At 39.2% G+C, this 72,089-nt stretch overlaps 1 protein-coding gene across 3 annotated transcripts; it reads left to right on the forward strand.

Moving 5' to 3' along the window:
* Positions 1-11,182: 11,182 nt before the first annotated feature.
* Positions 11,183-48,649, forward strand: lyplal1.L (lysophospholipase-like 1 L homeolog). 3 transcript variants are annotated; one of them, XM_041562548.1, is made up of 7 exons: positions 11,258-11,339; positions 16,878-16,900; positions 28,848-28,947; positions 34,408-34,526; positions 39,577-39,746; positions 45,862-45,977; positions 48,300-48,649. In XM_041562548.1, the coding sequence occupies exons 4-7, from the start codon at positions 34,426-34,428 to the stop codon at positions 48,534-48,536; spliced, it is 624 nt and encodes a 207-aa protein (XP_041418482.1). In that variant the 5' UTR covers positions 11,258-11,339; positions 16,878-16,900; positions 28,848-28,947; positions 34,408-34,425; the 3' UTR covers positions 48,537-48,649. The 3 variants fall into 3 exon arrangements, with proteins under 3 accessions (XP_018118099.1, XP_018118100.1, XP_041418482.1); XM_018262611.2 differs by lacking the exon at positions 34,408-34,526 and having other exon boundaries at positions 11,257-11,339; XM_018262610.2 differs by lacking the exons at positions 16,878-16,900; positions 34,408-34,526 and having other exon boundaries at positions 11,183-11,339.
* Positions 48,650-72,089: the final 23,440 nt, after the last annotated feature.

Consider the following 72,089-nt stretch of genomic DNA (forward strand, 5'->3'; position numbering starts at 1 on the left):
TTGCTCCTAGTGCAGGGGGAATACAAACATTGCCATGATTCCCTAGTATCTCTCTATACAAGCCATCTGCAAATGTATAGGGCTGCTCCTACTGATTAATGCTTAGTACAGGCAAATTACCATTGCTGACAAAGATCAATACTTGCACAGGATAAGAAAAAACCTAAGGACAGTCACAGACCAGGGTCAACACCAATCAGAAATGTGGTACCAAAATCAGGATCCACAGAGTGGTCAAAACAGGCAGTGGGCAGTACAGGCAGGCAAAGTAAGGGACAGACAAGGGTCAAGAACGAATATCAGCAGTGCCGGGCAAAGTCTACTGGGTGCCCTAGGCAACCCCCCTACACATGCGCGCGCGTGAACAAAGATGTGTACATGCACATGCGTAGAGTAGAGCAAGTGGCCACAGTGTCCCGCAAATGGGGGCAAAGGGGTCCGAACTAGGGGGAATCCGGCAGAAGAGGTACTGTGCCCGGTGCTCTTCCAACTTTGCGTCCTAGGCACCTGCCTCTTCTGCCTACCCCTAGTTCCAGCCCTGAATATCAGACTTGGAAAACACAACCAGGAACTATGGAATAGACCTTTACTTTGAGCAACATGACAAAAAGGAAGATGTGCCTTTAAATATTAGAATTTTTGCACCAACCATGCTGACGTCACATGGTGCGGCTAAGAAAGCTGACAACATCCGAGTGAAATGCGAACCCGGAAACGGCACATTAGGATCGGCGAGAGCAAGAAGAAGATGGCGGGAGCAGGGGGTCCAAGTGCACCAGGGCCAGCTCATCTTCGGGGCCACCAGAGATCGCGCAGCAGCGTGGTGTGTCTAGAGAGGTGACCATGCATCTAGAGGGATGGGAGGGGGACCCTGAAAAGGAGCTGGCCCTGGCCCCATGGGAGGGGGGTGCACATCCTGCGCCAGGCCCGTTAGACATTAGTTATTTTACTGTGGCCACATGGTGCAATGCTGTAGGTATGAGAGAGCCCACTGAAAGTGCTGCGTCACAGAAGCCCTGCTGGGCTTACAACTGCCAGGCTGTGTGAATGCGTTACATGTATAAGGTATTGCAAATGGAGTCAGTAAATGAGGGTTAGGGGAATTAACAGAACGCCAGGTGCATGGACCGCTTCGTCCATTCGCTTATGCGGGAACTCACATGGTCGCTCCTTGTAGAGTAAATGCATAATGTGGGATGTTCACTACATGTTCTAATTTGAGCCGTTATTCTTGCTTATTGTCGCTTAATTGAATGTATCAAGTACGCTTGTTTGCCAGGTGTGTTGTACAGAGCACGGAATAGGGCCTAATTGTATTGTGATTTGGTTGGGTGTGGTGTCGGAGCTGGGCGCGCAGCCTAAATGGAGTCGGGGCGCTGCTGTATTACCTGGGCTCTGTGAACTAATGATACATTGTTACTACTTGCTTGGCTACCGTTTCCCACAAGTCTCCTGACTGCATGAACCTTCTTTATGGAACAATACTAGCAGGCATATTTATATAGAATTGCGCTTTTCATTCATTATCTTAACTTTGGGGGATTTTCTGGAATCTTTTGGGGAAACGTGGCACTTTTCTTGGGTGTGAGGATTACATTTTCCTCTTTCCTGTTCCTGACCAAAACTGCAAATGCCGACCAGAACAACTTGTGAACTGCGTTTACTTCAGAGGAATCCTTCTGATTATCTTGGCTGGGCAAGGGGAGGGTTTACAGTGGGAACGGCAGCAGTATTCCGATGCGCGATTCATAGGGGGAGGGGCCCGGGTGCCAATCCTGTACCAAAGCCCACCAGCAAATAGTTACGCAACTGGCGGAGGGCAGCCCTGCCTCCCCACTAGACCAAAATGAGTATTATTCTTACAGTTCTAGAACAGAGTCGTACCAAAACGAGACAGTTTATCACAATTCTATATATGCGCGGGCCAAATGACAATAAAATGATGATGTCATCCAAAAAGGTAGATGGGATTACTGAGCAAGCTAGGAGTTATTATACAATATCTTGGTTCACCACATCTGCCCTTGGTCCTCCAGCTGTCCATACAGTTGCTTTACGGACAAGTAAAATGTATACCTTTCATTTTGGAACTTTTAGTGATTTGGTCATTAAAGGGCATGTAAAGGCAAAAAATAAAATAAAATGCAATTTTTACTTTCTTCAATGAAAAAGAAAGCTATCTCCAATATACTTTAATTAAAAAATGTGTACTTTTTTGATAAGAAGACTGTATGCAGTCAAATTCATCCTTTTACTGCTGTGGATAGGAATTGTCAGACGATCCCTAACTGCTGGGCAAGGAAACAGTCATACTTATGAACAGCAGGGGGAGCCCCGGCCTTACTTCCCAGCCATGCAGAACTCAAGCAGCTTTGTTTGTTTCCCTGTAGAGCAGTCAGTGACTGTGTAGAGATTTGTATTGGATTTTATTTTTTTAAATCCCCTTTACTGTTTCCAACTCCAGCTGCAGGGACAATGATCATGGAGTCAGATTTAAACAGATAAACTGGGATTCTATTTGGAGGATTATTTTGCTGCAGCCACTGGTTCTGCAGAGTTGGAGAAAAACAAAACAAAAACTATAAAATCCACATTAGATTACATGACAACACAGGACCCAGTGCAGTCTGTATATTCTGATTATTAATCAGTCTTGCTGTATTGGCTTCTGGCAGACATTATTTGACTTGTGCTGTTTTGATAATTTATGATGATCCCTAAGCAGCCCAGACCACACTGAGCATGTGCACAGTCTTGGTCTTGCAAAGATGTTTGACAAAGTTACAAGATGGCGACCCCCTGTGGCCAACTTCGAAAGCATAAATCATTTGTTTTATTAGGCTTGTGGTGCAGTAAGTTCATGTTTATGTTTAGTATACAAAATACAGCATTTCTAGCCTTATTCTAGTTTAGTTGCCCTTTAAATGTACTTGCTTCGAAAGAGGCTTTCTCATGCAAAACAGCACTTTTAAAGATGGTCAATGCATTTGAATTCAGCGGATCCTTTAATGGAGCTAGTAAGTCCTATCAAAGCACTTACGCTTCTAATGTTTTTCTGCTTATTATTGTTCTGTTTTTTTTCATATCAGAAGTCAGAGTTTGCTATGGGTGAATGACTTTCATTTTAGCTGGGAACGGCCAAAAAAATATTAATGCAAATATGACTTATTTATTCCACATGGAAGTAAACTAGTAATGCAATTTGTGATGTCATCATAATATTGAAGTTAATGATCCATAATTGTGCTCAACTTTTGACTCGTCGCTCGCAATGTAACCCACGGTTTGAAGAAATAAATGAACCACTTCGCTGGTATAACAGATCTCTGGAGTGTTAACACTTGAAATTTAAATATTATGAACAGAGAAGAAAGAGTATTTACACCAGCATCTGCAATAGATTTCTGCTCTTGGAATAATGCTATAATTTTGATTCTTTGTTATAGTTTCTTTGCAGAAGCAGTGGCACTTCCGGTCTCTACCTACATTACGTACAATATAAATCTTTCCTTGGAATCTTATGTAAATCTTTCCTTGGAATCTTAAGCTCAAAGTTTGAGTAGCTTGATTGCTGCATTAAATAAAGGTGATGATACAATTCCAGGCCAGATAGAAATATCTGTTGCACTTTTAAAACCAGAGACTTTCTTAGTTATAACAATACCTAATGTATAGTGTTAGTGTCCACATTAGTGCTGGTTACTGTCAACATATACCCAATGTATAAATGAGGCTGTCAATTTCCCTTAAAGTATTAGTAAAGTACAAGGGTAGAGATATTGGGGCAAATTCATTAAAGGGCGAATTTTCGCCAGGCTTTGTCACACTTCATGCCACTTTGCCAGGCGAAAATTCGCTAGGAAGAAGAAGACTGCACAGGAGAAGAAGACCGCACAGAAGAAGGAGAAGAAGTCGCCACTGGAGAAGAAGACCCCACTGGAGACCCCCAGTTGCAGGTAAGTGCCACTGACCACCAATGTGAGCCCCTGAACACCCGTGCGGGCCCCTGGACCCCTGTGCTGGCCCCCAGGCCCCTGAAGCCCTAATGTAGGCCCCTGAAGACCTAATGCAGGCACTTGAAGGCCTTAAGTGGGCCCCTAAAGCCCTAATGCGGGCCCTTGTAGCCCCAATGCTGGCCACTGAAACCCCGTGCGGGCCCTTGATGCCCCATGTGGGCCTCTGAAGCCCCATGTGGGCCCTTGAAGCCCCATGGGGCCCCTGCAGCCCCAATGCGGGCCCCTGCATCCCCCCAAGGAAGGGCCACTGAACCATCAATGCAGGGCCCCTGATCCCCCCATGCAGGGCCCCTGATCCTCCCAAGGAAAAGCCCCTGATTCCCCCCCAAGGAAAGGCCCCTGATTTCCCCCCAAGGAAGGGCCCCTGTGGTGGCAGGCTTAATAACCCTTTTTGCCAAAATGTTTTTTTTTTACTTTACGTTTCTGTGCTTATGTCAATGTGACCTGGTGGGGGCGTGGCCAAGGGAGGCATGGTCAAGGGAGGCATGGTTAAGGGAGGCATGGTTAAGGGAGGCGTGGCAAGGGGCCCAGAAAATGTTGTTGTGTGGGGCCCAGTGATTTCTGATGGCGGCCCTGTCCCTACCTGTTTGATGTTGATCTTCCAGTACTGACCTTGGCCTGCTCTTTGGGCATTCCCTCTGACTTCAGCCTCTCTTGACCTCAGCCTGTTCATTTGGACTTTCGTTGATAGCTGTCTGTCCCAACCTCTGGCCTGTTTATTGGACTCTGGCTCTGCCTGCCGGTTACCACAGTCATATTTTGCATATTCATTTTGGTTTCTGTTTTGCACCTTAAGTTATTTTCGTTAAACCTCACTTTCACCTTCTCATGGCTTCTGAACTCTGCTATTTGCAGGTATACACCAGGTTACCCAGCAGGCTCCCTTCTTCATGTCTTTCCTCCTTGGAACAGGTCATTTTCATGATGGCCACATCTTACTCCCACTTGTACTTACTTTGTGGTACTGGGCTGATTGCATTTTCACAAACAACATGGAGAACATGGAGAGCTTTTGCTTATTGCATCTTATGTTTATAATGTCATAGAAGCTACATTCTTCAGTCGATTGTGCCCTGTTCATATGAGTGTATAATAAGCATATGGTATGTGAACCATTCGGTGGCTGGTTGTTGCCACTTTTTTGATCTTGCCACATCACATACTTTCAAAGAAGAAAACAGAAGCATTCAATCGACAGCACTGAGAGTCAAGAACTTGCCCAGCACGATGGACAAAAGTGAGGAGGACAACATTTTGAGGTCTGATTACAGATTATGTGATGTGGAAATAAAATTAAAAGATCAGAATTATTAACCAAGTATGCAAATTCACATAAATAGGAACATACAACATGTTTAGTTTACTCTGTAAAGCAAAACGTTTTAGAGAGGTCATAGGAGTCTGTGGGTGGAAATCGAAGCTGAGACTCAAATCAGAATACATTTCCAAATTAGAGAGATTTACACAAGGACTTCCTCTGAAAATTGGTTCCCTTGCAATTTGTATGTTGGAACCAGGTCACAAAACGATGCATCAGATATGAAGATCAAAGTTCAACTACCGTTGGGAATTAGTTGGGGCAGGAGAGTAACCCTTTGTTAATGACACTTTCCACTGGTGAAGGATGTGTAACGAACACTGACATTGCCATAAACAATGGAGAGCGAAGGTCGACAAAACCGTTTTGTTCACTTACAGAATGGCAGAGGTCTGCAGAATAGACAATCAAATCCACATGGTCTACAGCAGCAATCATCCAATAAAACTGCTTTACTTCTCTGGCAAATCTGTTTTTTAAGAGATTTTCCCACATATTTACCGTAACTTAAAAACAATAAAATAGAACAAACAAAACATATAGCAAGAAAGGGACAATTAAACTAAATGACTGTTTAGCTCTCTTCGACACAAACATGCAAACATGACTCTATATAAAGGTTTTGGTTGACCTTAAATTGCTTTGATTTGTACTTTCTCTCTTTCTTACTGATTTGACAAAGAAATTTCAGTTCTTTAGAGCAGGAATCATGAGAGAGTAAGGAGATATGTAGAGGGTTTTTGTATGTGTATACAAGTTCAGAAAGCGTATTTTGTTAAAATGATGGACAACTCAAGCACACAAGTGCTTGTAAATGAAGGAATACAGATAAATCTTGATAAGCCAGTGTAGAGAGAGAACCCTTTTATGTCACATTTCGGTAACCAGGCAGAGGATGTACTAAGGCAGGGGTCCCCAACCTTTTTTACCCTTGAGCCACATTCAAATGTAAAAAAAGTTGGAGCGCAACATAAGCACTCAAAAAGTGTAATTGGCTATTGGTAGCCTCTATGTGGACTGGCAGCCTACAGGAGGCTCTGTTTGGTAGTACACATTTTTTTATGCAACTAAAGCTTTTCTTCAAACCAGAAATTGAAAAATAAGCACCTGCTGTGAGGACGTTGGGAGCAACATCCAAGGGGTTGGAGAGCAACATGTTGCTCACAAGCCACTGGTTGGGGATCACTGTACTAAGGTATATGTTGACTTGTGGGTTGCTATTATGGAAGTGCAGCTACAGTAATATTATTGCACCTTGATCCTCAACCCGTGTCTCCCCAGCTTTTCTGAATTAAAACTACGGCTGACATCAGAGGGGGAGGAGGGGGCTTACCAGAGAATAGGTAAAGTTTAAGCAGGTTATGGGCATATTTAAGTGACTAGGTAGATTAAAATGTGTGGTCTGGTCAATTGAGATGAGCAATTTTATTTAATCTGGACCAAATTCTACTTGTTGGGAGTACTGGGACAATAACCAAGTATGGAGCCAAATGATTTCTGATGGCAGCCCTGATTATGACTCTAAACATCCCACCGGCATCCACAATGGCCATATCCGGATTCTTGGGGATTCAAGCCCTGGCCTGCATGGTATTCAGCAGGTGTTGTATGCTGCTAAGTGACTGGAGGCATTTGGAGTTTGCTGCTCACAACTGTCCATATAGACATCTGCTACCTCTGCTATTTCCTATGTCTCCATCCTCACTCTCATTAAAGCCAGGGCCTATAGGCCAGGGCCTATAATCTGGTCATTATGGGCCTATTTAAGCCTGTCCCCTCCTACCTCCCAGGGGTTGGATCATTAAGTTCAGTCTGGTTCCTGTTTCAGCCTTGTTCCTGAATCCTTGCTTTTGTTCCTGTGTTTGTCATTATTGAATTTTGACCTGTTTTCTGGACATTCTGAGACTGACCTTGGCCTGTCTCCGATTATGACAGACCAGCCTCTGATCTTGGCCTATCCCCATCTATGATTGAACTCTATCTGCCCCAGATCTCTTGCCTGCCTAAGAACTTTCTCTTGTTATCTGCCTAACCTCTGTGTGTAGTGGACTTGATTCCATCGTATTCTGCAAAGCTACTGGTTACCATTGTTACAATTAAATCACCTTCTTGAACATAACTTCCTATACTCTCTATTTGACAACATGCTTAACATGGGTTACGCAGCACACAGGCTCCCTCCTACCAGCCTCTCATCTGAGGTGGTTACTGACAGGCAGGGACCATTGAACACTATAGTCCTGAGAGTATAGCAGTCCGCTAACAAGCTAATTATGCTCGTTATTGATATTGCTGAAGTATTAAAATGCTGCTGTAGAGCAGTAAAAAGAAGAGGAACCTGGACAAATGTATCCCCTTCCATATTCTTCCTCAGCTACCAGCAAACACCACTTGTGTCCAGTGTTGAACTAGAGGGTCTGAGGCCCACTGGGGCTTCTGATACAGGGACCTCCCAACCGCAACCCCTCTCTGGGCTCTCCGTGCATACCTGTTCTCTCTCGTGAGGCCAGGGGGTGGGTAGATAAGGGGGCACAGGCAGCAGATGGGTGCGGGTCTGGTTCAGCAGGGCCAATTGAGTTTTTACACACCAGCATGGCCAAACTTCTCTACTATAACCTTTAAAACACTCAAAAACAGTAAGATTTTTCAACCATTTGCTAAAAGAAAAAAAGGACATTAAAAATGCAATTTAATAAAATGTAAAAGCTCAAGGGAAAAAAACGCAGCTCCATTAAATGTTTTCTTTATAATGAAAGCGTATGGATTTTTATATATAAATATATATTTTGTGTTTATTTTTATAAAGACCATGGTGAACAGTAATGTATTCTCTGATCTTCATTTTACTCCAAACAGAGTGCACCTGGGCAGTAAAACTGTGATGTGTTTTATGTTGAGCACAGCTCATGCATGCTATATACAATAAACCTGCCCAGAGTGTAATTTCAAAAGCTAAATTTCGACTAGAAAAAAAAACCTTAACCAATGTCTGAATATGTACATAAAAGAAGTAAACCTTTTTATTCTGTCCTCAAACCTTCCATTTATTAACAAACCAAATTTAAAAGCGATGTCCCATAAGAGCCACGGTGGATTAAAAGAAAATTGATATAAGGGGAAAAAAAACAGATTTTAAGAGGTCATTGGATGATGGAACAAAGCATTTCGTAAAGTTCCAGCATCTTCTGAGGGTCTGAGCAGAAAGTGTAGTCCTTTATCTATACCTACACATAGTTAAATGATTAACTAGTTGCATAAGGAAGAGCTACCAATTGGTAATTAGTGATCAATAAGTACGTGTTCCCCAGAGCACATTTTAAACGACACACAAGCACCTTCTCCATGTAGTTCTAATGAACACAGCATGAACTGTAATAAATATAGTTTGAATGTCAGCCACAAAGCAGGACAGGACTGCTGCTTACAACGGGGATCAGATAGGAATTTTTATCAACCATAAAAGCAATAACAAGAACATACTATCAGTAAACAACATTTGCTTATTATACAAATTCAGATATTAAATTGTTGATACTTTAATTAGTTTCCTGCAAATGTATCTGCTTCCTGGCATCTCCTCCCCATCCACCAGATTTAAGCCACATGATGCCTTTTTGACATCTGATCCTGCTCAGTCACATTCCCTTCAATCTGCTCAGCTCCCAGACATGCCTTCCCCCCAAATCCTCATCACCCCCAACCCTTTCCACCCACATTCACTTTTACATTCACAACCTGCTTTTTTGCACCTTTAATACTCCCATGCACTCCTTCTTTCTCCCCATCCACCTCTTCATTCAGAGCAGTTCCATGCGCCTCTCCCCCTCCCTTCTCAGCCAGGCATAGCATCAGACATATTATGGGATATATAATGTACAACATTATCCATAATAACTGCCACACTTGATTGCATAGTATCAGACCTATCTGGGTATGTAACTGGTAGAGTGTGATCCATAACAGCCTTACTATAGTGTATGGCATCAGAATGCTCTGTTATACAGATAGCTAGAATATCAGCCATAAAGCAAGGCAGGGCTGCTGCTTAAAATGGAGATCAGATAGGATCTGTGCAGCAGGTCTGGACTGGGAGTCAAAATAGGCCCTGGCATTCCAAGTACTCAGAGGCCCAAATAGTACTCAACCAGCCCACTAATTAGTGATTGTCTATGGGACTTTACAGCAGCCCCTCTGACATTAGCCAGAACCCACAGATTGCCAGGCCGGGCCTGCTGTGCAGTCACTGGGACAGAATGCTCTGTTATACAGATAGCTAGAATCTCAGCCATAAAGCAAGACAGGACTGCTGCTTACAATGGGGATCAGATTGGATCCGTGCAGTCACTGGGACAGAATGCTCTGTTATACAGATAGCTAGAATCTCAGCCATAAAGCAGGACAGGACTGCTGCTTACAATAGGGATCAGATAGGATCTGTGCAGCCACTGGGACAGAATACTCTGTTATACAGATAGCTAGAATCTCAGCCATAAAGCAGGACAGGACTGCTGCTTACAATGGGGATCAGATTGGATCCGTGCAGTCACTGGGACAGAATGCTCTGTTATACAGATAGCTAGAATCTCAGCCATAAAGCAGGGCAGGACTGCTGCTTACAATGGGGATCAGATAGGATCTGTGCAGTCACTGGGACAGAATGCTCTGTTATACAGACAGCTATAATCTCAGCCATAAAGCAGGGCAGGACTGCTAATTACAATTAGGGTTGCCACCTTTTCTGGAAAAAAATACCGGCCTTCATATATATTAATCTTTTTCCCTATTAATAATATTGGGATCAACCATTATTTTTACCGGCCAGGTGGCAACCCTACTTACAATGGGGATCAGATTGGATCCGTGCAGTCACTGTGACAGAATGCTCTGTTATACAAATAGCTAGAATCTCAGCTGCCATAAAGCAGGACAGGACTGCTGCTTACAATGGGGATCAGATAGGATCTGTGCAGCCACTGGGACAGAATGCTCTGTTATACAGATAGCTAGAATCTCAGCTGCCATAAAGCAGGACAGGACTGCTGCTTACAATGGGGATCAGATAGGATCTGTGCAGCCACTGGGACAGAATGCTCTGTTATACAGATAGCTAGAATCTCAGCCATAAAGCAGGACAGGACTGCTGCTTACAATGGGATCAAATAGGATTTTTTATTAATAATAAAAGCAATAACAAGAAAGAACATACAATCAGTAAACAACAAACAAAAGATAATGCCATTTGTTTATTATACAAATTCAGATATTAAATTGTTGATTCTTTAATGTTTCCTGCAAATGTAGGAAGGTAACTTTTGTCCCCATCTCCTCTGCTTTTGATGAAAAATAGCAGAGAAAAACCTATAAGGGTCAGGGCACACGGGCAGATTTGGGGAGATTAGTCGCCCCGGTGACAAAAATCCTCTTCTTTGGGCCGAACTGCCTTCCCGCCGGCTATAATGAAAAATCGCCAGCGACTCGCGATGTTTCGTTTTCCGAAGTTGCCTCACGAGTTTATCTCCCCAAAGTTTGTGTAGCTTTTTAGGGAGAGAATATTGCTTGTAGCCTTTCAACATGTGGCTCCTATAACACAAATTAGTTCGGCTTTGCCACGTGGCTCATATTTCACTTGCCCAGACTGGAAACATTATACACCATACCGTAAAAATAGAGAACCATGAAAACGTGTTATTAAATGTTGGCAACTTTATGAATTAATGAAAAAAAGGGCGGATGAGCCCGAGGGGACATGGGGCTGTTCTGTTCCTAACCCGATAAACGACAAAGCAGCCACAGTCAGAGAAGACATGCTGCCGCTATTATTGTCAACTCAGCTCTGAAATGAAAAAAAAAACGCCTTGTTTAGGAATCAGCGCGTTACCCCGCGCATGCGCAATTAGATACGTCAGCCGGAACTCCCAACATGGCGGCGCCCTTCTCTTTATCCCGATGTGTGGTGGCTCCAGCTGGGAAGCATACGGCTTCCGTTATCTTCCTTCACGGATCAGGTTATTTATTACTCTCCCTACTTTTAAGGGCTTTAGATGTGAGTGAGACTGAGAGAAAGAATCATCTACCCGCGGCCCCCTCAAACGGAGAATTGGACCACGGCAGGTGTTGTACCGAGGAATGCTGGGAGTTTCAGTACAACGGCAGCCTGTGTGGTACATAATCAGTAGCAAAGTTTACACTAGGGCTACTAGTTGTAATTGTCATGATTGCTTGCTATGGGATTGTAGGCCTCTTGTTTTGTATTATATGAAACTCAGACAAGGTAGTAATGCATTGCTAAAGCAGTAAGGATTGGGCAACCTTAAAAAAAGAAACTAGCCCTTCTTATCCTTGAAGAAGTGGGTCACTTTTAGTATATTATAATTCTTTTCAACTTTTCCGTTAATGTTATAGTTTTTTAATCATATTCCTCCTTCTTTTGACTCTTTTTCCAGCTTTCCGATGGGGCCGGGGGTCACTGACCCAGGGTTGCCACCTGGTCGGTTTTGACCCGAACAGTTTGGGTTTTTCTAAGGCCTTTTCGGGTCTCAAGTTTCTGTTCCGTTTTCAGTGAAAACAGAACGATAATTGGGCCAATAAAGGAATTATCAAGTGAGGTTAATTTCTTATTACAGAAACAAAACAAAAAAAAGAGCAAATCAATCAATAATAAGAAATTGTTTTTCTAAATTAGCATGGCTATACTTCAGAGCTTTTTGGACAACTGAGTTCTGTAAAATAGATGCCATACCTGTAATTAAAGGATTGGGTATACTAATCAGACAGAATATAGATAAGAGATAGGGTTGCCACAAGTGTGGTTTTGCAATGGACATCACAACTTTCTGTCAGATTTACAACATTGAGAAAACTAGATGGAAATCCAGCCAGTTGCGTCTAAGTGACTTCATTATGTCGGCCTCTTGTGTCAACACTGCTCCACCCCCAATGCAGTCTTTGTTCGGGTTTAGCCACCAGCAAAGGTGGCAACCCTACACTTGCCTCATCTAAAAAACACATGCTCTGTAAGTATACAAATATATTGTTATTGTAACTTTTTTTTTATTACTCCTCTTTCTATTCAGGCCTCTACTATTCATATTACAGTCTCTCATGCATGGTTGCTAGGGGAATGTGGACCCTAGCAACCAGATTACTGAAACTGCCAACCAAAGAGCTGCTGAATAAAAAGCAAAATAACCACAAATATGGTAGCAAGTATTTGGTATGCCTGGGCTATATATCCATCTATCTTGCGGGTGCAAGGTCAATTTTGAACATACAATTGTAACTTGAAATAAACAAGTCCTGGACCAGCACTTCCCTTTGTGAAGTGATGTATTTTTATTATTATACCCACATAATACAGAACTCCGACCACTGTTAAAGGAGAAATTTTTTTGTAAAAAATAAGAATGTACCAGTGCATTTTACTCATTTAGATATAGAAGAATTGTGGTTAAAAAAGTAGTGTTTCAGGCTGATTTATTGAATATTTCTGCAAAAAATCCCTCCTTTCTATTCCACTTCCCGTTTCCTGAATTCCCAGGCTGTGCAGGTGAACCGGCAGCTCACTGCATCGTAGGACAGGAACCAATCAGCAGATAGCAGGACCTGATAGGGAACTGAAGCCTGTCTGTGTTTGTGTGACTGCAGGGCTGTGATTGGCTGTCCCCCTCCTACTGTGCTTCTGGCAGGGTTAGGACACGCCCTACCCTCATTTGAAACACAGAAAGGGACCAGAGAACATCTATAAGGAGCTCCAATAAAGGGACTATTTTTAAAGATAATATAAATTTGTAGCACTATTTAAAGGCAACATCATATATTACTTATAATTGCCTACAAAATTAGGGTGTTTTCATTTATCCTATATGTCTCCTTTAATGATGAAACAATAGCTTGTACTTGATCCCATCTAAGATATAATCAATCCTTATTGGAGGCAAAACAATCCTATGGGTTTATTTTAATGTTTACATGATTTTACAATAGACAAAGGGATTGTTCACCTCTGAGTTAACTTTTAGTATGATGTAGAGAGGGTTATTCAGAGAGAATTTGTAATTTGTTTTCATTTTTTTTATTATTGAAGGTTTTTGAGTTATTTAGCTTTTTCTTCAGCAGCTCTCCAATTTGCATTTTAAGCAATCTGGTAACTAGGGTCCAAATCACCCTAGCAACCATGCATTGATTTGGATAAGAGACTGGACTATGAATAGGAGAGAGTCTGAATAGAAGGATCAGTAATAAAAAGTAGCAATAACAATACATTGGTAGCCTTACAGAGCATTTGTTTTTTTAGAAGGGGACAGCGAAGCCCATTTGAATGCTGCAAGTAATCAGAACAAAAAGACAAATAACTATAAGACTATAAAAAAAATTAAAACCAATTGAAAAGTTGCTTAGAATTGGTCGTTCTTTAACATAATAAAAGTTACCTTAAAGACTTAAATAGACTTTTTTAAGGTGCATGGAGATACAAATAACGGAAAGACCCCTTATCCGGAAAACCCCAGGACCAGAGCATTCTGAATAACAGGTCCCATACCGGTAATCTTGGGCATTATTGCTAAAACAAAGATACAACTATATGTCATTAGGGTTTATCCCGTAAAAACAGAGCTGCTCTTTTTCTCAAGTTTCCATACTCAGGGCTTGATAAAAATACTATATGCAATTATGCACATCAGACCCAGAGCAAAGTGGGAGTAGTCTTTCCTAAATCGGAAGAGCTGGTTATTTCATGTTAAGTAATCCAGAGTTGGCATACAGGATTCTACAAGGGCCAAGGGTGTGCCCTGACACCTTCTACCATGGTAGGGAATCAGTGTAGTGAAATGGAAATTGGCATAATATCATTGGCTGTAGCCGCTAAGCACCCTCCTTATGATCCAGTGTGGCTTGTAACATTTCTCTGTACTTGCTGAGCTTTTCTGACTCTTCCTTCAATGCCAAATCATCAATATGCTGAGATACATTCACAAGGGTCGTTCTCTTGGGGGGAATTCACAGAGAGGTGTCCGTTTTACTCAAAACCGGTGACGACATTAATAGACATTTACCATTTAGGCAAATGAGAAGCAGCTCTCAGCGGAACTGGCCAATTTGATTACCTGTGATTATTTGCCAAAGACTCGATGGTCAAAAGTAAAAATATCATTCGAATGTTTGTTAGTAGAACATGCAGGTAAAGTTGTTGTACCGCGTTGGCCAGTAAAAATGTTACAGGGCAACCCTTTTGAAATAAAAAAATAACAAAAGTGGTATAAAGGTGATACCTTTGTTGGCTAACTAATATAATCATAGCAAGCTTTCAGAATATTTTAGTTCCTTTTTCAAGATGATTACAATGAAGCTGTGGTGTTCTCTGGTATATATATATATATATATATATATATATATATATATATAAACAACATTCAGCTCATGGTGTTCTCTGGTATATATATATATATATATATATATATATATATATATATATATATAAACAACATTCAGCTCATAGGTCAAATGTCTAACAAAAAGGAATATCAATCTATGTGTAAGGTGTCAAAAGTCATTCACGAGGGGATCTGCAAGAGACAAGCGGATAAGGTACAAGATAATGTGGGTCAAAGAGGCGGAGTATAAATTAGGGCTGAATTTTTGGAGTGTAGAAGCAGATCCCCTTGTAAATGACTTTGGTCATTTGACCTATGAGCTTAATGATGACACACACACACACACACACACACACACACACACACACACACACACACACACACACACACACACACACACACACACACACACACACACACACACACACACACACACACACACACACACACACACACACACACACACACACACACACACACACACACACACACACACACACACACACACACCACAGCTTCATTGTAATCAGCTTGATAAATGAACTAAAATGTTCTGAAAGCTTGCTATGATTATCTTAGTTAGCCAATAAAGGTATAACCTTTATACCACTTTTCTTTCTATTTATTTCAAAAGGGTTGCCGTGTAACATTAGTAGAACTAGGGATGCACTGAATCCAGGATCCGTTTCGGGATTTGCCCGAATCCTTCTGCCAGGCCGACGCAAATCCTAATTTACATATGCAAATTAGGGGCGGCGGGAAATTGCGTAACTTTTTGTCACAAAACAAGGAAGTAAAACATGTTTCCCCCTTCCCATCGGTTCGGTCTTTGGCCGAATCTTTCAAGAAGGATTCGGAGGTTCGGCCAAATCCAAAATAGTGGATTTGATGCACCCCTAAGTAGAACATCAAATCTATTTGCTGTATTGCTTCAGATTCGTGTAATTTTGCTGTGATGTATATTCAACCCATTTCCCAGTGAAAAGTACAATGGCAAATGGGTTTATGTAAGCCTCATTTACTAAGTGGCAGGGTGCAATATCCAAAGATCAGCCACAGTCTTCCATGTCTTTTACACTTTGTACCCTTTCACATTAATCGCCCAAAGGCATAGGTCTCCATGCTCCAGTATAGACTAGGGATGCACTGAATCCAGGATTCAGTACGGCATTCGGGCAGGATTCTGACGTTTTTAGCAGGATTTGGTCGAATTCTTCTGCCTGGCTGAACCAAATCCCAATTTGCATATGCAAAAGAAAATAGTATTTTTACCAAGCCCTGAGTATGCATATACAAATTAGGAACGGGGAGGGAAGTCGCGTAACTTTTTGTCACAAACAAGGAAGTAAAAAATGTTTTCCCCTTCCCACCGCTAATTTACATATTCAAATTAGGATTCGGTTAGGAATTCGGCCGAATCTTCCACAAAGGATTCAGGGGTTTCGGCCGAACCAAAATAGTGAGTTTGGAGCATCCCTAGTATAGAGCCTTGCTTTAATTGTTGTAAAGCCTGTGGGGACCCACTGGTTCAGGCTGAATATCTACTTCAGGTTTGGGTTGAAGATGATGGCGTCCGTGAAATCTGATGCATTGAATCTGCAAAGAGGGGTAAGTAAAGAGTTAGGGTCGTTTACTAAGGGTAACACCTTGGCTGGGGGGGAAAAGGAAAGGGGGTCTATGTAGGGTAGGGGATTTTAGTAGCAAGGGTTTATTTCTCCTATAATATTTAGGATGCTCTAACTATGGATTTCCTAACTTTTTTTTTTTGCCTGGGGCTCCGTTTGTAACCCCAGGAATACTTAAAGATGCACACCAAAGTGCATTTTTTGTGCCCCAAAGGATAAAAACTTGTGCTGCTTTGCATATGCTTTTAATTTAGTGCTGTGCAGATGAAGGGACTTAACTTGACTATGAGTAATTGCTGTTTTATGTACTGCCGTCTTATCCTGTCTTGGATGTGCGAGGGACAAGTCTCTGAGATTTGCAGGTCATCCATCCTCTCTTTGCTAAAAGTGGTAATTGTTGAGTCAGAAGCCTGAAACATTACTCAGCCAGAATAATTGCCCTTAAGCTCTATTTTGGGATCTTGACAAATGAACATCTCTGTTAAAAATGATTAACTGTTTGTTAAATATTTTTTCCCCTTTTTTTTTTTTTTTGCACAAAACACAGAATGACACCTTGTAGCCTGAAAGGTCAGTAATTTGCTTGTTCCACTGTGCTAATAGCCAAATGATATTTATTTATACCATTTTTACACTGGACTAGAGAGGCCAATAAAAAAAGGACTTTGTGTTTATGGCACCAGATAATAATTTAGGGATGAAACTTTTTCCATAAGCAAACCAAGCTGGAAATTTCTGCATGTCTGTGATTAATTGCAGAGCAAACGATGTGTTATATCTTAGAGGAGATGTAAAACTTTGTCCTAATGAAAGAAAATTAAATTTTTAGTGATTTTCCAAAAGATAGCCTGTAATGGAACCCCATAACTTCCACCTACCCCATGGTAGACATGGACATGGTTGCTATGTAGCCAACAGTACTGCTCTCTGAACCTTGTGTTGGCTTTTTCTATATACAGGTATTTTCATTAGTTATCCAGAAACCTGTTATCCAGAAAGTTCCAAATTACAGAAAGGATGTCTCCCATATATTCCATTTTATACAAATAATCAAATTTTTTAATTTCTCTGTAATAGTAAAACAGTACGTTGTACTTGATCCCAACTAAGATATAATTAATTCTTATTGAATCCAATAGAATTCTATTGGGTTTATTTATTGTTTACATGGTTTTTTTAGTAGGCTTAAGGTATGAAGATCCAAATTACTGAAAGATCCGTTATTCGGAAAACCCCTTGTCCTAAGCATTCAAAATAACAGGATCCATACCTGTAGTACCAGGTGCAGAGCACTTCCAAAGCCCGGACTCAAGTACTACTTAAAAGAGAATTAAGGAGAGTCAAAATGCGCCCCTTAGTGCTTTTTCACTTACATTTGGGGTGTCTGTAAATTACCCCCCCCCCCCAAATAGTACTCCTTTTTAGTTAACCTAAATAAGTGCATTAGGTTCTCCATGTTGCTTGTACTCTTTAACATCACAAACTCACATTTCACACTAAGGCAGAGGTGTCATCTCCGTGACCCAATATTCTTGGGTTTGTATTTTTAGTTAAAAATTCTTATGTTTACAGAACCGCATACTCAGTGTGATATTCAGCAATATCTTTGGTGGGGAATTCAAGGTGTTTTAGCTGTGTGTGGTTCAACCGCATTGGTAGGACTAGGGTTGTGTAGTTAGTACATAAATCCTTCGATTTCTCAGTTTATGGTACCTCCAACTGCGAAACTCCTCTGTATGTAGGTATTTTCCGTTGAAAAAAGTTACATATACAACATACAAGGCATTTCATTACTTCCATAGCTCAAAAATATACGCCACATCCTCTAGTAATTCTATACCAAAATCAAAGTGAAACTACATAAACCAAAAACAATTCATATATTAAACCCAAAACAACTTACATATTAACAGAACCTGCAGCATATATATGTAGAATAGCTTTTAAATACAATCCAAAATCAACTGAAGTATTGTTCTTAGAAACGGAACTGCTTCTGCCATATCCTCCTTCATAGAAGCTCTTACATCAGATTTGATTATTTTCGGTGTTTGTATCTAAAGTTATAAGGTATTGTAGTTGGCACACTTTTTGGCGCTTACAACTCCAGATACCCAAAATTGCTTCCGGCTTTGGGTAGGACTTTGTGGAAAGGTGGACATCCCTTTACAGAGATGTCTTCTAGTTTTTGGTTGGTTTTTTTTTGTATTTCAAACCTATTTCTGGGCATCATTTAAGTTCAAGTTTGTAAGGGTAAGGGCACAGGGGCAGATTCGTGGAGATTAGTTGGCAATATCCCGAACTGCCTTCCCCTACCTTCCGCCGTCGGGCAGATTCGTCACCTCTGTGACAAATCGTCTCTTGTTCGGGGCAACTGCCTTCCCGCCAGCTATAATGAAACATTGCCAGCGGGAAAGCACCCGCGGTGCTTCATTTCCGAAGTAGACGAAGCGCCGTGAGTGCCATCCTGCTGGCGATTTTTCATTATAGCTGGCGGGAAGGCAGTTGCCCCGAACAAGAGACGATTTGTCACAGAGGCGACGAATCTGCCCGTGTGCCCTTACCCTTAGAAACTCTTCTGAAGTCCATGCTATCCTCTCTTCTAAAAAAAAAAGTGATGGGCATGACATCAAGGGTTTGCAAAATGACCATTGTGATGATGTAGCCTAAGTTAATTAGGCTTTAACTCATTTAGCAATCTTTTCCTGTTAAGGATTCAACCTTCCATTGTCTTTAATTGGTTAATCATTTTGTTGGACCTCAAACGATTGCATCTCCACTGCCAATGAAGTTAATTTCTTCTGTACATGTCAGAGTAGTCATGTAGTCTATTAAAAGATTTGCTTTTTGTACCTTGAACAGATGACAATTATAGTGTACAATGAGTCCAACGTTAACGAGCGAGGCGCCTCTAATGGGCATGAGATCATTGGCTTGAGATTATGAGGAGCTGTTTGTGAGTCACTACCTAATGGTCAACACTCAAGGCTTTTGAACTTCACAAGTTTGGCTTCTTATTGGCCATGAAACATTTAGATCTGGGCACTCTGCTGCATCTGTTGTGGCTTGTCACTTTCTGACCCATGATTAATGTAGAATTAGTCATAGGATGGATACACATGAGCAGGCATACGCTTTGTAATGTCAGCACTGTTCTAAACACACCGATACTAATGCTTTCCGAAGCAAGTGGATTCAAAGCTCATAAAAATTATGTTAATCTCTGTAGAGATGAAAATAAAATGACTGTTGAAATACACGTCTTTGCATGAAGAAGCTTTGCATTCAAGAACCTGTAACATTTTCCAGAGGTTTATAGACCTTAAAGAATGGTTTTAAGTTATTGATGATGACCATTTTCCATCACAACCCTGTTTTGCTCTTTCCTTGGGGGTGATGGAGAAAGGAGAAGTATAAAAATTGGTATGGGAAAAGAAAAATGTTTCTCCTGAGCAATGAATACGTTTTGCGCTGAAGACTTTTGACTACGTGCAGCATCAGGTTGAACTATGTATTTTGCTTCTGTCTTACAGGAGGGGTCCACAACCTTTTTTCACCCATGTGCCACAAGCAATTATAAAGAGCGTTGGGGAGCAATACAAGCATGGAAATGTTTCCAGGATTGCCAAATAAGGGCTGTGATTGGCTATTTGGTAGTCCATATGTGGACTGGCAGCTCTGTTTGGGAGTACACCTGGTTTTATACAACCAAAACTTGCCTCCAAGCCAGGATTTAAAAAATAAGCACCTGCTTTGAGGCCTCTGGGAGCAACAGACAAGGGGTTTGTGAGCAACATGTTGCTCAGGAGTCACTGGCTGGGGATCACTGGCTTAACGAATTAATCACATTGTAGCCCTCCATATAGTTACATAGTTACATAGTTAAATTGGGTTGAAAAAAGACAAAGTCCATCAAGTTCAACCCCTCCAAATGAAAACCCAGCATCCATACACACACCCCTCCCTACTTTTAATTAAAATTCTATATACCCATACCTATATTAACTATAGAGTTTAGTATCACAATAGCCTTTAATATTATGTCTGTCCAAAAAATCATCCAAGCCATTCTTAAAGGCATTAACTGAATCAGCCATCACAACATCACCCGGCAGTGCATTCCACAACCTCACTGTCCTGACTGTGAAGAACCCTCTACGTTGCTTCAAATGAAAGTTCTTTTCTTCTAGTCTAAAGGGGTGGCCTCTGGTACGGTGATCCACTTTATGGGTAAAAAGGTCCCCTGACATTTGTCTATAATGTCCTCTAATGTACTTGTAAAGTGTAATCATGTCCCCTCGCAAGCGCCTTTTTTCCAGAGAAAACAACCCCAACCTTGACAGTCTACCCTCATAATTTAAGTCTTCCGTCCCTCTAACCAATTTAGTTGCACGTCTCTGCACTCTCTCCAGCTCATTTATATCCCTCTTAAGGACTGGAGTCCAAAACTGAACTGCATACTCCAGATGAGGCCTTACCAGGGACCTATAAAGAGGCATAATTATGTTTTCATCCCTTGAGTTAATGCCCTTTTTTATGCAAGACAGAACTTTATTTGCTTTAGTAGCCACAGAATGACACTGCCCAGAATTAGACAACGTGTTATCTACAAAGACCCCTAGATCCTTTTCATTTAAGGAAACTCCCAACACATTGCCATTTAGTGTATAACTTGCATTTATATTATTTTTGCCAAAGTGCATAACCTTGCATTTATCAACATTGAACCTCATTTTCCAGTTTGCTGCCCAGTTTTCCAGTTTAGACAGATCACTTTGCAAAGTGGCAGCATCCTGCATGGAACCTATAGTTCTGCACAATTTAGTATCATCTGCAAAAATAGAAACAGTACTTTCAATGCCCACCTCCAGGTCATTAATAAACAAGTTGAAAAGCAAGGGACCTAGTACAGAGCCCTGCGGTACTCCACTAACAACACTGGTCCAATTAGAAAATGTTCCATTTACCACCACTCTTTGTAGTCTATCTTTTAGCCAGTTCGCTATCCAGGTACAAATACTATGTTCCAGGCCAACATTCCTTAATTTAACCAGTAACCTTTTGTGTGGCACTGTATCAAATGCTTTAGCAAAGTCTAAGTAAATCACATCCACTGCCATCCCAGAATCGAGGTCTCTACTTACATTCTCGTAAAAAGAAATTAAGTTAGTCTGGCAAGATCTATTACGCATAAAACCATGCTGGCACAAACTCATAGTATTATGATTTGCTATGAAGTCCAGTATCTTATCCTTTATTAACCCTTCGAAAAGCTTTCCTAATACTGACGTCAGACTAACTGGCCTATAGTTTTGAGGCTGAGAACGGGATCCTTTTTTGAATAGAGGCACCACATTAGCAATTCGCCAGTCTCTTGGCACAATACCAGATCTCAATGAATCCTGAAAAATTAAGTAAAGAGGTTTGGCAATCACAGAGCTAAGCTCGCTAATTACCCTGGGATGAATACCATCTGGCCCTGGACCTTTGTTAATCTTAACCTGTTCAAGTCTCTTTTGAATTTCTTCTTGTGTGAACCATGCATCATTAGTTGTATTACTAGAATTGGGAGTGTTAAGAAGGAAACCTTCACTTACTGGTTCTTCATTTGTGTAAACAGATGAAAAATACGAGTTCAGAATCTGCGCTTTTATTTTGTTTTCATCAACCAGCTGATCCCCCTCTGATAGTAAGGGTCCCACCCCTTCCTGCTTCATTTTTTTACTATTGACATATTTAAAAAATAATTTGGGATTTTTTTTACTGCTTGCTGCAATATCCTTTTCTATAGCAATTTTAGCTTGCCTTATAGCTTCTTTGCATGATTTATTGGCCTCCTTGTACCTTATAAATGTTTCGGCTGTACCAGCTAACTTGAAAGCCTTAAAAGCACGTCTTTTCTTACCCACCTCAACACCAACGCTTCTATTGAACCAAAAAGGTTTTGCTTTGCAACGACGTTCCTTGCTTACAAGTGGAATATACTGACAAGTATATTTATTAAGCAGCATTTTAAAGACTTCCCATTTTTGTTCTGTGTTTAACCCTGTGAAAAGCATTTCCCACTTAATATGTTGCAGAGATGCCCTTATACTGTCAAAGTTTGCACGTCTGAAATTTAGTGTTTTAGTTACTCCCTTATAGAATTGCTTCTGCAACAGAATCTCAAAGGAGACCATGTTATGATCACTATTCCCTAAATGCTCACCCACACAAATGTTAGAGATGAGTTCAGTATTGTTAGTTATTACAAGGTCCAAAAGAGAGTTATTCCTAGTAGGTTCTTGAACGAGCTGGAATAAAAAGTTGTCATTCAGCATATTTACAAACCTATTAGCTTTTTCTGTCTTAGCAACCCCATTACCCCAGTCAATGTCTGGATAATTGAAGTCACCCATAGCAACAACTTGACCCAGCTGTGAAGCCGCTTGTATCTGCAAGAGTAGCTGGGCTTCATACTCGACACTTATACGAGGTGGTTTATAGCATACACCAATGATAATTCTTTTTGATACCTTTTGCCCAGTCGAAATCTCTACCCAGAGTGATTCTACACCCTCACCAGTACCAGCTATTTTTATTTCTTTAGCGCATGGCTTTAATTCAGGCTTTACATACAAACCCACTCCTCCACCCTTTTTAATCCCTCTGTCCCTCCTAAAAAGGGTGTAACCATTTAAATTCACAATCCAGTCACATGTTTCATCCCACCAGGTCTCAGTGATACCAATTATATCATAATTTTTAGAGCATGCAATTAATTCTAGGTCTCCCATTTTACCTGACAAACTCCGTGCATTTGCCAGCAAACAGCGGAGGTTACTACTTTTACTTTTGAAATGTGCATTACTTAGTGAAGAATTATACGTTAAGTTAGTATTATTCTGTTTTCCTTGTAACAGAGGGACCTCCTTAGCTGGTAAACTGTATGCCCCCCTCACTCCTCCCCCATGACCCCTTACTAACCCCACTACCCCGTCTACACTAGCTTCCCCATAATCCTTTATCTCACCCACCCCCCTCTTGCCTAGTTTAAACACTCCTCCAACCTCTTAGCCATTCTTTCCCCTAGCACCGCGGACCCCCTTCCATTGAGGTGCAAACCGTCACGGCTATATAGGTTGTACCCCAACGAAAAGTCAGCCCAGTGCTCTAGGAACCCAAACCCTTCCTTCCTGCACCAAGACTTGAGCCACGCATTAAGCTCCCTAATCTCCCGCTGTTTTCCTAAACTTGCACGTGGCACAGGCAAAATTTCAGAAAAGATTACATTGGAAGACCTTTCCTTGATCTTAGAGCCTAGATCCCTGAAATCATTCTTTAAGGTCTTCCATCTACCATTTATTTTGTCATTAGTACCGATATGCACTAAGACAGCTGGGTCGTGCCCAGCCCCACCCAATAATTTGTCTATCCGATCAACCACATGCCGAACCCTGGCACCAGGTAGACAGCAAACTGTTCGGTTGTAGCGATCCGGACGACAAATTACCCTATCCACTTTCCTAATAATTATGGGATTATATGGCATCTGTACCAATCAGCATGCTTCTCAAGAACTTGAAGTCAGTGTAGCTACATAGTTGTAGTAGGCACAACATGCGAGCACTCACCCCAACATGTCCCGTGAATCCAGACAGACACCTGTGCTACACGTTGATTACGTCCCCGGAATCAGATGAACTAGACAGCAATGAAGACAATGGTACGGAGCACACGGTGGTCGAGAAAATTAAAACTGTGTTTATTAGATATCCATTAAAACCGTCAATACATTACATGGATGTTATATCACCCCCACAATTGACGCGTTTCGTGGCATCTCGCCACTTCCTTCATCTCCGTACCATTGCAGTGTAGCTACATAAATGCTACTTGCAGTGGTTATATACATAATATATACCAAACTTATGTTATTAATTATGTTATTATTATGAATTTTTCTTCTGTGAAGTTGTTGGTGTGAAAAAACCTTATTTCAGCACCCCTATTCAGGTATACAACTAAATGTAAATGTTATAAATGTAAGTATGGGGTCATTAACTTCAACCCAGGACACACATGCTAAAGCAGTGATCCTCAACCAGTGGCTCGCTAGCAACTTGTTGCTCACCAACCCCATGGATGTTGTTCCTGGTGGCCTCAAAGCAGGTGCTTATTTTTGAATTCCTGGATTTGGAGGCAAGTCTCAGTTGCATAAAAACCATGAGCACTGCCAAATAGAGCCTCCTGTAGGTAATTAGTCCAAATATTGGTTTCCAAATAGACAATCACAGCCCTTATTTGGCATCCTCAGAGACTGTTTTTATGCTTATGTGAAACCCCGGGCTAGAGCAAGAAGGGTCACGATATTGATTGGAAATCCAGTGCTAACTGCAGTTAAGGGGCAGGAGGGCAGCACCATCAGGCAAGTTAAAGTTAGTGGGCAAGAGGGGAGATTGTCTGAGACAATCAAGGTCTTTTTTGTGGTCCTGGGGAATTTATAATAGTGGTTTAAGCAATTTAACAAGATGCAATCTAGCTCCGCCACCTAGGTAACTGCAACATTTCCATAATAGTCAATGTGAACCTTAAATCACAAACATCCCTACTGTACACAAAATGAAAATGTAATATCCGTTTCATCACACTGAAATAAGAAACCTGCTAAATATTTAAAATAATCTAAACTTCTCTCAGCATCTGTCTCTCTTCATTTTCTCTTCATTCAGGGGTGTCCGATTTTCATTGACAGTTAGATCCAATATATCTTTTAGGCAGGGATTCCCTTTTCTAGCAGATGTATTAGCACTTACTCACATAACTGACTTCAGCACAAGTAAAACCTAACAAAATAACTGACTTTTACACGAATCCTGCATGTAGAGAAACAGGATTAAAACAGTGAGCTCTAATACATCTTCTAGGGCCTAGGCAAAAGGAGCCCCGGTGACCTTAAAAAGCTGAGCTCTAACACATCTTCTAGGCAAAAGGAGCCCCCTAAAGGCTGCACTGGACCATTCAAAAGCAGGCTCCCAACTCCTGCATGAAGACAGACTGAAAAGAGACAGATGCTGGTGGACAAACAAGATTCTGAGATGATACAAGGCTTGCCTTAATAACAGTGTCCACAAAATGGCTGCTTCATGCTTGCTATAATTATGAATTCCCAGACTGAAGGAAAAAAGATTCAAATAATTTATACCATGTAATGGAAGTTCATTTTGCTTGACTCATTTGATAAAATAGGATTTTGAACATTTTTTTTGGTTGACGGCTCCCCTTTAAGTAATGTAACAAAAACATACGGTACTTGAATAAGTCTTCAACTGCAACTTATTGAACTGCCAGTTTGTTATTGTAGTAAAAAGATGATGGTAAGAAAGAAGACAAGTACAAGGGGTAGCAAAGAGCACAGTCTTCTACCAAAACTTCTATAGTATCAATATTGCACTTGGCTATTACAAGGAATCTTGTTTAAATCCTATTATCTACTTGAGGATAAGTCTATATGAAGGTGTTTCAAGTTGTTACCACCCAAACTTGTATATTGTAGATTTTCTAAACACATTGCCAAAAAGTTAGCACGTTCTTTAATGAACCATCGTTTTCATTATTGTTGCAATTAGCAGTTCACTTTTAACTGAGTGGCTGTCTCATTGTGTTATTCGTTTAGAGGAATGCATGTTTATATTATCAAATTAGAACTGGGTGGGTCGTTATTAAATGGCAGAGGCATGAGTCATGTTCACCTCCGTTTTAACCACTGCAAAATGAATCTTTAGAGTTTCAAGCACGCTCTTTAATTGTGTTTGGATGCCTTTTCTGATTTGTGTCGCCTGAAAGTGGGAAAATATAATAACGACTATAGTAGTGGCCAAACAAGCAATAAAGGGTAAAGCTGTTACTGCATAAAAGATTTCTCCACTGCTGCTAAGGATTGCATTCATTAAAGGGATCCTGTCATCGGAAAACATGTTTTTTTTCAAAACACATCAGTTAATAGTGCTACTCCAGCAGAATTCTGCACTGAAATCCATTTCTCAAAAGAGCAAACAGACTTTTTTTATATTCAATTTTGAAATCTGAGATGGGGCTAGACATTTTGTCAATTTCCCAGCTGCCCCTGGTCATGTGACTTGTGCCAGCACTTTAGGAGCGAAATGCTTTCTGGCAGGCTGCTGTTTTTCCTTCTCAATGTAACGGAATGTGTCTCAGTGAGACATGGGTTTTTAGTATTGAGTGTTGTTCTTAGATCTACCAGGCAGCTGTTATCTTGTGTTAGGGAGCTGCTATCTGGTTACCTTCCCATTGTTCTTTTGTTTGGCTGCTGGGGGGAAAAGGGAGGGGGGTGATATCACTCCAACTTGCAATACAGCAGTAAAGAGTGATTGAAGTTTATCAGAGCACAAGTCACATGACTTGGGGCAGCTGGGAAATTGACAAAATGTCTAGCCCCATGTCAGATTTCAAAATTGAATATAAAAAAAATCTGTTTGCTCTTTTGAGAAATGGATTTCAGTGCAGAATTCTGCTGGAGCAGCACTATTAACTGATTCATTTTGAAAAATTTTTTTTTTTCCCATGACAGTATCCCTTTAAGGGGGTTATTTATCAAAGTCCGAATTTATCTCAATATTTTCTGCTACAAACTCTGATCAAATCTGCTCTGGCTTTTTGAGCTTATTTATTATTAAATTTTCCCGAAAATTTGCTTTACAGGAAAAAAATCAGATTTTTGCGATTTGTTTTTGGATTTTTCATCCGATTTTTTTCAGAATTTTCACCCGAAAACTCTGGGGTATTGCACAAAACCCAGCGCACATCAAAAAATTATTGGGACTTCTCCCATTGACTCATATGCAACCTCGACAGGTCTGACATGCTGGATTTTCTGATTTTATGAGAAAAAAAAATGAATTTTTCGTGATTTTTTTATTCGGAGTTTAGTAAATAACCCCCCCTTGCAGTGATTAATTTACAGATCATTTAGATGTGTTTAAACCAGGGATGCACTGAATCCACTATTTGGGATTCGGCCAAATCCTTCGTGAAAGGTTAGACTGAATACTGAACCGATTCTTAATTTGCATATACAAATAAGGGGAGCGAAAGGGGAAAAAAAGTGTGGGGGGGGGATCATATGCTTGCATCCCTAGTTTAGACATCTGCATCTAGGACCTATTTGCATTTCATTTATAATTGGATTAACTGTTCTAGAAGGCTAATCACTTTTTATAATATAAAGTGTAACAATAAAGGAAACAGTCGTTAAAGATCAGTGCAAAAAAATTGTTTGGAGAAACTATGGTCCAGGCTAATTCTCTGCCACTAGACCATAGCCAATGTGATCATTTTCATACCCTCGAGTCAACTGACTCTCCCTTGCTTGAATTTCCTTCCATGTCAAATCAGTGCACTTGTCAAGTCATGGTCAAATATGCACTTTTGTTCATAGTTGTCCTTAATATATTAAAGATTAATTCAGACTTAAGTGGCATCATCACCTTAGGTCCGTTACAGAAAACAATCAATAGAATCATCTCATTGCAGTCCCGGAGAAATATACCCCAAACACCTGTCCACTACTACTGGCCCTAAAAAAAAAAAAATATATATATATATTCCCCAAGATTGGGTTGAATCTAGCACATACTTTTGGGCAATGGAATTTTGAATGCTGAAACATCAATTTTGGAGACCATTTTAGTTATTTGACCTTATTTAAAGGTGGAGCCTTGAACTGGAAGCAAATGTTACAATAAGCACTACTATATGATTTAACTGTTGTGTTACGCTTTAAAGGAAAAGATAATTGAAAACTAACAGTATATCACTGTACAGAAGTAAATGGAAATAGTGTACTGTTGCCCAGAATACTAGGGATGCACCGAATCCAGGATTCGGTTCAGGATTCGACTAGGATTCTGCCTTTTTCAGCAGGATTCGGGCGAATCCTTCTGCCAGGCCAAACCGAATCCTAATTTGCATATTCAAATTAGGGACAGGGAGGGAAATCAGGTGGCTTTTTGCCACAAAACAAGGAAGTAAAAAATGTTTTCCCACTCCTAATTTGCATATGCAAATTCGGGTTTGGTTCGGTGTTCAGCCAAATCTTTCGCAAAGGAGGGTTTGAATAGAAAGATGAGTAATAAAAAGTAGCAATAACAATTAATGTGTAGCCTTACAAAGCATTTGTTTTTAGAAGGGGTCAGTGACCCCCATTTGAAAGATCGGAAGAAGGCAAATCATTAAAAAACAATAAAAAAAACAAATAATGAGTGCTAATTGAAAAGTTTCTTAAAATTGGCCATTCTATAACATACTAAAAGTTAACTTAAAGGTGCTAATCCATCTCAACTCTAACTTCCCCATAGTTGGAGGAGGAATATTGAGACTTTTGGAAAGAGATATTGCCCAGCTGTTGCCTTAATGAGGATCCCATTAGAGATTTTGAAAAGGATGTCTTTTATGTTTTTAGAAAACAATGTATTTGCCATATTGCATAATCTTTAGCCCTTCTTTTTTGTGACTCTAGGACATTCGGGTCAAGGAATTAAATCATGGATAAGGGAAATCTTAAAGCAAGACTTGGCATTCAAACATATCAAAGTAATCTTTCCAACTGCTCCAACTCGGTAAGTGCCATCTGGTAGTTATTTTTTTAAATCGTTCATCTCCCTAAATCTGCTGGTAAATGCCTTTTGGCCAAACATCTCTTTTATAGAAAACCTCTAATCCATCCTAAATTCTAACCCATCCTAAATTTGAAATTCTTTCCATGTGGTCAGTGTTGTAGATGAGCCTGATGTTTGTGTACTTCTACTGGAAGTTCCAACTCCACCTTAAAATTAACTTCTTAAACGAGGTGCGTATTGGGATTGTACTGTGCAGTTAGTCTTTTTTTTTATTTTATGGCTTTTACATTGTTTCTTTTCCCTGAAATGTCATATATCATATGCTGACCCTAGCAGACTGGTGTGAATGACACCCAGGAAGATAAATAGGAGGGGACCGGAAAAGATGCTTTTTAGGCTATATGAACATGTCCTGGTACAGAACAGAGCAATTTGTAGCAGTAGAACAAGAAATATGCCACGTCTTCTGTAATATATAGTGATGGGCGAATTTATTCGCCAGGCGCAAATTCGCGGTGAATTTGCGTGATTCGCCGCCAGCGAATAAATTCGCAAAACGCCCGTGAAAATTCGCGGCAAAAACAGGCGCTGACGTCAAAAAGCGACGTTTCGCGAATTTTTCGCCGTTTTGCGAAATTCGCCAATTTTTCGGCGAAACGGCGCAAATTCGCCCATCACTAGTGATATATAGATCACTTTTAAAATGCACATTAGAAGTTGGATACATTATGTCTGACGCGTTTTGAACCCTTCCGGTCCTTATTCATAGACATAATGCAGAAAGCCCAAAAACATAAATGAATACAAAATTAATAAGATCACATGACAATCTCAACCAATTGCATGCAAAAAGCAATATTTGAATTTAACCTCAAATGCAATTGATTGAGTTTTTCATATATTCTTATTAATTTTGTATTTCATGAATTGATGCAGCTTTCCGAAAACCAGTGATACATATACATACCGTATATACTCGAGTATAAGCCGAGTTTTTCAGCCCCCAAAATATGCTGAAAAACTCAACCTCGGCTTATACTCGGCTCAAGAGCATAAACGGTCGCCGGCGCCTAAGAATAGTCGCAGGCTTCCAAGAATAGTCGCCGGCGTTCAAGAATAGTCTCCAAGAATGTTCGCCGGCGTCCAAGAATGGTCGCCGGCATCCAAAAACGAGACGCCGGCACCTCCAATGGGAGCAGAAACCCTCAATTTTTTGATTCAAACTTACCAGAAGCTGCTGCATTTCTCACCCTTGGCTTATACTCGAGTCAATAAGCTTTCCCAGTTTTTGGAGGTAAAATTAGGTACCTCGGCTTATACTCGGGACGGCTTATACTTGAGTATATACGGTATATGACTGAATTAAAAAAGAGAAGAAAAGACATCCCATGTGCACCCGGATAGGACAAATGACTTACACTTTGCCTTTTTTAGTGGCTGCTATAAGTTAAAGGGGTTGTTCACCTTCAAACAACTAGTTGTTTTCAGATGGATCACCAGAAATTACAACTTTTTCTAATTACTTTCTATTTTCTATGTGTCACCGTTTTGCTAATAATAAAGTGTAAAGTGTAATTTTTCCACCTTCTAAATCAGCTCTGGGAAGGGGGGGTCGCCGACCCTGTAAACGGCTTTAAATTGATATATTTAACAAGGGTCGAATTTCGAATTGAAAAAGACCAACTGAAATTAAGTGGGTTTTTTGTTTTTTGGTTGAATAGGTCCGTTTCAATTGAATAAGTCGGCCAAATTCGAATCGAAGGAATAGCACATTCGATCAAATTTGATTCAGCTTTTTTCCGCAAAAAGCCTTAAATTTTTCAAAGTCCACCAATCGACTCCAAATAGGTTCTAAGAGGTCCCCCATAGGCTAAAACAGCAATACTGTACTGTATATTGCGAGTGGGTCCCCTAAGCTCAATAAGCAACAGCAGCACAGAGCATGTGCAGTAGAGTCCTGCAGCGGGTCGGGTACCTGCAAAAACCTGCAGTACCCTGACGTTGTGGGTAGAAGTTCCCGGGTGTGGGTGTAGACGCGGTTCTGCAGGTTTGTGGGTTGGGCCGCGAGTCTTCTAAATAGCGATATTTACTCCTTTTTTCTGATCTACTTCGTCACTTCCGGTTTACAATGACAGCACTTAATGATTCTTGATGGTCAGCTGGTTCGGGTTGCGGATAAGGTACCTGCGGGTCCAAGCAGGTAAGAATGCGGGTCCGGGTTGCGGATTGCAGGTTGTGGGGTGGGGTACGGGTTCCAAAAAATGGACCCGCACAGGACTCTTATGTGCAGTGAATCAGCAGAAAAGAAGATGGGGAGCTACTGGGGCATCTTTGGAGACACAGATCTTTACAGCTAAAGAGTTGCCTTGGGCTGGTACAGAAGCACAAAACATAATGTACAACATTTCTACCTACTTCTTTAGTTAGGCTTTAGTTCTCCTTTAAGGTACGTTTTATTGTCATTTAAAGGGTTGTTTTTGGTTTTTTTTTATCTTGGTCAACAATAAGGGTTAACATGTAGGACAGTAAATGACAGCAGCATTTTCTTTAAAAACAACAGAAAGCTACATGTAGTAAACATGCACGTTGTAATGTGAAATATGCACCATAGACCAATCATCCAGTCACCAGATACTCCTCCTCACTGCTGCTCCCATGCTTCTAATCAACACATTTTTCGGGCTACGTCTTGATAAATGATAAGCACAAATCCTCCACTGTTCTACATCTTTACAAGAACACTAATAAAATTAAAATGAAGGAACATTTTTTTTAATGTTTCAAAGGCCTTATTGCTGCGTTGCTACAGTTCTGAGGTTGTTTCATGATTTTTTACCCCTCATTCTTACAAACCCCAGGATGAATCATCCGTTTTGGGTTTTCCCATAAATGAGGAGCCGCAATTGTGTTTTTCTGAGGGAGGTATGCATTGATGATAATTAGCATGTCCTTTATGAAACTCTGCTCCCAGATGTCTTCATAGGCAGGGTCAGCAGCCCGACCAACACTGATTCAGCAGGAGTGGGACGCTGGCCATGGATTTCCCCTCTGCTGTTTTTTTTTAATTACTGTTAAGAGTCATAGCCCCATAAAAGTGTTCCAAGCCAAACCCTGCCAGTAACCTACAAACAGCCTCCTTGCCAAGTTACTTGATAATATTACCAGCAAGAGAGATGTTAATCATTCACTGCATTACTTTTAAATATGTTCTCTTCTGCCATTGCAATAAAACATTTTATGCATTTATTTTGTTTTTACTTCATTCCTTTCATATTGATAGATTTCATTGTCCTGGCAAGTCTCAAACACAATTGGAGTTCTGCAAATTATTTATGAAAACAAAACTTCCAGAAAAAAAATAGATAAAGCAGGGACTGTGTTGTATTATGGTGCAGAGATGCCTTTAAGGGAGTATGGCTGTGGGATAGTAGGGAGAGATGGTGCCTATAGTAACAGTGGATAATAGTCTCTGGGAAGGGAGTGTGACTGTGGGATAGCAGGTATAGTAGGGAGAGATGGTGCCTATAGTAACAGTGGGATAATAGTCTCTGGGAAGGGAGTGTGACTGTGGGATAGCAGGTATAGTAGGGAGAGATGGTGCCTATAGTAACAGTGGATAATAGTCTCTGGTAAGGGAGTGTGACTGTGGGATAGCAGGTATAGTAGGGAGAGATGGTGCCTATAGTAACAGTGGATAATAGTCTCTGGGAAGGGAGTGTGACTGTGGGATAGCAGGTATAGTAGGGAGAGATGGTGCCTATAGTAACAGTGGATTATAGTCTCTGGGAAGGGAGTGTGACTGTGGGATAGCAGGTATAGTAGGGAGAGATGGTGTCTATAGTAACAGTGGATAATAGTCTCTGGGAAGGGAGTGTGACTGTGGGATAGCAGGTATAGTAGGGAGAGATGGTGCCTATAATAACAGTGGATAATAGTCTCTGGGAAGGGAGTGTGACTGTGGGATAGCAGGTATAGTAGGGAGAGATGGTGTCTATAGTAACAGTGGATAATAGTCTCTGGGAAGGGATTGTGACTGTGGGATAGCAGGTATAGTAGGGAGAGATGGTGCCTATAGTAACAGTGGATTATAGTCTCTGGGAAGGGAGTGTGACTGTGGAATAGCAGGTATAGTAGGGAGAGATGGTGTCTATAGTAACAGTGGATAATAGTCTCTGGGAAGGGAGTGTGACTGTGGGATAGCAGGTATAGTAGGGAGAGATGGTGTCTATAGTAACAGTGGATAATAGTCTGTGGGAAGGGAGTGTGACTGTGGGATAGCAGGTATAGTAGGGAGAGATGGTGCCTATAGTAACAGTGGATAATAGTCTCTGGGAAGGGAGAGTGCCTGTGGGATAGTAGGGAGAGATGGTGCCTATAGTAACAGTGGGATAATAGTCTCTGGGAAGGGAGTGTGACTGTGGGATAGCAGGTATAGTAGGGAGAGATGGTGTCTATAGTAACAGTGGATAATAGTCTCTGGGAAGGAAGTGTGACTGTGGGATAGCAGGTATAGTAGGAAGAGATGGTGACTATAGTAACAGTGGGATAATAGTCTCTGGGAAGGTAGTGTGACTGTGGGATAGCAGGTATAGTAGGGAGAGATGGTGCCTATAGTAACAGTGGATAATAGTCTCTGGGAAGGGAATGTGACTGTGGGATAGCAAATATAGTAGGGAGAGATGGTGCCTATAGTAACAGTGGATAATAGTCTCTGGGAGGGGAGTGTAACTGTGGGATAGCAGGTATAGTAGGGAGAGATGGTGTCTATAGTAACAGTGGGATAATAGTCTCTGGGAAGGGAGTGTGACTGTGGGATAGCAGGTATAGTAGGGAGAGATGGTGCCTATAGTAACAGTGGGATAATAGGCTCTGCGAAGGTAGTGTGACTGTGGGATAGCCGGTATAGTAGGGATAGATGGTGCCTATAGTAACAGTGGAGTAATAGTCTCTGGGAAGGGAGTGTGACTGTGGGATAGCAGGTATAGTAGGGAGAGATGGTGCCTATAGTAACAGTGGAGTAATAGTCTCTGGGAAGGGAGTGTGACTGTGGGATAGCAGGTATAGTAGGGAGAGATGGTGCCTATAGTAGCAGTGGGAATAATAGTCTCTTCTGTGGGAAGAGAGTGCTGCATTCTGGGGTAAGGACAGTTGCATTGATGTTTTTGTTTTTTCAATTTAGCCCTCTATTAGCAAATAAACCCTCTCGTGGGTTATGCTTAAGGCTCTATTATACAGCCTGAAGGAGTCTCCATATTGCAATACTGAAGGCCTGGTGTTGGACTGTGTGGCCATAAGAAGTTCTAAATCAAGCTTCAACAGAATCTGGGAGTTGTTACTCCATCAGCACTGATAGCATGTTGTTTAACTTTGACTTACTCAGTAACTACTTGGGTCTCCCCGACGCTTCGTACTATATAATGCAGCCCAGACTAATCATTCGTTTTTCTCTCCTTAAACCAGGTCCACAATCTATAAACAATGGACATTCCCCTTGGAGTGTTATTTAATATGTTACTCTACTTGAGAAAACCAGAAGGCAGAAACCCATCGATTGTAATATTTTTATCCTTTGCACGAGTGTAAGTGTTAAATAGGCCCAGAAGGTTATGAGCCCTTTAGGTTGATAAGTGCCATAACATTGAGCTCTGATAGGAACCAGATGCTCCGGAGCAGTGCCTGCCACAGTTTGGTACCAGCGCACAAACAAAAGCAGTTTGTACAGATAGGATTACTTTTATGGGCTTAAATATAAATACTAAAGTCCTGGACTGTCCTTAGAAAACCCACATTCCCCCTTTTCTCTTAAATTCTTTGCATGTAGTTGCACATATTTTGCTTTGTAGTGATTCAATAAGCGTGATGAGCTAGCAGCTTATTAGGAAAGTCCAGATGCATTTTACACAGAGAAAAAAAAAACAGATACTGGATATCACTGGTTATAATTATGCTTTCTACTAGACCCTAGGGTGGTTCATGCCAGCTCCAGTGATCACATGGATTGGAGGCTAAAACTGGCAACAACGTCTAAGTGCCAATTTTTTTTGTACTTTCTCTAGTTATTCTTGAATACAACGTAAATAGGGCAGTACCCCATTATATAGTGAATAAAGTACCCCCTCTTGTAAAATATAAGGATATTATAAGTTACCGAGGAGTTTCATGACCATATAAAAACACAAGGCCGAGTGTTTTTATACAGGTCATGGAACTCCGAGGTAACTTCTAATATCCTCATATTTTACAACTGGGGGGTACTTTATTAATTATAATACACAAATTTTAGTGAGTCATGTGACAGAAATTACATCACTACTCACCGTTTATAACTGATGACATCACTACTCACCGTTTATAAGGATATAATTTACAAGATATTCACGGCTTTTGTGTATTATATATAAATACGAGCATGTTGTGTTCTTTTAGTGACACTGAAACAGCCTAAAGTGATGTCGTTTGCATCTTTGCTCCATCTGTATATCAGCAGCAAACTTAATAAAGAGTCATATTAATACAGGTGACCAGTATAGTCTACCTGCTGATTGGTTTGCTATGGGTTCCTGCTCCTGAGCAAACAAAGTCCCTTTTATCACATTACCCCATTTACGTTTATATGATATCACAACTGTAGTACAATGTATACAGGTATGGGATCCGTTATCTGGAAACCCATGTTCCACAAAGCTCTGAATTACGGAAAGACCGTCTCCCATAGACTCCATTTTATCCAAATAATCCAAATTTTTAAAAATGATTTCCTTTTTCTCTGTAATAATAAAACAGTAGCGTGTACTTGATCCCAACTAAGATATAATTTATGCTTATTGGAGGCAAAAACAGCCTATTGGGTTTATTTAATGTTTACATGATTTTCTAGTAGACTTAAGGTACGAAGATCCAAAATACGTAAATATCTGTTATCTGGAAAAACCCAGGTCCCAAGCCTTCTGGATAACCGGTCCCCTACCTGTATAAATATATTTACAGGTAAGGGGTCCGGAAACCTGTTATCCAGAAAGCTCCGAATTGTGGGAAGGCCATCTTCCATGGGCTCCATTTTATCCAAATAATCCACATTTTTAAAAATGATTTCCTTTTTCTCTGTAATAATAAAAAGTAAATAATAATAAATAATCCTTATTGGAAGCAAAACCAGCCTATTGGGGTTATTTATTTATATGATTTTCTAGTAGAGTTAAGGTATGAAGATCCAAAATACAGAAAGATCCGTTATCCGGAAAATGCGAACTCAAAAATTGATAAATTCATTTCCCTGCGTCATTCTGAGTTGGAAGAACATTTGCTACATCTTTATGGTGCTAGCTCACATAGGGTTGACTCCATCTTCATTATTCAGTTTTTATCTTGTATTAAGTTCGTAGTTTAAAACAATATTTTAACCTTTCGGCAGGAAATTGTAAGATTCGGGCAACAAGAAGAGCAGTGCGTTTCCCGGATTCTTGGGTACAGTGTAGACAAATGAGTTTTTTTACACTTTGATGAAAATGTCGTTATTTCAAAGAGAAAAATACAGAAGGCTTGGACGACAGGATGCACTTCATGTTATCCTCTGATTAGCCATAAAGTATTTGATTTTTGATCCAAAAGAAAAAACAATTCATGTCTTTAATAAGTTACCTGGGCCCAATGTTCAGGCTCCAGGGGGGAAATCTGAAAGAGGGTTAGACTTTTCAACAAGCTTCTCCTTCCATCTCCATGGACTCTCCATCTGCTGTGTCCCTGCTGTTTACTACAAAGGTCTCTCTTACGTTCCATGCTCTGTGCAGCTGCCTCCATGTCTCTAGGATCTGAAATTTGGCTTCCAACCCCGAGACTATATATTTATATAGTGACTGATGCCATTCCTGTTAGCACTTCTTTTTGTTACTGACTCAGCTGCTTTCATCGCATGCTGTACATTTGACGAATAAACCTTGAAGCTGGTTGGTGTCCAAAGTAAATTTGACAAAGGCCCGGAGCCATTCTTTAGAACAGCTCTGATCTTTGTGTGCTCTGCCCTGTGCCGTTGATCAGCAGTATCCAGTTATCTGCCAAATAAATCTTTTAGAACTTTTCTCTAGATTGAAGACAATGATTCATGATCCCGCATCAAAGGAAGGCTTTGAAAGGTTTTGAGCATTTGTAAAAAAAAAAATGTTTGTATCACTATCAGACAAGCTTAATTAGAGAGAAGTCCTTTTTTTTTTACTAGTTGGGTAAACATGAAATTGTGCTAACAATAAAATCTTAAAAAGCAAGAAAATTGTAAGCTAGAGTAGAGGATTTTGAAGGCAGAACTTATGCTACCCCAGTGGTGATGTGCGGGTCAAGAAAAACTTGACCCTAGCCCAGGGGTCCCCAACCTTTTTAAACCGTGAGCCACATTAAAATGTAAAAAGAATTGGGGAGCAACACAAGCATGAAAAGTCCATTGGGGTGCCAGATACGGGTTATGATTGGCCATTTGGTAGCCCCTATGTGGACTGTCAGCCTACAAGAGGCTCTATTTGGCACTATACTTAGTTTTTATGCAATGTTAACTTTTCAAGCTTGGAATTCAAAAATAATGCACGTGCTTTGAGGACCCTGAGAGCAACATCCAAGGGGTTGGAGAGCAACATGTTGCTCACGAGCTACTGGTTGGGGATCACTGCCCTAACCCGTTCACCGTTACTCCTATCTATATACCAGCGCTCGCCCGCCCCTCCCGAACATCATGGAAAGGGGCGGGGGGCGCCGTTGCGCAAGTTTATAAAAAGGAGTGAGTCTGGCGGAATTTCGGCTTTCCTGAGTATTTTACCAATTCTCATAAGTTTATCAGTACAGGTATGGGACCTGTTATCCAGAATGCTCGGGATGTGGGGTTTTCTGGATAACAGATCTTTCTGTAATTAGGATCTTTACACCTTAAGTCTACTAGAAAAACATTAAATAAACCCATTAGGCTTTATTTCCAATTTTGATTAAGCTGGTGCAGATTTACCTGCAATATCCGGAGGAACGAAAGGACCCGAACCTGCCACTAACCATCAGTTTAAATAAAGTAGTAAAAGAACAGATCAGACGATGTTCTGCCCCTGACAGAAATCGTACCAAAGTTTATGTCCGACAAAAGCCAGTGACAGTCTCCCACTGAAAATCATCAGATCGGCAATAGATGCAGAGAAATTATCGGCAGCCGACAGAAATCGTTTAACCTGTCCGATCGTCCAAATGAACGATCTCCGTGGGACGAAAAATGTCGGGACTCTCCACACACAGTCCAAAAATTGTAAGAATCGAGGATTTGTACGATCGGATCTTTGCCTCTATGGCCAGCTTTAATTATATCTTATTTGGGATCAAGTACAGGGTACTGTTTTATTATTACAGAGATAAATTAAATCATTTTAACAAATGTGGATTATTTGCATAAAATGGAGTCTATGGGTGTTTGCCATTCTGTATTTGGAGCTTTTTGGATAACAGATTTCCGGATAACAGATTTAGTTCAGTATCCATGCCGTGACTAGTGATGGGTGAATAAATTCGCAGGCACAAATTTTCAGCAAATTTCCATGTGTTGCCGTCGGCGAATAAATTTGCGGGAAAATACACGTTGGGAAAGTCGATTGCGTCAAAACCGCTGTGCGTAATCATTATTCGGACGCCCATTGGGGTATATTTATCAAAGAGTGAAGTTAATAGTGAAGTTCCGCCACTAGAGTGAAATTCCGCCACTCTCCATTCATTTCTATGAGATTTTTATAGGCGTATTTATCAAAGGGTGAACTTTCACTTTCACCCATTGATAAATACGCCTTTCAAAATCCCATAGAAATTAATTATTATTTTATTATTAACATGTATTTATATAGCGCCAACATATTGCGTAGCACTGTAATTGAGAGCTGCGGAATTTCACTCTAGTGGCGGACCTTCACTCTTTGATAAATGTACCCCATTGACTTTAACGTCAGCGTTAACGCGAGCGGCAGAATTGACACAGGCATCAAAATTGGTGCGGACGGCAAAATAAAATTTCGCGAATTTCACTGGAAATTCACTAATTTTTTGATGAATCAGAGCAGGACAAATTGCCCATCACTAGCTACGACTACTTATTTGTTAATACATTTCTGTAAAACATTTTTATTTAAGCTAAAGTTGCCACTTTTTAAAAAACTGTACTTGCCGGGTTGGGGGGGGCGGGTCTGCGAGGGGGGGATGGTCAGTGACGTAAACGAGAGGGGAGATAATTTCATAGGGCCTGTGTTGTGATGTCAATAGGAGGAGTCAGCTGTTAACTGTTAAAGCAGGGTGAGGATTTGGTGAGTGTGGGTGATAGGAAGGAGAAGTAGGAGAAGGAGGCCAGTGGTGGGTTGATATCATTTCCCTTTGTATAGTTTTAGAACATTTAATTGAAATGTGCATTTAGTAAATTCCCTAAAGCTACAGATAGATATATCTGCTCACCATGATGGGAATATTTCACTTTATCGTTACTTTATATATCATTGATGGATTGTTTCATCTACTTATAGTTCTCATAGCTGCACGTTTCCTAACTGGATTGACTGAGCATCTTTTTTTATACAAATACAGTATTTATGTATGAATTTAATACATTTTGTTTTGTTTGTCTTGCAGCCCATACACACTAATGAACGGAGCCTTGTCCAGTGTTTGGTTTGACAGGTACAAAATTTCAGTCCACAGCCCAGAACATCTCGAGTCATTGGACTCAATGTGTCGGGATCTAACAAGTTTGATTAATGAAGAACTGAAAATGGGTATAGAGAAGAACAGAATTCTTTTAGGTACCGCCATTTTTTTTCCTTACGCTATATATATATATATATATATATAATATAATATAATATACATATAGATATATAGATATATATCTGTCGTCTGAAGGTGCACACCGTTTCCACGTTCACGTGCCTGGGTTCGATTTTGTATATATATATGTATATATATATATATATAGACAAACGCTCACACTCTGATCCAGTCTTGGAGTTACTGTGGGTGCTGGGTCAAAGCTTTAGCATACAGTAATTAAATAGGTTCCCGCACTCCAATGTTGCGTGAAGAAAAAAAGGTTTTTATTTCAACTTGTGCATCCAACGTTTCGGCCCATTTTTTGAAATAAAAACCTTTTTTTCTTCACGCAACATTGGAGTGCGGGTCCCTATTTAATTACTATATATATAACGGCAGCTTTATGTCTTGCTACTAAACCATAAACATGGAGGGCTTATTTATTAACATCCAACTTTTTCTGAGTATTTAAATAAAAAAAGTCAGACCAAACTAGAATCCACTATTGGACCTTACTTATTATTAAAAAAGCAGGATCAAGGACAAACTTGATAAAATCAAGCGAAAACCCAAATCGCTAGATTTCTTTTCGATCTTTTTTCCCCGAAAAACCTGATTTTTTTTCGGATTTTTCCCTGAAAAATCAGAAATGGTAGAATTTCCTGGCTAATTTGCCATGTACTGTGCCTTTAAGAATTCAAATTTGACTATTCACCATCTAAAACCTGCCAAAAAAAAAACTCGAATCGTATTTGATTGAATTCGATTTGAGTTTGCAGGTCGGTCCTATTCACCTGAATTTAAAAAATTAGAATTTCTTAATAAATTTCAATTGGTCGTTTTTTTTTTTAATTTCGAGTTTATGGGAGTTTTTAGAAACTCCCATAAACTCGAAATTTGACCCTTGATAAATCTGCCCCTAAGTCTATTACAAAAGTTAGTCATCCGCAATTGATTGTATTTACTTACCTGACACCCCACCCCCATTTGTGATGTCAGAGATGGGTGGTTTGGGCGCTGGCCTGTAAATAGAAGTGCAGAGCGGGTTGGGGTCATGTGAGGATTGGGAGCGGGTGAGTTAGGGTCGGTTGTTGACCTGCACATCACTAAACAGAATGGGTTTATGTAATATGATGCTATTTTTAATACCCTCCTCAGGCAGGTAGCAAATCATATACTTTGGGGGTTATTTACTAAACTCCTGTTTGGCTTTTTGGGGCAAAACTCAAATTTTTTTTTTTAAACTTGGATTTTTAAATATTTTTTAAAGCCTGATATAACAAATAGCCCAAATCTGAAAATCTCAAACCTGCCAAGGTTGTGTATAAATCAGTGGCAGAAGTCCCTGTCCTATTTTGATGTTTCTGTTGTCTGCGCTAGAATTAGCCTGAAAATCTGATCTTTTTGGTTTTTGGACAAAAATTCGAGGCTTTTCAGGAAGAAAAACAGAAAAAATCGAGCGATTCCAGAAAGAAAAAATCACACGATTCAGGTTTTCATTCGATTTTATTGGGTTTTACCTGAACCTATTAAATCAAGCCTTTTTTAATAATAAATAAGGTGAAATTGTGGATTCTAGTTTGGTCAGATTTTTGTTATTTAAATCATCGGAAAAATTCAGATTTTAGTAAATAGCCCTCTTTATGTTACTATCACAGAGCAAGCTGTTTTTATTTAGATTGAAATACTATAAACGTATAAAAGCAGGTCACGAAGCGTTGGATTTCTCACCTGCAAATGAAAAATCTGAAAGTTAAGACTAATGATAATTTATAGCCCATCTGTTCAAGCAACTGACAGTGTGACGTGCTCGGGGATTACACCAGTGTAGTGGAAACAAAGGGTGTCTCCTGCCAGTAAAAATCACCTTTCCCTTGGTAAGACGTTACAGAATCCCTGTGTGTAACCTCTGGTGGATGGGGCAGTCGCTCATTATTCCACATTTTTTGTAAGCGAGGCCAGGGAAGACCCAATTTACTGAGCACATTGGAAAAAAATGAAAGCAATCCCCCTCTTAAGCATGTGTTTTGTGCATCAGGTCAAGCCAGTCGCTGAAATTCTACCTTTTGTGAATCATAACATTTTGCCACATACTACAAATATTCATTGAAATCACCGTCTCGCAAAGGGTTTACTATAGACTTCACCCAGGGAGCGTAGTGTTGCTGAGTGATACACTGCAGCTTTTTCCATGGAAAAAAAGCCGTTCAAAGAGGTAGCCGAATGCACCGAGACTCTTCTCCCCCACCTCCCTTTCTTTTGTAGTGTTAACCACAAGAAAGTCTCGTTACCTAATATTCGACTCTGGAGGTGACTGCATTGTAAAAGATTGCTTGTGACTCATTGCAGCTTCACTTGCCAGATTGTGACTAACTGGGTGTAAAATGCAGCTTCAGTTTTCTCATGGACCGTTATGAGATTTTGGACCCCCTTATGCAACTCCATAAAATGTGCATTATTCTATAGGTTGGGAGTTGTTTGCTGGTTATATTATACTTTGCAGTCTCTGCCCATAGAACTATAGCACTTTTTACAACCTATGGGTCTGGCTGCCTTGGCTAAGCCCACTGCAATGCTTAGGCGGGGGTTTAAGGTTTATTTAGTACCAGAAGTACAGAAGAGTGACAAGTAAAGGATCTGTAATCCAGAAAGCTCTGAATTATGGAAATGCATAGACTTCATTTTATCTAAGGGGCAGATTTACATATGGTCGAATATCGAGGGTTAATTAACCCTCGATATTCGACTGCCGAATGTAAATCCATCGAAGTCGAAGGATTTAGCGCAAATAGTTAGATCGAACGATTAAATCCTTCGAATCGTTCGATTCGAAGGATTTTAATCCATCGATCGAACGATTTTTCTTCGACCAAAAAATTGCTAGGAAGCCTATGGGGACCTTCCACAAAGGCTAACATTGCACCTCGGTAGGTTTTAGGTGGCGGGTCGAAGTTTTTTTGTAAAGAGACAGTACTTCGATTGTCGAATATTCGAATGATTTATAGTTCGATTCGAAGTCGAAGTAGCCAAAAAAACTTTCGAAATTCGAAAAAGTTGTTTTTATTCTATTCCTTCACTCGAGCTAAGTAAATGGGCCCCTAAATTATCCAAATTTTGAAAAATGGTTTCTTTTTTCTCTGTAATAATAAAACAGTAGCTTGTACTTGATCCCAACTAAGATATAATTAATCCTTATTGGAAACAAAAAAAAATCCAATTGGGTTTATTTAATGTTTACATGATTTTCTACTAGACTTATTCATTAAAGTCTGAAAAGTAAAATCTTGAAAAATTCTAATTTTTTTTTTTTTTCGGGCAAAACTCGAAACAATTTGGGAAAAAGGCCAAAAATTCGAGTGGGTTCGGGTTCTTGGTCGTTTTTATTGGGTTTTCCGGCCATCCAAATTTCGGGTTATTTCATTCATAAATAAGGTCAAATCGAGCATTCGAGTTTGGTCGTTGTTTTTTTAATAAAATATGAGATAAATTTGTATTTTAGTAAATAACCCCCTATAAGTAGACTTAATCAGCCTATGATTAAGTCCCTAAGTGCACAAAACGCGCAAGGATTTGTTTATTTTTGCCTTAAAAAGTCTGCAGTTGTTTTACTTTGCCTGTCCATGGGATCTATAAGTGACTGCCGTTCTTTTTCCCTGGTATGATGCCTCCACCTTGAGATGTAGGTCTAGAGCATGTGCACCCAGACCCCACATATACAAATATATATGATCTTATAATGTTGGAACAAAAAGCTGTGCTTGACTTCTGTAAATTCCAATAAAAAATAAGACCTTTACCTCAACTTAACCTCCATGAAAGATGTTTCTCTCATTAACAATTAAAGTTCAATGTAATCTTTATAATGCTTACATCATCCAAGTATTTGGAGCAATCTAGTTCTTCTCAGGCAAAATAACGTGATTTATTAAAATGAGTCATATTAATACATTAAATGGTAAGTCTGCTGTTAAAGGGTAGATTTTTTTTTTTTTTTTAGAACTTGCGATTCATGTTGCACAGAAATAATGTGGAACGTTTACTGTGCTCTCCGATGTTTAGAATGTATTACTTGAATTTTCTCAAAAGTGAAAACACCCGTGATTTTTTTGTGTACATTGCTCAAGGGTCACATAGATTTTATTAACAAAGCAATTGGAAGGAAGAAAAGAATTCCCAAGAGCACTTGAGAATTCCCGAAAAACACTGATGTTCCTTTTGGTTTGAATCAATTCTGATATATTTGTTCTTCCAAATGGTCTAGAAATATGAATCTGCAAGAGAAACCAAATTTTTGGGAATCTGTGCGAGTTGCTATTCCCTTAATATTTGCTGTATTTCGGTGGTATTGAATTGTCACTGTATTTTAGAGATGAGATGAGCTTTTTATTGTAATTTCATCTTCATTTTAAAGGAGAAGGAAAGCTACGGAGGCATTTTATTGCCAGTAGATTAGCTGCAATAGTGTAAGCTAGAATGTTATATTTATTCTGTAGAATGTTTTACCATACCTGAGTAAAAAGCTCTAGAAACTCTCTGTTTGTTTAGGATAGGAGCTGCAGTATTAATGTGGTGTGACATCACTTCCTGCCTGAGTCTCTCCCTGCTCTGGGCTCAGATTACAGTAGAGAAGGGAGGGGGCGGGGGGAGAGGAGCAAACTGAGCATGCTCTTGCCCAGGGCAATGAGGTTTAAGCTGAAGGCAGGAAGTCTGATACAGAAGTCCATGAGTACACAATAGAAGGAAAGAAATGCTGTGTTTCTTTTGACAGGGGACTCAGAGCAGCATTACTTTGAGGGTTTACTGGTATATTTAGATGGACCGTTCTGATAAGGCTTACTTAGTTTTAACCTTTCCTTCTCCTTTAAGAGTCTGTTGGAAGTCAAAAATTTTGTACATGCAGTAAGGTGGCCATAGACGCACCGATAATATTCTGCAAAAAAAAATTTTGTGCGGTATTCGGTGCGTGTATGGCAGGAGACGAGCTGATCGATATTAGCAGAAGACATGGATATCGGTCTGGTTGTGGATCAGGCTGGTTGTAAAATTGCCTTTGAAGGCACCCGAACATCAGCCACTACTGTTGCTGAATTGTCAGACACAGGTAGAATTCTATTATTTCTATCTGTATATGATTCAGCTCTACGGGGCACATTTACTTTGCTCGAGTGAAGGAATAGAATAAAAAAAACTTCGAATTTCAAATTCAAAAACTTCGACCATCGAATTGGCTACTTCGACCTTCGACTATGACTTTGACTTCAAATCGAACGATTCAAACTAAAAATTGTTAGAATATTCGACCATTCTATAGTTGAAGTACTGTCTCTTTAAAAAAAAACTTTGACCCCCTACTTCGCCACCTAAAACCTACCGAGGTGCAATGTTAGCCTATGGGGAAGGTCCCCATAGGCGGGGGGGGGAACACCCTCCACATTAATTTCAGCCATCGGCGTTAACGAGTGACATCGTCAGCCGCTTCGGTAGCCTTTGTAATGAGACCAACGCTTCAGCAATTTTGGTGAGTTTCGGCACATGCGCAGTTGTCGTGAAACAGAAAATTGCTCCAACTGTGCATACGCTGCACCACGGTCTCATTCCGAAGATTACTGAAGAGAGGAAGATGGCACCCCGTGATCTCCTTTTGACAGAATCTGCATGGAGGGGTAAGTAAAGACTTAGGGGCATTGTAGGGTATGGGTTAGGGGTTTTTTAACCTTTGGTTTCCTGGCTTCTCCTTTAAAATCAAACCCAAAAATCAGCATTGTACTATTACATCCTGCTGAGCATATGATGAACAGTAAAATCTCAATTTGCTCACCATGGTTCCATCAACCCTTGACACATGTCTAGAAATTGGGTTCTGCTGCTTATCCAAGGGGACTTTACCACCAATCAAGTGCCATGCACATTTACTAAAGTAATATAATGATGGTTAGCAGGTGATGGGGTCTTCTAGTCATAAGAGCTGATATATACTGTCTTGACCCAGCATTAAGGTTGCATCTCACATGCACTATGTATATTTAAGTGCAGCCAATGGTTGTTTTTAAATCTGTGTTCAAAATATTAGAATCTTTTGTTACATTTTAAACTGTCTTCTCTTTGCAGGAGGGTTTTCAATGGGAGGAGCCATGGCAATGCATTTAGCCTATAGGTACCATAAGGATGTTGCTGGAGTATTTGCTCTTTCTAGTTTTCTCAATAATGGTTCCATTCTATATCAGGTAATGGAAACAAAATAGTGTTATTCACACTGATATTTACTGTCTCTCCAAATGTACTGTGTTCTGTGCTGTGCAAATATATAGTAAAGCTGATGTACTTCAATAGAAAGCATACAGAGACTAACCATGATGCTTGACACCTTAAGAAATGACATGCTGATTTTGTTCAGTACAGGTATGGGACCTGTTATCCAGAATGCTCGGGAACTATGGTTTTCCGGATAATGGATCTTTCCATAATTAGGATCTTAATACCTTAAAGGGGACCTGTCGCCCGAAAAAATATTACAAATCCTATTTTATCATGTTAGTCAAGCAAAATAAACTTTAATTACACAATTTAAATTAATATTGTTTCCTTCGGTCTGGAAATTCATAATTATAGCAGCAGGTAGGAGCCATTTTGTGGAGACTGTTATTAAGACAAGTCTTGGATCATCTCAGAATCTTGTTTGTGCACCAGAATGGGGGACCTGATGTCCATCCCCATGTCCTGGTTACACAATTAAATGGTAAAGAGAGAGGGGGAAATGTGGGGAAAGCAGTGACATCTAGGAAGTGCTGAATGGAAAGTGAAAGTAATTGCTTGCCCCGCCTCTATGCCTAAGGCATAGAGGAGGGGCAGGCAATATTTGATTGACAGCTGAGATTTTTAAACAAGTTTACAACAGCTATGAATGCTTTAATAAAAAAAACTAATTTGGATTTCATTCATTTGAAAAGAACTTTTATTATACAGCTTTTTATGTTAATTAACCCTCGATATTCGACTGGGAATTAAAATCCTTCGACTTCGAATATCGAAGTCGAAGGATTTTAGCGCAGATAGTTCGATCGAAGGATTATTACTTCGATCGAACGATAAAATCCTTCGAATTGAACGATTCGAAGGATTTTAATCCAACGATCGAAGGAATATCCTTCATCAAAAAAACTTAGGAAAGCCTATGGGGACCATTGAGTTCGGTAGCTTATAGATGGCGAACTAGGGGGTCGAAGTTTTTTCTTAAAGAGACAGTACTTCGACTATCGAATGGTCGAATAGTCGAACGATTTTTAGTTCTGATCCTTCGATTCGTAGTCGAAGGTCGAAGTAGCCCATTCGATGGTCGAAGTAGCCCAAAAATCACTTCGAAATTCAAAGTTTTTTTTACTTCGAAACCTTCACTCGAAGTTAGTCAATCGGCCCCCAAGTCTACTAGAAAATCATGTAAACATTAAATAAACCCAATAGGCTGGTTTTGCTTCCAATAAGGATTAATTATATCTTAGTTGGGATCATTACAAGCTACTGTTTTATTATTACAGAGAAAAAGGAAATCATTTTTAAAAAATCTGGATCATTTGGATAAAATGAAGTTTATGGGAGATGATTCCGTATTTTGGAGCTTTCTGGATAACGGGTTTCCGAATAACGGATCCCATACCTGTACAAGCACTTATTAATTTGATTTATAATATGTGGTTTTACACAGAGTGGACTCGCTTTGATCTTACTATTTTTCTTTTTATAAACAAGAAATAAAATGTACATACAGGGCTTTATTTACTGAACTCCGAATTTTTCTGATTGGGCTTTTTGGGGCTAAACTCGAAATTTTAGTTGTTTTTTTTATGCCCAATGCTGCAAAAAGCCAGAATCGGAAAATCCGCCATCTCAGATCTGCCAAAGTTGTGTATTAGTCAATAGCGGAGGTCCTTATCCTTTTTTGAAGTTTCTGTGGTCTACGATGCAATTAGCCCAAAAAACAGACCATTTTGGGCTTTTCAGGCAAAAAAAAATTGGACAAAAAAACCATATAAAAATCGTACGATTCAGGTTTTCACTCGATTTTACTGAGTTTTTTACCTGAACTGATTACAGTTGTGCTCATAAGTTTACATACCCTGGCAGAATTTATGATTTCTTAACAATTTTTCAGAGAATATGAATGTTAACACAAAAACTTTTCTTTCACTCATGGTTAGTGGTTCGCTGAAGCCATTTATTGGTGCTAAAACACCTCCATTGAGATGCTAAAATAAGGGCTGTGAATGGCTAGCCCCTATGTGGACTGGCAGCCTACAGAAGCTTCTATTTGGCAATACATCTGGTTTTTATGGCACCAAAACTCGCCTCGAAGCCAAGAATTGAAAAATAAGCAGCTGCTTTGAGGCCACTGAGAGCAACATCCAAGGTGTTGGGGGATCAACATGTTGTTGCTCACGAGCTACTGGTTGGGGATCACTGTTCTAGAGTATATTCACGTTATTAGGTTTTGGGTGTTTTTTTGGCAGCTTTTTTCCTCGAATTGTGAAAATTTTTTCTTTTTTCCCTACCAGGCACTTAAAGAAGCAAAAAGTTCCCTGCCAGAATTATTCCAGTGCCACGGAGTAGCAGATAAGCTGGTTTTACATAAATGGGGTGAAGAAACCAATAATACACTGAAATCTCTTGGCGTGAACACCTTGTTTCATAGCTTTCCAAACCTTTATCATGAGCTTAATCTGGCAGAGCTGGAACAGTTAAGATCCTGGATTTTACAGAAACTACCAGAGGGACCCACGGGGGCGCAATAGAGCGTCAATCTTGTAAATGAAACAGAGCAAAAATATTTTTCTTCCAGTGATGTGTTTTTCCTCCACTCACATGGAAAATAAAAAGCTCCCATGAATTTCTGTCATTTGAAAAATGTTCATAGTCTTTTAGTGATTCTTTTGAGCGATTTTTCAATTCTGCATTTCGTCTGTCACCATCTGATCTTTGCCCTGTTGATCGGCTCCTACTGCCACTGGCTGAGAGTGCCTGTATTTACACAAGAAAAAGTGTTATTCACAAATTACCATTGAGGTTATTAGATCAAAGGAGATTAACAGATGTGTTTTGGCCTGAAATGGTCAGTTCATGTACCCAGCGCTTTAGTTGACATTAAAATTAATGAGCTACAGGTTTACATGAATTTAAAGTTTGAATGGTTCTGAAGCAAATTTGAATGTAGAAAAATAATTAACGGTACGGAAATGTGAAGGCTAGTCTATGAATCCAAATACAAGTGGCAAGCGCCAGAATAGACACATCATTTCACAAAGGCACTTGAACCCAAAAGTCCTCCTAGCACTTAGAACAAGCCTCCGTGCTGCTGTTCAGCCTAGAACCTGAAAACAAGAGCCAAACCTAAGGTTATAAATTTGAAAAGGCAATTTTTTTTTATTAATACCAGAAGCCTGCCTACAGCATATGTTACCATTACATTAAATAAAGCTATTAGCCTTCGTTTTCCATTTCATCTGTTTAGTTATCCTCATGCAATCCATATTTAAGCATCCAAACTGATATATACCCAACACAATTATGTACATAGATTAAAATCTCCTTCCTGAATGTGGTCCTTAGGTAGAATGTAGAGGAAATTCTACTTTGTTACACCAGACACCAAGAGGGTTATTTATCTATCTAATTTTTTAAATAAAAAAGCCACAACCAAACTGTAATACACAATTTGACCTTATTTATTATTAAAAAAGCTCCATTTAATCGGTTTGGGTAAAAACTTGATCAAATCATGTGAAAACCTGAATTGTACGATTTTTCTGAGTTTTTTTCCTGAATGACTCGGTTTTTTTGGGGCTTTTTCCCGAAAAAAATCAGAAAAACTTCAAAATAGGATAGGCACCTCTCTCACTGACTTATACACAACTGCTGCAGGTCTGAGATGGTGGATTTCCGGCTTATGGTGTTTGCTGCATCGGGCTTTAATAAATATCGAAAAATTTGAGTTTTAAAAAAAAATTGTAAAAATTTCCCAAAAAAGCCTGACCATAGTTTAGTAAATAACCCCCCCAAGTATTTTAATACTCTGCATAGTCTGAATAAGTTACTCAAGCAGGATATACAGTGCCATATCAAAGAATACTGGCCGGTGTCCCATAATAAAATTTTCATCAATATTGAGATAACGGAGCATCAGCGGACGAACACTTTGTTGCCCGACGCATCTCGTGATACCATTGCACTTCAACTGGGGACCCATTCAGCCTGATGAATTCTGTACATAAACACTAGAGAACTCTGGAATTACCACAAGCACATACTTGCAATGCTCTCCCAAAAATAATGTACTTGGTTAGAGGGCCTTTTCATAGAAAATTCACTTTTCCCAGGGAAAATCACAAAAAGTCTTATGTCTGAGTGCCATTTCCCTTTCAAGGATATTGGAATTATATAGTTTGACTTAAAATGTTTCCTTGTTGTGTTTGGTTATCTAATAAATAGTAAATATAGAATTATCATCAAGCACAGTGCGAAATTATTTCAGACATGTTTAGATTTAGGAAACTGAACAAAGAATCTTCCAGGGATATACTGTTCCAAGAAAATACTTGGGAGGCAGACATTGACAGGATAGTTGGTAGAAACTCAGACAGTTTTTGACGCGCATCCACGTCTGATGTCATCACGCATGTCGTGAAATTCAAATATTTAATGGCGCCCTGTCCTTTTTCGCATTGCCCAACATAAGGTTCTATTTCTATAGTTCCTGGGTGTGTTTTCAAGTCTGATCTTTGTTCCTGACCCTTGCTTGTCCCTGACTTTGCTATCCTGCCACCTGTACTGATCTTTGCCTGTTATTGACCATTCTTCTGATTCTGTACCGCATTACTGTTTGCTTTTTGACCCCGGCCTGTGACCTTGACTACACTTCTGATTCCTCATCTTGTACTGCTTTGTCTGACTGCTACCGACCCGGCCTGGCCATCGACTGCGCTTCCAGTTCACCATTCTTCTACTACTTGTTCGGTTCCCTAGCCTGCCAAGAACCCTCTCTCTTTGGACCTCTCACGTTAAGACCTGGCAGCATCTGAATAGCGGAGGGCTCCACCTGAAGCAAAAGGCGGGTGCTATAGGCAGAAGAGTGAGCCATGACAGGTCCTTAGAGTTAGTTCTGCATTTGGGATACCTTACGTTACATATGTATAGCGTGTTTAGATCTAGTCACATGTTGAAATGTTCTCTCACTTCCAGATCTGGTGATGCTTTCTACACTCAGCTTGGCAGATGCAATTTCCATTTAGGACAAACCAAAAAATATCCATAGGAAAATCTAACATCAAGGTGTCTGCTTCGGTGTGTGCATATGTATGTATGGCTATACTGCTTGAACGAATTCTATGTTTATGGCCAACTTAATTCTTTTTCTCCATTTTGGTTTGTGGTTGTAATTTTGGGATCTAGTTCATAAAACGGGGCTTTGGAACAAAACACATCATATTTTTTGTTTCTAAGACGTAGTTATCCTACTGAAGACAATTTTGCTGAGTTTGGTTTGTTTAGAAGTAGTTTCCACAAGGGTCTATTCATAGTTTTCAAAGGGAATCGTTTTCGTCAGATGTTAAGTTAAAAGGAAATCAGTTAAAAGAAAATATGTTTATTCCTCATTTTGTAGAATGAAAATGTATGTTTGAGCTAGGCCCTTTTAAATAATACATGATTGAATTACTTTCAAAAAGTTGTTTTTATAAAGCTTTTTTTGCAATGAAAACATCCTCCTCTTACCTGTCACTCATACTTGTTTCCAGGAGTAGTGCTTGGCGGGGAATGAAGAAAACATCTATCTGCTCAACTATCTTTAACTCTTTCACTGCCTGCCGATTTGGTCACTCGTTATTTTTTATTTCTAGACAGTTTTTGAACATTTACTGCTCTTTCACTTTACGGACCTTTACTGGAGGGGACTTAAGGTTTACCCAGGAAAACGATATACTGTTTTTTGGGGTTTTTTTTCAGAACAAACGAAACTTTCAAAATATGCAAGAATTTTGATGTAATTCCACTTCTGTAATCTGTTTTAAGCTTCTGCCAAAAAATAGAAAAAATCATATTTTCCATAATATAAACAGATATAGTAGAAACAGAATTTATTTTATCCATGAAATTACAACTGATTTGGAAAGGCCCATGTCTCCAGAACACGCCAATACCAAATATGTATAGTTTTATGAAGATTTCTGATTTGTAGAGGTCAAAAACCTCTACCAGGACACTACCACTTTTACAAAGTGCTTCTCCGCAAACCTGAATACTTCTGATTTCAAGGCCAAAGACTCCTATAACACTATACATTTTTGGAAAGAACAGATTCTGATGAATACAAAATAAGTAAATATGTCTTTCTTTTATATTCAGTTATTCTTCAATATTCAGCCTCAACGCTTTCCTAAAGTTACAAGTTTTATAACATTGTCTGACATTTTTTAAAAATTACCTACAGCAGTAAGTGTGTGTACAGCAATGGAACAGAAGGAAGCCGGGAGAGCACATATGACATGCTTGCTTGGCAGGCAAATGGTTAATTAAAGGGGATGCTCTTTATTTATAATCTACAGATTTACAAAACAGACAATAGTTTGGTTTGGCACGAGCCAGGGGAGGTTATTGCTAAGATAGAAACATCGCATATTTTTGTCTCCAAAATTTACACAAAAATGGGTTGAATTCCCCTTAAATCTACCTTTAATGAGATGTCGCGCCAACATATTTTAGATCTTCCTCAATCTTGCCTTAAGTACCATCAATCATCCCGAAACATGTTCTACTGACATCCCAACAGAGGTACATGCACTGATTTGCATACAACTAATGGTTCTCCGGTGAGTTTTTGTGTTGCTTGACTTGTAAGTATATACAGATGTAATGGGCTCTGTCCTCTGTAGAGGGACCTGATATGCAAAAACTGTTGCCTGAAGGATATTTTTTTTGGTATTGAATTTCCTTTGAAGAAAGTTGAGAAACTTCTGTTTTCTCTATGCCAAGTTCTGGGTCTTATTAAAACGGCTGCTTCAGCTTTTTCGTGAATACCATGCTCATAGTGGGGCATACATCAAAGAAAAACCCGGAAATCTAAAATCTGACTAGATATTTGACAACTAGCTCAGTATATTTTATTATCTGTTTATTGGGAAAAAAGGTGAAGTATCAACTCTTCTCAATTAAAATTGTCTCCCTGCTCCTCAGACACCCAAGGAGTTGTAGATACACTCAAATTAAAAGGAAGAAATAAAAAAAAAAGGTTGAAGTATTGAGAATTGGTTAACGAGATAATCCCTGGTGGGTTTAAGAAATTTATTAAGAATTTGTGAAGAATCTATACAGCCACAAACAAGGTTCTTTTTCTTCTTCCTTTTAATTTGAGTATATTTTATTATCTGTGAAAGGGAAGTGTGTACGCTAGGGATGCACCAAATCCAGGATTCAGTTTGGTATTCAGCCAGGATTCAGCAGAATTCTAATTCAGCCGAATCCTCGTGCCTGGCCAAAATGAATCCTTAAAATCACGTGACTTTTTGTCACAAAACAAGGAAGTAAAAAAAAAAACCAATATAGTGGATTCAGTGCATTCCTAGTGTAATTAAAGTCTATTAGTGACGTCATTATAAGATGTATGCTTTAAAAGAAAATGTAGAATCATAATCAGTTACTGGTACTACATTGCATGTGCCGCCATAACTTGGCTAATTCTAACACTTTAATGAAGAACATTGCATAACTGTTCTTTCAACTTCCATTTTTACACATTTATACAGAATTTATGTAAGCCAATAATTGTATAACATAGAAGGTATATATATATATATATATATATTTTGAATGATCAAAAACAATTCAGAATGGAAAATAATTATGTGCTTTGTAGCACAGTTCTGAGCACTATGTATGCCAAAGTGTCTATGTTTAAGAGCACTTGACGTAGCAGTGTCCCTTAGTTTGCTTGGTTATTTGTTGAATGAGCTCATGACTAGCAGTCAGTAAAGTGCCAGCATTTCTCAATGTGTTTAAAGTGGATATTTAAGTATAAAATGGCAGGCATTTTAGCAACCTTTTACAGTGTGTTTCCAGCATTTGTATATTTCTTGTCCCTGAGAATGCAGCAATTTAATATAGAGAATATTGTGCTCCCAAATGATAATGGTATCATACAGTTAGACCCATAAATCTTTGGACAGAGACAACTTTTTTCTAACTTTGGTTCTGTACATTGCCACAATTAATTTTAAATGAAACAACTCAGATGCAGTTGAACTGCAGACTTTCAGCTTTAATTCGCTGTGTTGAACAAAAAGATTGCATAAAATTGTGAGGAACTAAAGCCTTTTTTAACACAATCACTTAATTTCAGGGGCTCAAAGGTGATTGGACCATTGACTCAAAGGCTATTTCATGGGCAGGTGTGGGCAATTCCTTCATTATGTCATTATCAATGAAGCAGATAAAAGCCCTGGATTTGATTTGACGGGGAGGTGCTTGTATGTGGAAGATTTTGCTGTGAACAGACAACATGCGGTCAAAGGAGCTCTCCATGCAGGTGAAACAAGCCATCCTTGAAGAAAAACTATACCCCCAAAATAATACTTAAGCAACAGATAGTTTACATCGTATTCAGTGGCATATTAAAGAATCTTACCAAACTGGTCTATATATTTAATTAAATTATGCCCTTCTACAGCTCTAGCCTTGAACCACCATTTTGTGATGGTCTGTGTGCTGCCTCAGAGATCACCTGACCAGAAATACTGCAGCTCTAACTGTAACAGGAAGAAGTGTTGAAGCAAAAGACAACTCTGTCTGTTAATTGGCTCATGTGACGTAACATGTATGGTTTGTTGGTATGTTTGTGAGTACAGTGAATCGCACAATCCCAGGTGACTACCCTTATTTTTTAAAATGGAAATTTTCTATTTATGATTTCCCAATGGCACATACTACTAGAAAAGTATATTATTATGAAAATGGTTTATTTACATGAAACAGGTTTTTACATATGAGCTGTTTTATGCAATATCTTTTTATAGAGACCTACATTGTTTGAGGGGTGTAGTTTTCCATGAAGCTGCAAAAACAGAAAAAAACCCTTCCAAGAAATTGCTACAATATTAGGAGTGGCAAAATCTACAGTTTGGTACATCCTGAGAAAGAAAGAAAGCACTGGTGAACTTAGCAATGCAAAAAGACCTGGACATCCACGGTCTAAGTCTACCATAAAGAGAAGACTGCATGAAAGTAAATACAGAGGGTGCACTGCAAGGTACAAGCCACTCATAAGCATCAAGAATAGAAAGGCTAGATTAGACTTTGCTTTTAAAAAAAAAAAAAAACATCTAAAAAAAGCCAGAACAGTTCTGGAAAAACATTCTTTGGACAGATGAAGATCAACCTCTACCAGAATGATGGCAAGAAAAAAGTATAGAGGAGGCGTGGAACAGCTTATGTGATATTGTCTGGTACTTCCTTTCTGCATCTTGTAGTATTGTGGTGAGCTGGAGGAGTGGAAATAGCTTTCCTGCCGTAACTGTTCACTTGCCCCTCGGTGCAGATTCAGGGCATCGGAGTTCACAGGCACCATCTTCCGGCACTTCAGTAATCTTTGGAATGAGAGCGGTGTATTGTTGCATGCGCAGTTGGAGCAATCTTCCGGTTCGCGACAACTGCGCATGCAACGAAAGTCCCGGAAATTGCCACAGTGAAGGAAAAGAGTTAGGGGCATTTACCAGGGGTAGCAGCTAGGCTGGGGGGAGCAGGGAGGGGGGTCTATGTAGGGTAGGGTAGTAGATTTTTTTTCATTAAGAGTTTAGTTCTCCTTTAAGGGCCAGATATATAAATATGAATACGGTGAGGTCATCCAAAGAAATGCGTGGAACCCTTCTACAGTCTGGGGGTCATAAATAACAATTGGAATGCTGAACATCCCTGGCCTAACCTACAAATCACTACTTGACTACCCCTATACGGTATCTCTCTTGTCTCTTTTCATTGCCAAATAGCTATGGTGTTTTTTGGAAAAAAATTGTGCCATATCACTTGTAATAAAATTTGACTTTTCATAGTAGCATTGGCATATACTTTTAACTCTCTTTCAGCCCTATTCGTTGATTATTTTTATAAGTTATCATTGAAGCTACTTTCAGTGATAGTGAGAAATGTGCTCAGCCATTGGAAGAGATAGAGCTGTTATGCTACGATGTTGTAGCAAAGGGCAGTCCCCATGCGCGTCTCTACTTGCAATACTTTACATTCCATCTGTAAAAATACATAGTGATATTTTAACCACTGGGAAAATGGTGAAACAATACTGTCACTATGATTAATATAATGCTCCTAGAATATGGTGTGCACAGTAAATAATAATTTGACCTCTGAATATACCAAACTCTCTACAGATTCTTTGTAAACTGAGAAGCAATCCCAAGGAAGCCATTTTAGTTTCTGTTCTACTGGTTAACTTGAAGGCCATTTTAAATGTGTGCTGTGATTAGAATGTAAGCCGTTTTATTTATTGTTTGAAATTTTAAAATTAAAAAAGTTAAGTAGCAGGACTAGTCATTTGATCATGATGGTATTTCACAATTTGATCCACCTCTCTTGTCTAGTCCAATCTTTTGAATCCTGGCCAGTTCGATTGAATTGATCAGAATCAGTATTTAACATTGTCAGAGCATTACAGTTGATATCTCAGACCCCCAAAAGAAAAACTGGTTTAAGATGGTAAACCATATTGACCACATTAAATCACGAACACACTTTTCTTAGTGAAATCAGAATTAGATTAATATAGCAATTTGTTCTAAAGTAATATAATTTGATCCATATTGTTATTTCCAATAGTAAATCTAAAATTCTAATGGTTCAATAACCATTATTAATATATTGGCACAAGAGTTACAGAGCAGTAGTGGTCTAGAAATAGCTCCAAATCACACGCAGACACTTTTAATTAGACATTCCTGCAGGGAGCTGTGTAAGTAGTAGTAGTAGTAGTAGTAGTATGGCATCTGTCTTGCTACAATACTGGCCGGAGCCAGGAACTGTAATAGTTTGTTTCCCTTTTAAACTAATAATCAAAGTTCTGGTGGACTAAGAAACAGGAGGTCAGTTATGGAACAATATATGGATTAAAAAATGGATCCATATTCCCTCTTACTTCACACCCTCATAAAGCACATATTTGTTATATAGAGATCACATGCTTCCTGGTGATACTCTATAATAGAGTCATTCTACAGTGATTGTGATTGTTTCTGGGGCAGGATTTTCTCATATGAGGTATCGTTCAGATTATCCATCTATGCAACACAGCATGCCAATATTGTACTGATATTTGTTACTGTAAAGTACCATGGTCATGTTGTAGAAACTGGAAACCACCACTCAAGTGGTCATAAATAGGGATGGGCAAATTTTTCCGCCTTGTTTCGCCGTGGAAATGACGCCCATAGACTTGTATGGCGTTGTGAGTCAAAAAAAAAAGACGCGCGTCAAAAAAATAGACTTCAATGGGCGTCAGCGACATTTTGCGGTGGATTTTTAACGGAACGGGTCGAATTCGCCTTTCCCTAGTCATAAATTATAGATTCCTAAATCATGTATAGGTAATGAGTAGGAATGTCCCAGCAGGAGAATAAGAAGGAGGAGGCAAAGTGCTAAGAAGCACATACTTTGGAGACCCAATTCTGTTGGGAGCGTGAACCCCATATACCCCTATACTGTTTATAATGTTATATTTGCATGCCCTGGTAATTTTTTGGTTCATGGACAGTTTTTGTATATTAAAGCTAAAGCTGTAATAAGTCTGTTCTCGATATGCTAAACAAACCCATGTGAAAGCATGAGTAACTGTACCTCAACTCTCGGTATGCTAAAAGCAAACGTTTCTTTGCTAAGGAGCCAATTGGTTGCTGGCAGAAAGGTTTTGTTGAAATTTAAATGAACCCTTTGACTGTTTAGTGACTTAGAGAAAGATAATCATATGAATTCTGTATAGGAGATTGTCTATGAAGATTCTAATTTTTCCAGGTCATGCTATATACAGTATCTACTAGAATTAAGTCAAAATCTACTGGACATTGACATTGAAAAATTTAGTGTTATGTGAGCTTTTCAAAACCTCGAATGAACTCACAACTCGAATGGTTTGTTATTTTTTAAAAAAAATCATGACTAGAAAAAACTGAAATCTGCGAGTTTGGGGTTAAAAAAACCAAAACTCAAATTAATTGCATTTTCTGTGGGAAAAAAACTTGAATAGTTCGAATTGATCGTTTTCGAATGAAACCCACTGAAAAAAACCCAAACATCATGAAGGCTATAAACATTTTCAAGTCATTCAAGGGACCTCTGCCACTGACTTTTACATGACCTCAACAGGTTTAAGTATTTTTGTATACTGTATTATTTTAATATTCAAGCTATTTCCAGGGTTGGGGTATAATATATCTTCAAGATATTATTGTTTTTCTCGAAATATCGATTTTTGACTGAAAAAAATCACCTTGAAAACTCAATTTTTTTGTGGAATACACAACTCGACCATTAATAAATCTGCCCCTAATAGTCCACTTGCCTTTGACGTAATTCTAAGAGATACTCTATGTATAGGAGATTGTTGTTGATGTGTGACAAATTGTGGGTTACCTCAAAGTTGTGCTTGAATGACATTTTCTATTTTTTTTATTTATTTAGCACTCTTTCATTTTATAAGTGAAGTGCTTTCTTTTCTCAGTATCCAACCAGTAACTTCAAGATCAACGTTGTATTGTTTTATTTACAGGAATATAAGAGTCTCAGTTACTGCTTGGTAAAAATATCTATTGTTTAAAAATGAACCCATCAATCATTAAAGGGATCCTGTCATCAGAAAACATGTTTTTTTCAAAACACATCAGACTCACATGACTTGGGGCAGCTGGGAAATTTACAATATGTCTAGCCCCATGTCAGATTTCAAAATCGAATATAAAAAAATCTGTTTGCTCTTTTGAGAAATGGATTTCAGTGCAGAATTCTGCTGGAGCAGCACTATTAACTGATTCATTTTGAAAAAAAAAAACATTTCCCATGACAGTATCCCTTTAATAAATAGATATTCTGCTATCAATATTAATTTATGTGTTTCTGGAACATTTTGCTTCATCTCTTATTTTATGATAGTTTCTTTGCAGAGGTGCGGTCTTATAATGAACAGAGAAAACACAATTCCTGGGAAAATATAAAGAATTGGTTGTTTTAAAAAAGGGGGACATAGGACTATAGGAAATATTTGTAATTTAGTCTGATTCTGGATTTGCATTTTTTAAAAACACAAACATCTTTATTAAAAAAAAAATGAAACGATTTGATAAGGGAAATATTTATTAAAACTGGTTCCAGCAAAACTTCTTAGAAAATTCTTTTGCAGTTTTCATGAGACTTTAAGTCTCTTGGAAGAGCATTCATTAAATATAAGCGTTATTAATAACAAAAAAAGGTCAGTAGAACCACCTCATTCTTGAAGGAGCCTGTCTGGCAATGCAGGGAATGTAGATGAGTCAGGTCATTGTGATTCCTAGCAAACAGATTCAGCTGATAATAGAAATAGGTTTATGCTATTTATATTAAAATACCTAAAGGCTGCGGGCTTAAAGGGCATGTAAAGGCAAAAAAATAAAATCCCATTTTTACTTTCTTTAATGAAAAAGAAACCTATCTCCAATATACTTTATTTAAAAAATGTGTACCTTTTTATAAGAAACCTGACTGTATGCAGTGAAATTCTCCCTCCCCTGCTGTGGATAGGAATTGTCAGACGGTCCCTAACTGCTCTGCAGGGAAACAATCATACTTACTGTATGAACAGCAGGACTCAAGCAGCTTTGTTTGTTTCCCTGTAGAGCAGTCGGAGACTGTGTCGAGATTTGTATTTTATTTTTGCCTTTACATCCCCTTTACTGTTTGCAACTCCAGCTGCAGGGACAAAGATCATGGAGCCGATTTAAACAGATAAACTGGCATTCTATTTGGAGGATTATTTTGCTGCAGCCACTGGTTCTGCAGAGTTGGAGAAAGTTTGTATTAAACAATACAAAAACTGTAAAATCCACATTAGATTACATGACAACACAGGACCCAGTGCAGTCTGTATATTCTGATTATTAATCAGTCTTGCTGTATCGGCTTCTGGCTGATATTTTTTGACTTGTGCTGTTTTGATAATTTATGACTTTTTTAATGATTTTTTATGTATTTTTTCAACAATGTAGACTACTATTGGGAGTGTGGGAGCACTTTTCAGTAAGCACTTGTTAAATAATAATCTGTTTTTAAACCTTGTGTTTATACAACTTCTCTTGCAGACCAGACTACCCAAAGAATATTTTGTCAATTTGGAGTGGAACTGACATTCAACACATTTCTCTTTTTCTTCCTTAACAAATACGTTACATTACAATGTTGACATTTTGATGAGTTGATATTTTCATTGCAATTAGATTTCTAAGTTTTGCATTTTCCTGTTTATTGATACTGTTTGGAGTTAATTGTTATTTGCATCTTTAAATATGGAGACAATACAATCAAAACAATTTTTGACCGGTGTACTGTTTTTATAACTTTATTTGCAATAATTTTAAAGAATGTGGCAAGTGGACACTAAAACAGTTATCAGTGACAGTGAAAGTTTGTTCAGGCCAGTCTGAAGCATTTTGAAACCTTGTTATGACAATTGGAATGACTGTTTCCAGGAAAGCCAAATTATTAAAACACTATATTGTAAAATTATATATATATATATATATATATATATATATATATATATATATATATATATATATATATATATATAGTGAATAAAGTACCCCCTCTTGTAAAATATAAGGATATTATAAGTTACCAAGGAGTTTCATGACCATATAAAAACACAAAGCCGAAGGCCGAGTGTTTTTATACAGGTCATGGAACTCCGAGGTAACTTATAATATCCTTATATTTTACAACTGGGGGTACTTTATTAATTATAATACACTAGTTTTAGTGAGTCATGTGACAGAAATTACATCACTACTCACCGTTTATAACTGATGACATCACTACTCACCGTTTATAAGGATATAATTTAAAATTTTAAATTAGAGATTTATCATACCTCAAAGGTGCTAAAATCTGAAATTAGTTGCTTCAATTTATTTGAGAAAAATTATTGATAAATGAGTTAAAATTGTGTAAGGGAAGGGACTAAAATAAAATGAAAACCAACATTTGTCACCATTTTGAAAAAGCATGATTTTTAACTTTTCTGGTAAAACTGGGTGGGGCTTTTGTTATGGCAAAAGATGACTCTAAACACCAAGGGGGTTATTTACTAAACTCCAAATGCAAAAATCACGAAAAATTTGTGATTTTTTAAAATAAAATCTGACTTTTAAAAATCACAAATTTTTCAGAATTTATTAAACCCCCGAGGATGGAAAAGTCAGAATCTGAAAATCTGGCATCTCAGACCTGTATATAAGTCAATGGGAGAAGTCCCAATGATTTTTCGATGTGTGCTGGGTTTTGTGCAATACCCCGGAGTTTTCGGGCAAAAAAGCATAAGAAATTGGAGTTTTCTGGTGAATAATATCGAAAAAAACGCGAAAATCTGGTGAAAAATACGAAAAAATTGCGAGATTTTGATTTTTTTTTCCTGCAAAGCAAATTTTCTGTAAAATGTGAGCGTAAAAAATGCAAAAAACTGTTTTATCTTCCATATGCCTTCAAATTTAAAATACTGAAGTCTATTTATTTAAATATACAATATAGAAATTGCCTTTTTTTGTGGCCACCCAACTTATTATGACTATTCTCCACTGTTGAGGACTTATTATTTATATTTGAATTTTTTAAGTTATTCAGTCCAAATCAGGTTGACCAAAAAGTCCTTTACGTTTTCCGTTAATTTTGCATAAAGTGAATGCGGCTGTCTCTCCAAAGTGCAAAGTAGAAGCAAAACTTAGAAAGTGGGTTAAGGGCCCCCACTTCATAGATTGTGCAATGTTTTGAGAGTGTTGTTGGCTTGAATGCAGCTATCCCTCCCACCATACAAGCAGCAGGACTTAGAAAAGGGATCCCCAACCTTTTTTACCCATGAGCAACATTCAGGTGTAAAAGGCGTTGGAAAGCAACACAAGCATGAAAATTGTTCTTGGGGTTGCCAGATAAGTGCTGTGGTTGACCATTCGGTAGCCCCATGTGGACTGTCAACCCACAGAAGGTTCAGTTTGGCATGACACCCGGTTTTTGTACAACTAAAGCGTGCCTTCAAGCCAGAAATCAAAAATAAACACCTGCTTGGAGGCCACTGGGAGCTACATCCAAGGGACTGGTGACCAACATGTTGCTCAAAGCCATTGGTTTGGGGATCACTGACTTAGAGAATGGTCAGCAGAGACCATAGAGATTAAGCACTATCTTTTGAGAATGGTATGAATGCAGTTTCTGTAAATAAGCAGCAGAACTTTAGATTGTGGCAGGCAATTCAACATTTTAAAGATCTATATCCACTAACTACAGGCCTTACAAGCAATCACTCCCTGATAGCTGTTTATATAGACAGGGTGTGGGCTCCAAATCCATTGGTTAATGTGGAAGGCAAGCGACAGATAAATGGATTTGCAAACAATTAATTTTGCTGCTAAACTGTACTGGGCTCATCATTTTTTAAGAGGGCCTGAAAAAAATGGTTGTATCTTAATGGGATGCTTAAATCTCAAAAGTTTTAAGACCCAAAAGCGTTCTAATATTATTACACCTGAGAGCATAGCAGGAGGAGGAGAATAAATTATCTGAATGAGTGGGTTCCAACCTTTAGGGGCAGATTTATCAAGGGTCAAATTTCGAAGTAATGGGAATTTATTTGAACTCCCATAACTTCGAAAATTGAATAAGAAGACTAACTGAAATACTATTCCCTAGTCGTACACAAAAATAGCTCGAAATTCAAATTTTTTTTACTTCGAATTTTCACTTCGACCCTTGATAAATGTGCCCCTTAATTTAGTCCAGCTTTCTACTGAGATTGACCTAGGCTTTCTTCAAAAAACGCCCTTTATTTTCTAAACGCAAAAGCAGATTTCAAATGAAAACAGTCTGCACTGAAAGCTTTTTCTCTCTAGAAAACACATTACCATATTTTTGGACTACAAGTTTCTTTTTTTCCCTTAAGATTCAACATAAACAACTGAGCGTCCAAATACAACCATCAAATGCCCTGGGTTGTTTTATCTGATATCTGCAGAAAAACCTTGTCATATGGGACATGTTACTTCAGTCTTGCAGATATTACTAACGTCCTGCTGAGATAAGCTGAGAGCTTACTTGGCTTTGACTTCCTTTGCTTAGTGCTTAGTGCTGAGCTTTATTATTGGCTATAGTAGTAGCTCATGGTTTGAGTAAACCTTCAAAACAAATTGCAGTGATCTTCTAAGAACTTTTTACCACTTTTAAGTTTTTTGTAGATTTCAAGATAATAGCAATTTTCACATTGCTAATATACTGGAACTGAAACTACAGCACAATGTGTTGGGCATTTATGCTGACCATGCTACAGTCGGGGGTAAATTTCAGAAGAAGAAAGGAAACTCTGCGTGCGAAAGATCAGAGAAACATCAGCAGAGCAAAATTATGAAACTGTAGCACAGTCAGCAGAACTGACCAACATGGCCCATTTATCAACACTTTTTTTTGTGGTTTTTGAAACCACAAATAACTTCATTTTCTCTAAGACCACAATTGCCAAAAGTTCCAAATATAAAAATCACAAGCAAAAAAAAAAAATGCTTATTGATCCAAATAAAAATACGAAAACCTCTATAGCCCCTAAACATTTGAGTTTTCAGACAGTTACTAGCGAAAACAAATCTGAAAGCCACTAAAAGTCTGAGTTCGGGGTTAACAACCTGAAAACTCAAATTAATCTATTTCTCACTGAATCACTCAAATTGATTTTGAGTTTGACTTTTTGGGCAAAACCCTCCAAAAAAAACTTGAACATCTTCAAATAGTTCAAGGGACCTCTGCCACTGACTCCTACATGTCCTCAACAGGTTTTAGATGGTGTATTTTCGGATTCAAACTACTTCCATGGTTGGGGTATAATAAATCTCAAAAAATTTGTTTGTTTGTTTGTTTTAAAAAATTCAATTGGTGAAAAAAATAGAAATTGTTAGTGAATAGGTTCCTAAGTAAGTGAAGCCCTTGTAGGACTCTGTAGGATCTATGAATCCTTGTAAGACTGCCGTAAGAGAAGCACCTATGTAAGAAATTACCTCCTCAGTTTTGTAGGATCTAATCTCTGTTAGACTTCGGTGTAGTGACCTAAATGGCAACCATGCACTTGTCATGGCCTACCGGCTCAGATGCGGAAGTCAGGACGAAGTCCAATCGAAGTATCCGAAGGGTTAAACAAAGTTTGGGGTCTTTATCCAGATAGAGGGTCAATACAGGCAGCAAGATTCGTGGTCAGAAGGAAAGCCAAGGTCAAGATCAGGAAACAGTCCAAAAATAGCAAAATTCGCACACCAAGGAACTAGAAAACAAATCCTATACACGGGCAGTGATACAAGTCTTTTGCCGGCTTCTAAGATTTGAATCTGGCACCATTGCGCTGCGTGTTGACACCGGCGTCACATGCCGGCGTGATGATGTCACCGTGATGCAGCTTCTTCCCTGGGCACCGCCATCTTGTAAACGGTGCGGAGGAGGAGTGGAGTGTCATATAAGAAGAAGAAATCTGGAGAGCCTTCCAGTGTGAATAAATGTAGTTTTTTATTGAAGCACTACATGTTTTGGACCTCAGTGGTCCTTCCTCTGGTGCAAGTTTGGACCAGGAGTGGAGTGCCATCGGGCGCTCCTCACAGCACTGCTGATATTTAAATAAGGATAGATGAATGGAAGAGAAGAACAAAAGCAATGCTTGAAAATAAGAGGAGAAACTTAAGGATGGCTGAAAAGAGAAGATGTTTTGAGGAGACCCCGGGTTAGAAAGTGAAAGGAGAAATTCCATTTGGAGACGGAATGAAAGAATACAAGGTAAAAGTAAGGGAAGAAAGAGAGGTAAGAAGGGGGTTACAGTAGGAGAGAGCAAAGATGTAGAAGAGAAGAAAGAGCAGAGCAGTATTCATGGGTCAGAAAATAAGTGTCATGTACAATACTAATAATATAGCCTGGACAATGTGAATGCAACAAAATAAATCCTTTATGTATTCTTGCATTTGTACACTGTAGTGTTTCCTTTAACATATGTAACCAAATCTGATGGCTTTATGCAGTAAGACGTGAGGAACATTAATCACTGCATGCAAATGATGTTGACTGCCACCCATGTGGATGTGGCAGTTAGAGGACAAAGCAACCTTGTTCTTTCATCTTTCTCCAACATATGTGTCTTGTTCTGAGCTCAGATTTTTTTTATTTCAACAAAACTTTGGTGCACGTTTCACTCTGTACTTTACTGCATCATACTTATATATATATATATGTTTTTAATTTGTTTTATTTTAACACTCAGTGCCAGCTTGGAGGGCAACATTCGCATGTGCGCATTTCCTTCTCTCATGTGGATACAGATGCTGTGGACATTATGGCAGCCATTGCAGCTTTCATAAAAGTTATGAAATAGCTTCTCTGGGTTGTGTCAGCCAATCTGCTATTCTGTTTGCATAAGCAAAAACCAATTGCCAGTCTCGGGAGGGTGCTCGACACCATGGAGCAACCAATGAGACCGATAGCTAGGCGAACAGTCCTGGGGGCTAAAATGCTGTTCCTTTTTCCCAACTTGATTATTATCCTCTAAAGATTATTTTCCTACATCGTTACTTATATTATTGAAAGAAAATCTGTACATTAATGGGAAAAACAGAGAACGGAGACGCATAACTTCTACTTCTTTCTTTTTTTTTTTTGAAAGCAAGTCATTTTTTTTTTCCGGTTAATTTTAAATCAGTTTCCAGTTAGGCGATGCGCAACAGCTATGGAGTTGCATTTGTGCTCAACTCAAGTATGGACAAAAAAATAAACATTGATGTAACAGATGTTCAAACTTCCTGACAAAAATTACCATCTACTGGATTTCAATGTCCAAAAATCGAAGAGAGTAAAAAAAAAACCATATTTCTTCCTTTTTAACTCAAAGCTGCATAAAATAAGACTTCAATTATAGCATTTAAAGCGTATGAATATGAATGGTCTTGAGGGGCCTATGACACAATTTCCTTTTGCCCAGTTAGAATTGGAGCAAAATATACATGTTCTTTCAAACTGGCTGCATTTCCAGTGCAAGCTTCTGGGAAGGGAGGTGGGGATGTGGGGAAATGCTAGAGGTAGACAAAGGTTATGACTTTTTAGACCTGAGTCATATGCACAGAATTTTAATCCTGACTCATGCAAAATGAATATACATGGTTTCAGTGCCATGTTTTACTGCCATTGTGTAATGAAGTTACAAAGTATGTTCAAGGGGAACTTCTAAAATGTGGTTTGAGTTAAAGTGATACCTTTAAACACAATGGGATAATCTGATTCCCTTCAATAATGGCAATGTCCATTGTGTTTTACAAAAACTTCTGGGGGCAGATTTACTGAAGGGTGAATTGTCGCCAGCGACCGATTAGTACGCTTCGCACCACTTAGGCAGGCGCAAATTCGTTACCACTGCTCTAATTCACTAAATTTCAAAGTTGTGTCCTGGGCACCAAACACTGGCTAGCTAGCGATACTTCTTCAGTGCGAGCCTTTCATAGTGAAGATTCTCTAGCATTCGTTTATGCCTAGGGAAAAGTCGCTAGTGATCTTACTCTTTGGTCAATTTTTATAGGGCGTGTACATTAAAGTTGTATGGGCGTCTTTATTAGAGATGGTGCAAATGCTTTAAGAGGCCACTTTTTATTACTAATGTCCAAGGAACCTTATTAAAGACAAAAGAGATCATATAATGTCCTAGACATGAGCCCAGTGCAAAATTAATGTTCGATGGCCCTCAAATGTCTGGGGAAAAAATCTTAACCCCAAGTTTAACTTTTGCAAACAATCGCGCTTATAAAAAGGAAAAGTCGCCAGCGCTTTTTCAACTTTAATGCATTTTTTGGCAGACAGTATATGATGTAAGTGACATAAGATTGAGGAAGATTTAGCTTCATTTTAGCAGTTTGCCTGGTCTAAGGTGGCAAAGTCAACTCTGGCGAAAGAGGTAACATTCAGTAAAATCTGTGAATCTGTGGAGCTAAAAGTCGCCTGGCGATAGAGTGTGAACGAATGCTAGCAATGGTCTCTTAATTCGCTAGCGAATTGTCGTCTGTGCCTGTTAGTGAATTGGCGATGTCCCTGTGGATTGGATTTCTGGCGAACGCCCACTTCGCCCTTTAGTAAATCTGCCCCCTGGTTTCCAATACTGTTTCCTTTTCTGGAGGGTGCCAGAGTTGGGTTCAGGGATGGGGCCTTCTTTCCTGACATGAGAGTATAGTGTTCTACTATCTAACCACAGAAATGGGTCTTATTGTCTCCACCCCAGCTCCAATTATAGGTTGTGAACCCCACACATGACATTGACACTCTACAAATAAAGTCCAGTTTGGTTCCCCAAAATATATAAAGCGAGCATGTTTGCTGACCTCAAGTGCTTTACAGGTAGAGCAACAGCCAATCATCTAATTCCCTCCCTATCTCATGCTGCACAATCGCATGCAGGGGTTTAGGGACAGCCCTGAAGAACACTGCCAAGTTGTCCCCAGCCCAAGGTTTGTTTGGTGGCGGGATGGCCCCTTGCTTAGAAAAGGTAAACAAATCATCATTTTAAACACCTTTAATTTGGATTAAATTCTTGTTGGCTTTGGGCCCCAATTAGCCATGTCTAATGTGGTCACCTGGTCAGACTGTGTTATGATCCACCACTGATGTTATAGCAGTATCACTTGAATAGGGAGTAGGGGAATACAGGGAGATTTATATCTGCAAAACAATTTCCTGTTCCAAAACTGAACCTGAGGTTAATATCAGATTATGCTTTATAATAGGAAGGAAATAATAAGTATTAAAAGTGGAAAAATGTTTTGCATACTTTCTGGGAAGTTTTAGGAACAAACCAAATGGTTTGCTACTATGTAGCAAATCTGCTGTTTCTTTCTGTATTGAAGTAATTGGCTTCTGACAGTTTGGAAATATGTTTAATACACTTTTTCCTCTCCCATTGACACCTATGACAATGAGTCACATACAATTTCACCTCAATCCTTTTATACTATACTTTCCTCCACTGCATTTATATGAACACACACCTAAACTAACTAAACTTACTGTAGATCCTATGATCACTATAGGCGTGGATATTATGCTTGTCCAAAACGTCATCCAAGCCCCTTTCAAAGACATTATCAGAACCTGCTATCACAACCTCACATGACTGGACGTTCCCAACCTCACTTCCCTCACCATGAAGAACCAGAAGAACCATTTGCAGAGTTTCAAATGAAAGTTCAGTTCCTCAAGTTTAAACAGGGGACCTCTGGTTTGTTGATCTTTTGTAAGGGAAAAAAGATTCCTTGCTATCTGCCTATAATGTCCTTTAATGAACTTGTCAAGAATAATCATGTCTCCTCACCCACTATCTTTCCTCCAGAGAAAACAACCCCAACCTTGATAGTCTTTCCTTATAGTTGAATTCATCCATTACTTCTACCAGTCTAGTTGCTCTTCTCTGCACTCTCACCAGCTTGATTATATCCTTCTTGAGGATAGAGCCCAAAATTGCACTGCATATTCAAGGTGAGACTTTACTTTTTTATGTATTCATCCCTTCAACTATTGCACTTTTTTATGCAAGCCAGTACTTTATTTTCTGTAGTAGCCACAAAATGGCATTGCCTAGAGTGTCACAGCTTGATATCCATAAAACTCCCCAAATCCTTCTCATTTAAGGAGACCCCCAACACACAATCATTGGATGTATAACTCACATGTTAATGAGCCCAGGTGCATAATCTTGCACTTATCAACATTGAACTTAATTTGTCACCCAGTTCTCCAATCTATTGAAAATCACAGGTGGTGAATCTTCAGTTTATAACCGGAAAAAGAGAAATTCTAATACTGTTTTAGGCATGCTAAAATGTAAAACAAACAAAAACTGGTAGCCAATAAAAATGCAGTCTTTATATATATTGTATTAATAGCAAGTTACACAAAATATGCAATCCAAAACTGACAGTGTACATTCATGAATAAAGCAGACACAGAGGCTCATTTAATAGTAAATCTAAATGCAAAATAGGTCAAACTGACCAGCTCTGTAACAACACTGAGCTACAGACCCCAACATAACCACAGCTCCCAACAGAACCACAGCTGTAAGTCTTGGGGCTCAAAGTTCTCTAAAACCATTGGCTATGTACAGTAAGTATGCTCTTTGGTCAACATACAGTGTCGGACTGGCCCACAGGGATACCAGGAAAACTCCCGGTGGGCCCAGGTGTCAGTGGGCCCTTGTGCTGCTAAACATTTGGCCTATTTCATGGTCATTCCATGTTTCTAGGAGAACAAAGAGGCTAAACAGATGGAATAATATATTATAGTATGTATAACTAAAAGAGACTAGGTGAATAGAGGTTGAGTGAGGAGAGGAAGAATAATCGTACTGAGAGCAGTGTCGGACTGGCCCACCAGGATACCAGGAAAACTCCTGGTGAGCCCTGGGGTCAGTGGGCCTCTTGCTTCTAACCATTTGGCCTATTTCATGGTCATTCCCTATTTCTTTATGCGAACAAAGAGGCTTAATAATGGAAGACTTTAGTATAGTATGTCGAGAAAAGAAACTAGGAGAATAAAGAGGTTGAGTGAGGAGAGGAGGTATAGTAGTTTGAAAAGTGGGCCCTCAGCCTAAGATTTTCTGGTGGGCCCCTGGCATCCCAGTCCGACACTGAGTGAGAGTGGGCCCCTGGTCTAAATTTTCTTGGTGGGCCCCGGGTCTAAGGTTTTTGGGTGGGCCCCTGGTATCCCAGTCCGACACTGTACACGAATACAAGCTACAGTAGGTAATCCAGATTAGAGATCCTGTATGTAAAAAGCATATTCGTTTAACTAGCAGTATTTAGTCTTACTTGAAATATAAAAGGTCATTTATGGCCACACAATTTTAAAAGCAAATCGGCATGTTTTATACCCGTTACCCATTGTTAAATGATAATAAATCAAATGCAAGTTGTGGCTAACATTTTCCAAGTTGTTTTTAAGGATTCGAGACACTCAATGTTAAAGTGACATTTGTGTTTGGTGCTTTTTTGCTGATGTATGAAGCACCGTTTGACACATACTGCTGTGAGAACCCTGGAACTACACCACATTCAGGGTAGCAGTATCTCTAGGGTTCCACAGCACTAATAGACACACTTGCTTGCGACTCATCAAAGAGGCAGGAATTATTCAATGGTGCTTGGCGCAACTATATGGAAATGTTTGGACACATGTTTTAATTAAGAGTTTTAAGGAGTGAAACATTTGCATACATTTGTGCCTAACTGCACTGTGTTGGTAAATAACCTCTATATTGTTCTTTTCAGAAAATGTCCAACACATTTGTTATATTTTGAATCAGCACAGGTTAATTTTAAAGGTTTAAGATGGATAGTTGTTGATTTTGAAAAAACCATTGCCCAATAACCCGTACAATATTTTATATCTCAGTTCTTTAAAACTATCCTTTGTCTCATTCTGTTGCCCATTCATCAGAGCTTACAATTGCGGTACCTTTTAGAAGAAAACTTCTTCCTCTTCCAGTAGCTTGCTAAAACAGTTCTTCACTGACAATATTTTTCAGAAAGTGAATATATTAAATAAAACTGTTGTTATTGTAGTGGGGGGGGGGGAATTAATATCTGCAAAATTAGTATTCAAGGCAACTGCTTATAGTAGTAGTTTTGGAAACAACCAAAGCAATAAATTATGTTTGCATAGTTAGGCTGAAAAAGACATTAGTCCATCAAGTTCAGGTCTTTGGATAACATTTAATAGCTCTTTGTTTACCTTGCTATTTCAATCACAGCCCATGCTGGCTCTGGAGTCTCTACAGTGTTATTGGAAGAAGGTTGAGACTCAGTTTACCAGTGCAATGCCTCCTCTCTTGAGGCACAAAGTAAACTTGATTGAGAAGACTTGAAGGACAGTAGCATTAAGCGCATTAGGTATATATTGTATTAGATATATTGGAGGGACCACTGAAGAACAATCCTCAAGTCTCAGAAGATGATTACATGCCTTGCTAAATTTTCAATAGTCTAAAAAAATATGGCTCAATAACAACATCCATACACACAAAATGCACATAAAAACGTTTCCAGCTCACTGCACTCTGGCTCCATTGTGGTCCTTGTGGTTAGTGGCCTTCTGCCAATGGAGGGTGTATCCTCATGAAGAGACTCATATTTTCCAAGGTAAAAATCATATGTTATATATTTATATAGAAGAATTGCATTTAAAAACATGGGTGGTGCAGGGCAGCTTGGGTGCATGGAAGTAGATCAGATTAGTTAGTTTTGCCCATGCAAAATTCGCGTAGTATTCAGTTGATCACCCCATGTAACAGTTGTCCAAATACTGGGTAGAATTAGCTTAGGACAATATTAATGAACAGTGGAATGTTTTCCAGTGATTCATATTAGACAGTCTCTTTGAACCAGGATGGCAATCTTGATACATTTGGTTGAGTTTTTTTTGACAGAATTGATGCTTTGCCTTGCACACCGCTACCCATTCAGTTTCACTTCTGACTTGACTATTGAACGAAAGTCCTGTTTTTGGATGGGATGTTGTCGTCTTATTTAGGGCCTACTGGTTATAAAAGGACGTTGGAAGATGGACATAAATATGCATTACGGGACCACATTTATGAACGTGACTTTTGAGTTCAAGGTCCATAGTTCAGGGGTATCTCATGCATATAAACCCCTTTGTATTCAAATTGATTAATAGCCATTTGGTGCCAAACATATTCAGTACATCAACAGAGATATATAATGTCTATCCAACCCTATCTTTCTGGTCTGGTGCTCAGGTAGCCAGTCTATGTTTTCCCTTTTTTTGGCACATCTTCTTCTAAATGATTTCCTTCTTGTGCTTTTCTGCATGAATGGCTTGAATATGCCCTGTTGTATCGTACAACCAAACCATTCCTGTTATATTTGTGCTGGATTTTGTTACTCCCCATCTGGAGTTCCGTAACACACTGAGTACAATGAAGAGCCAGCTTGTCCTACTACACAGATAGGAAATATTTCCTCATTCGGACCAGCTGGAAACTTGTGCAATCT

Source organism: Xenopus laevis, chromosome 5L, assembly GCF_017654675.1.
Source record: "Xenopus laevis strain J_2021 chromosome 5L, Xenopus_laevis_v10.1, whole genome shotgun sequence".
NCBI lineage: Eukaryota > Metazoa > Chordata > Amphibia > Anura > Pipidae > Xenopus > Xenopus laevis.

Excerpts from the sequence above, each read along its gene's own strand:
- lyplal1.L (XM_018262610.2), top strand. The coding sequence starts at position 11,255 with ATGGCGGCGCCCTTCTCTTTATCCCGATGTGTGGTGGCTCCAGCTGGG. Across the intron at positions 28,948-39,576 it reads TTTCCAACTGCTCCAACTCG|CCCATACACACTAATGAACG; the intron begins GTAAGTGCCATC and ends TTTGTCTTGCAG. Across the intron at positions 39,747-45,861 it reads GAAGAACAGAATTCTTTTAG|GAGGGTTTTCAATGGGAGGA; the intron begins GTACCGCCATTT and ends TTCTCTTTGCAG.